Source organism: Cryptomeria japonica, chromosome 11, assembly GCF_030272615.1.
Source record: "Cryptomeria japonica chromosome 11, Sugi_1.0, whole genome shotgun sequence".
NCBI classification, from domain to species: domain Eukaryota; kingdom Viridiplantae; phylum Streptophyta; class Pinopsida; order Cupressales; family Cupressaceae; genus Cryptomeria; species Cryptomeria japonica.
In genome coordinates, this window is record NC_081415.1 from 198,585,990 (window position 1) to 198,651,134 (window position 65,145).

Here is a 65,145-nt window from a genome sequence, read left to right on the forward strand (position 1 = left end):
TATATCAAGAGAAGTAAATATTTGAGAAAATTTGATGCAAAATGTGATGAAGGAATATTTCTAAGACATTCCACTAAGAGCAAAGCTCTCAAGTGCTACAACAATAGAACACAAAAGATTGTTGAAAGTATCAATGTCAGAGTTGATGAATCCCCTAAGGAACCTGAGGAAACATGCAACAAAGAAGTGGAAGATGAACCGGGAATAGCCTTCTGGGAACCGGTTAAGAAAGAAACTTGTAAAGATCTCAGTGTTCCTGTATTGGTAGAAGTTGCAGTGAGAGAAGAAGAAGAAGTTAGTGAAGAAGAAGAAGAAAAGCTAGCAGACCAAGCTAGAATCATTCCTAGATATGTGAAGCTGCATCATGATCCAAAGCAAATCATAGGAGATAAAGATGCAGGGATAATCACTAGAAGAAAAGTGAAGGAGAACTCTTGCATGATTTCTAAATTTGAACCCAAGACTTCAAGAGAAGCTCTTACAGATAAAGAATGGATTAAAGGAATGGAAGAAGAGCTAGATCAGATAGAAAAGAATGCAACATGGTCTTTGGTGCCTAGACCGAAACATAAAAATATCATAGGTACCAAATGGGTCTTCAGGGATAAGTTGAATGAAGAAGACACAGTTGTCATAAACAAGGCTAGGCTTGTACGTAAGGGATATGCTCAAGAGGAGAAATAAGACTATGGAGAAACCTTTGCTCCTATGGCTAGACTAGAAGGTGTTCGAATGCTATTTGCATTTGCAACATTTAAGGGATTTAAGGTTTATCAGATGGATGTGAAATCTACTTTTCTGAATGGAATCCTAGAAGAGGAAGTGTATATAGAGCAACCAGAAGGGTTTGCCTTATCAAAAGATAGTGACATGGTGTGTAGATTACACAAATTCCTGTATGGACTGAAACAAGCACCTAGGGCTTGGTATGAAAGACTACACTCTCATCTTGTGAAGATTGGATTTCAAAGAACAAGTGAAGATAACAACATCTACTTGAAATCAGAAGGCGATCAGATTCTAATTTGTGAAGTGTTTGTGGATGACATAATCTTTGGAGGAGATGATAAAATGAGTCATGCGTTTGCAGATGAAATGAAGAAAGAATTTGAGATGTCTTTGATAGGAGAAATAAAGTTCTTCATTGGTTTATAGATTCAACAAATGAAAGAGGGTATCTTTATTACCCACTCTAAGTATGTCAAAGAGGTATTGAAGACTTTTGGCATGGAGGAAAGCAAACTGGTTGGTACACTGATGGTAACTGGCTATAAATTGACTAAAGAATATGATTCAGCACTAGTAAATGAAAAGGAGTATCGATCAATGATCGGCAAGCTGCACTATGTGGTGCATAGTAGACATGATATTGCTCATGTAGTGGGCATAGTAGCTCATTTTCATAAATGTCCAAGAGAATCCCACTTGATAGCTGTCAAAAGGATTCTTACATATTTCAAAGGAACGATTGATTATGGATTGTGGTATCCATATAATGGTGACTATAATCTCAAGGTATATACTGATGCCGATTGGGGAGGAAATGTGGACTATCGGAAGAGCACAAGCGGTGGAGCGTTCTTTCTTGATGGAAGATTAGTATCATGGACAAGTAAGAAGTAGATTTGTACTTCTCAATCTACAACTGAAGCAAAATATGTGGTAGCATTTATGAACTGCACTCAAGAAATTTGGATGAAGCATGTATTGGAAGGTTTCAAGGTACCTATATCTGAACTAGTGAATATATTTTGTGATAATGCAAGTGCAATAAATATTTCCAAGAATCCGGTATTGCATGCTAGAACTAAACATATTGAGCTTAAATATCACTTTTTGAGAGAAAAAGTTTAGAATAAGGAGGTTGTACTACAACATGTTTCCAGTAAGGAGCAGCTAGCAGACATACTCACTAAGCCCTTACCAAAGACTACATTTACCTATTTGAGAGGTGAACTAGGGGTTATGCCCCTTCATGAAATCAATTAAAGATGTGTGCTCCGCATCAGTCAAGTACTAAAGTGTCAAATCTTTCAAGATTGATGTGTTAAAGGATGCTACTCCTTAGGGGGAGCAACATAGTAGATTTTGGAATCTTATGCCTCCACTTTGGCATTGTTGCCAAAGGGGGAGATGTTTTCAATAAGAAATGCTAACTAAGTATTGTCATCAATTCCAAAGGGGGATATTGTTGGATAATTGTTGGTATAGGGGGAGAATGTTTGATATGATAGTATTTGATGAACCGGTATGTTGATACGATGATAATGTATGTTGTCATTCACATCAATAAGTGTAAGTGAACCGGTATGCAGATTGAAGAGATGTAGTGAACCGGTGTCAGGGTTTCACTAAGTGTAACTACCGGTTGATAGTATCAGCTCTATGGTTTTGTGATCCAGCTTGTGCGATGCAACTGATGATACTCTGTGATGAGTTAGCTAAGAGATGTGAATGAGATCGAGGTACCACGTCAACCTTGTGTGCATAAAGGATTGAGGTATGAGGAGATTGACTGTGTTTGAAGTCTACCTCGTAAATGATCATTCTTCTTAGTGGAATGAGAAGAGAACGTGATGGGTTACTAATTCCCATGTGCGGTGAAGAATGAATGATGTAGATTGTCTTGTGATCTGTTTGAAACTGTAATACTCTATGCAATGTGTTTGGATGGTCAAGATTGGACCGCCTGTGTTGTAAACCTAAGATGCTTAGGGTTTAGAGTTAATGCTACCGACCTATCTATTGTCTATAAGGTCGATGATGTTGGTTATTGTAAAATTGTTGGAAAATGTTGTGTGTGTGTATCTGAGTAAAGAGATACTTGATACTTGTCAGACCAGTAAGAGGGAAACTGCAAAGTGTGATTACAGAGTAGAGGATATGAAAAGGATCTGCCTTGGCATGTAGTGTTGTTATCAGAACAAAGTTTTACCTGTTGTCTTCTAATCATTTGAACAGTTGGAAAATCCCTTTACTGGGTAGCTTTAACAAGCTTATTGTAAAACCTATAACCAGGTGACTCAAGATCATTGAGTTCTTCCAATCCTCTAGTGAGGTATCCTTTAATAGGGTTTCAACCTTTAAAAGGGTATATAGCCATCCCTTAACTGGTTGATCTCTAACAGGATCGGTTCCTTGTAGAACCTTATTGTAAAGTCTTTAACCGGACTAGGCTCCTAATAGGGCGAGCTTCAAAAGAGTTCAAAACAAGCTTGTGGGTATTCATCCCCATTGTGGTTTTTCCCATTTGGGTTTCCACGTGAAAAATTTATGTGTTATGTGTTATGCATTTTTCATGTGATGCTTATGAATTATTTGTTTAAAAGAGTATGCATGTAGAGGCAATAGGTTATGGTATTACTAGTATACCACATGCATATGTTTATGGATGAAGTTGATGTCGAGTATTGATCGTATTTGAAGTGTTCAGACTTATCAGTTTATGGTGTTTGGTGTCTTACTGTGTTTAACCAGTATTGTTGTGGTTAAGTCCAATAATGGTGATAACTAGTTAACATTGTTTTAACTAGACAAGTTGTGGAGAAAGTTTTTATCTGTATTGATTCACCCCCCCTCTTAGTACCGGTTGGGGTATCTTTTGTTTATCATTACTCATCACATCTATCTCCTCTTTTTATTTCTGTCTTAATATCCTCTATCTATCTATTCATATATCTCCCCTCTCCCTCTCTTTACCTACCTCTCCTCCATCCCTCTCTACTTTTATCTCTCCTCACTCTCTACCTCCTTCCCTCCATACTACACTTTATCTCACCTTACTCTCTCTACCTACCTCTCTCTCCTTGTCTCTCTATCCCTCCCCCCCCCTCTCTCTCTCTCTCTCTCTCTCTCTCTCTCTCTCTCTCTCTCTCTCTCTCTCTCTCTCTCTCTCTCTCTCTCTGCAACTCCCCCCCTCCACTTCTGTATATCTCAAATCTCTCTATATCTCTCCTTCCCTCTAAACCTCTCTTGATATATATCTCCTCCCTCTCAACTTATCTCTACCTCCCCTCTCCCTCCTTATTTATTTAGTTACATATTCCTCGGTATAAAACCTTTATTTCTCTCCTTCCCTTTCCTTGCCACCTCTATAAATCTCACCTCTCTCCCCAATCTTCCTCCCTACCTCTCCCTCTCCACATCTCTCTCCCTCACTACCTATTTCTCTACCTCTCTCTTTCATTTTATCTCTACTATCTCTATCTACCTACCTCTCCCTCACCCCCCGATACACACCTCTCCCTCCCTCCTTGCATATTTAGTTGTCTTTGCCTCTTTCTTTCTCTCTCTATCTCACACCTCTCTCTTCTTTACCCTCTAATTATCAATAGAGAGGTAAGAGACCTAGAGAGAGAGATATGTGTGTAATGAGATATGTAGGGAGAGTTAGAGAGGTAAAGAGGATGGGAGGGAGATACTTGAAGAGAGGATAAATAGAGAGGTGAGAGAGAGCAGAGAGGGAGAGGGAGAGGGATGAAAGGAGAGAGGTAAAGAGGTGAGAGATCTAGAGGGAAAAACAGGGGGGTGAGAAATGTGTGTAATGAGACATGGAGGGAAAGTTCAAGAGATAATGAGGGAGGGAGGGAGGGAGAGAATTAGAGAGGGGATAAATAGAGGTAAAGGAGAGAAGAGTGAGAGGGGGAAAGAGGAGGATTGATAGAGATGGATAGCATAATAGAAGAAAAGAGGCAAAGAGGTGAGAGACCTAGAGAGAGGAGAGAGGTGAGGGACCTAAAGGGGGAGAGAGGGAGGTGAGAGATATATAGGGGGAGAGAGATGGGGGTAATGAGACATGGAGGGAGAGGTAAATAGGTAAAGAGGAAATGAGGGAGAAACCTAAAGAGATGAGAGAGAAGAAAAGGACAAGAGAGAGATGGAGTAAGGATGGTTGGGGAGAAATAGAGTGAGAGAGGGAGGAAGGGAGGGAGACACATAGAGAGGGGGTAAGGAGGGAGAGATCAAGAGATCTAGAGAGGGGAGATAGAGGTGAGAGAAAGAAGAGAGGGAGGGAGAAAGAGGAGGAGGAATATTTAGGCAAGAAGGGAGGGGGAGAGAGGTTTGTAGAGAGTGAGGAAGAGAGGAGGTAGATGTAAGTAGAGATCAAAGGAAAAGGAGAGAGGGGGAAGAGAGGGAGGGAAAGAGAGGTAGGTAGAGAGATATGGAAGGATGGAGAGAAAGGAGGGAGAGAGGAGGGAGAGAGGGAGAGGTAAGTAGAGGGAGAGGAAGAGAGATAGGGTGGGGAAGAGGTGAATTGAAAGAAGTTGTGAGGGAAGGAGGGAGGGAGAAAGTAATGGAGGGGGAAGAGGTAGGTAGAAAGGGAGGGAGAGAGAAAGGGGGCGGTATGTAGAGAGAGGGAGGGGAGATATAGATAAGTACTTAGGGAAGTAGAGTGAGAGAGAGGTAGAGGGAGACATGTAGGTGGGGAGAGAGAGGTAGCGAGGGAGAGACATGTAGGTAGAGAGATGTAGGTAAACGTATTAAGAGGGAGGGAGAGAGAGAGAGATATATATGAAGAGAGAGAGGTGATATAAGTATGGAGGAAAGAATGTAGAGAGAGGAGATAGAAGTATGGAGGAAAGAATGTAGAGAGAGGGAAGGAGAGGTAGGTAGAGAGAGGAGGAGGTAGGGAGAGGTATGTTAGGTTAGTGTTTTTTAGGGTTTATTAAGGTTAATAACATGGTAGCGAGGGAGGTAGAGGTATAGAGGTGTTAGAAAAATGGTGTCTCAACCTTGCATTTACATGAGGTTACTATTTATAGTAAGTTTTTGTTTGAGTATGAAATGGTGTGAAATTCTCTCCAAAGCTTTGGATTGGCTAGATAAGAATGCCAATAAATTTTTGTCACAAGATCATTGCTATTTTTGAAGATATTAAAGTTTCCATTTTTGGAAGATGTGATGAAAGGTTTAAATTTAATTTTGAGGACTTTAGACCCTCTAAAATTCCCTAAAAAGTGGGTGTAACTAGTGTAGCGGGTTACAAGGTGACAGAGCACTTCAAGATCTTTCTGGTGCATCAAACGGTTCATCAATCAAACACCCAGTTCACAAGTTATGGCCTCCGAAAGTTTGGACTCTTAAAATAGGAAGTATAAAATGCATCGGACGTATAAATGAGTTATAAAAGGGAGGAAAACATGCTGATGTGTGTTTTTACATGTCATAGGGCATCTAGAATGGAGATAAGTTCAACTCTACTTTATTGGGTGGTTTTAGCCCATGGCTTTGGCCCATGGTTTTGTAATACTGTTTGGCGATTTCTTGTATTGTATCTCCTATATATGAGGTGTGTGGGATAGAGGTTGTGTGTAAGAGTCTTATGGCTATCGAGTTACCTCTGAACCTTTGATTAGTGGTAGTCCTGTGAAGAGCTTGCTCTACAAGTATATTGTAATATGTTATTGATTGTTGAATAATATATCAAGTATCTTTCAGAGTGTGGGGTTTTTCTCCCGAAAGCGTTTTCCCCACGTAAATCACTGTGTTGTGGTATGCATGTTATTATGTTTATTTTTGGTATGTTTTTGTAGTTGTTGTAATGATATGTAAAAGTTTTGCATTACCCCCCTCTCGCGACTAGTGTAGGAAGTTGTTCTACTACTTAACTTCCTTATAGGAGGAAGTGATAGGATATAGAGAGAATTAGAAAGGGAAAGAGGGAGGAAGAGAAGAGATTGAGATAAGTAAAGAGGGAAGGAGAGAGTGGGTGATGTAAAGAGGGGAGAGAGAGGTGAGATAGAGAGAATTGAAGAGGGAAGGAGGGAAAGAGCAAGAGGTATGTAGGGGGAGAGGGGTAAAAGGAATATAGAGATAAGTAGAGGGAAGAGGAAAACAAGAAGAGAGAGTTGAGAGAGAGAGAGGAATGAAGAATAGAGGGAAGGAAGAAAGGGGGGATAGGTACATAGAAAAATAGATTAGGGAGTAAGGGATAGGTAGGTAGATAGATAGGAAAGGAGAGCGGTAGAGAGGAAAGGAGAGGGAAAGAGGTTTGTAGAGAGAGGGAGAGGGGAGGTAGAGATATGTAGAGAGGGACAAATATATAGAGAGAGGGGAGAGGGAAGTAGGGAGGGAGGGGTAGGTAGAGAGGTAGGGAGGGAGATAATGGTAAGTAGACAGGAGGGATGAAGAGGTACATATGAAGAGGGAGAGAAGGGAGATAGAGAGAAGTGTTGATGGAAGGATGGAGGGAGAGGGAAATATATATATATATATATATATATATATAGAGAGAGAGAGAGAGAGAGAGAGGTAATTAGATAAATTAAGAAAGAGGGAAGAAAGATAGAGAAACATGGAGAGGGAAGGAGGGAGAAAGGGAAAGAAAGGGAGGGAGAGGTAAGAAGAGAGAGAGAAAAGTGAGATAGAGAATAGTATGGAGGGAATGAAGTAGAAAGTGAGTGAAGGTAAAAGTAGAGAGGGATGGAAGGGAGGTAGGAAGATAGAGATAAAAATAGTAAGAGGGTAGATAGATGGATAGAGAGAGAGAGAGAGAGAGAGAGAGAGAGAGAGAGAGAGAGAGAGAGAGAGATGATGGGAGATGGAATATTGAGAGTAGAGATGGATAGGTAGAGAGGCATAGAGAGGGAAGGAGGGATGTAGGTAGGTATAAAGAAAGAGGGTGGGAAGGGTATGCATGTAGAGAAATATAGGTAGGTAGGGAAGGTGGGAGAGATATGTATAGAGAGAGGGAGAGGGTATATATACATATATAAGTAGAGATAGAATGGGAGAGAGAGTGGGAAAGGAGGGAAGGAGAGGTATGTAGATAAATAGAGGTAGGGAGGGATTGAAGCAGGGGTATGTAGAGAGAGGGAGAGGGAAAGAGAAGTGAGAAATATATTAGAGAGTGAAGGGTGAGAGAGAGATGTAGAAATCTAGGTCTAGATCTTGGGGAGAGATGGGTGTGAGATAGATAGAGAGAGGGGATATAGGGATATTGATAGGGAGAGAGATAGATGTAAAGTTAGGGGGAGATAAAGAGAGTGAGATAGATAGAAATAGAGAGGGAAGGAGGGAAGGAGCGAGAGGGATATTTATGTAGATAAATAGAGGTATGGAGGGAGGGAGGGAGGGAGGTAGAAGTATGTAGATAGAGGGAGATGGAGAGGTATATAGAGAAATAGAGAAAGGGAGGGAGGGAGGGAGGTAGAGGTATGTAGATAGAGGGAGATGGAGAGGTATATAGAGAAATATAGAAAGAGAGGGAGTGAGGGGAGGTATGTATGGAGAGGGAGAGAGGTGATAGAGATAAGTAGGGAGAGGGAAGGAGAGTGAGAGAGGTAGGGAGGGGGAGAGATGTGAGGGATGAGAAAATGTGTAGGAGGTAGGTAGAGAAGAGAGAGGAGATAGAGAGTATAATGAAGGGTGAGAGAGATAGGTTTTGAGCTTGGGGAGAGAGGGGGGAGAGAGGAAGAGGAAGAGTGATAGGGATAGAGATAGGTTTAGAGATTGAGGCAGACAAAGATAGTGAAATAGAGATAGAATGAATATAGGAGCTTGGTGATTATTGAAATTTGCTTAAGTTTGAGAAATTATAAGACCTAGATCTTGGGAAGAGAGGAGGGAGAATGAGAGTGATAAGGAAATAGATAGGTCTATAGCTTGGGGGAGACAAAGAGTGAGAGATAGAGAGATAGAAAGAGAATTATGATAGGACCCTACTAATTATTGAAAGTTGACTAAGTTTGAAAAATTATAAGATCTCCTTAAATCTAGAATCTGCATTACGAATCCTATAGATTTGAAACTATTCTCAAACATCTTGCCATTATATAAATTAAATTATACCTTTCTTATACTTAAACGGTATCTTTTATGTATATATCCCAATAAAAAATTTTTAAGGGGAAGACAAATAAATTAGCATTCAAAATGTATATGTGTTTTGTGGAACTAAAAACATGCATGTGTTTTGCTTAATAAGTAGAACAAGTACATGTTTTTAGTTTTACAATATATGTACAGATTTTTTGTATAAAAACACATGTATTTTAATTAAAATAACAAGAACATGTTTTAAACATGTACACATTTTGGCTTGTACTTAGGATTTGATGACAAGCCTTAGGCTTGGGAACTTCATTTGCCTCATTTTGATGTGATTTTTTCTTCCATTCTCATTTTTCAACTTGCTCATCATCAAGTTTACACATTATATACCAAGTCTTAGTAAAATTACCACCATAATTTCACATGCCTTCTGAGCTTTCTAACCATATATATATTTTAAAATTTAAACTACATGAACCATTTTAGTGTTAATTTATTTTACTAATGTTTCTATAATTACCAGAGACATATGTGTTGCATGTTTTTAATAACTTTTGACCTAGTTGTCCAAATTTTAAAAAAAATATAAGATGTTCTACACTTCATTCTTTACACATTGAAAAAAATAAAATTTTTTGATTGAATTTGTGAAAGTTATGTGATATGCAAACTCAATGATGTGATTTATAGGATGTGTCCACTTTGAAAAATCATTTTAAAAAAATTCAACAAAAAATTACAAAATATACAACATTTCAAAATACTCTCAACTATATTCGTTCTAATAAATTTTTCAAAATACTAAATGCAATTGAAAAATTTGAGGGGTGCACACCAGACACTATGTTATGTTTTTGCTGTAAAAAAAAGGAACACTTTTGTGTGTGTAAATCATTTGATTCTCTTAATCTTATCTATTTTTGAAAAACTTTTGTAGTTTAGAAACTAGATTTAAAGTACTACGATTCTTGTTCTTTTGGTATCTTCAAATTTTGAGTTCACGAGTCTCAAATTACTCCTCCAAGTTCAGGTTTAGCTGATTTGAGAAAAATGTAGCCACTTAAAACCTCCTTTTTGTATGCCATCTTTGTGAATTTTCCCACTTGACACATATAGAAATTATACGTGTATTATCAACACAAGTGCATGACATTGACAAGTTATTTTAGCGATGTACCATCCATATCAAATAGACAGTAAGCAGTAGAACCATAAAATAATGTGAATACGTAAGGACCTAACTAATTAGGGATGAAATTCCTTTTTTGGTTAGGTGGCACATTATCATTTATTTGGCTCTCATAGAGAACGAGATCACCTATGTTAAAAGTGTGAGAAAGAATGTTTTGGTTGTACTACTTCGATGGAGATTTTTTATAAGATTGAAGGTGCTCAAGGTCCTTTAATCGACGATCATTGAGAAACTCAAGTTGATTTAGATATTATGTACGATAAGTGTTATTATCAATCAACCCTCTAAGGGAAACTCAAAATGAAGGGATATCTAACTCTAGAGGCATAATAGCATCAACACCATACATGAGGCTATAAGAGTAGTACTAGTAGCAATATGAACACTCATGAGATAGGCCCAAAATGCACAAGTTAATTGAGTGTGTCAATCTTTACCATGTTTGTTAACTTTCTTATGCAAAATTTGTTCAATAGTCTTATCAAATGCTTCAACCTAACCATTGGATTAAGGATGGGAAGGTGTAGAAAATCAATGTTGAATATGAAATTTCTCAAAGAATTGTTTTAGCTCCTTGCTCCTAAATTATGTACCATTATCAGAAACAAGGGTAGAAGGAAATAAAAAATGAGAAATTATATTGTTTAGAAGAAAGTTGTGGATTGCTTCAATGGTAGTGGATTGGAGTGAAAAAGATTCTACCCATTTTGTTACATAATCAGTAGTTGCTATGATGAAGGTATGTCCCCTAGAAGAAGGGGGATATATCTTTTTTCTTCTAGATATATTTTCGATGGTATCGAGACCCCAAGTCCAAACATGCCAATAAGTGGCTTGAACACAAAGTTCTTGTGTAGGAGCTTAAATAAGATTACTGTGTTGATTACATTGAGTACACTCCTTGACAAAGGCAAAGGAGTATTGCTCCATCATTTTCCAATAGTATCTCATGTTTATCAATTTGTGTACTAAGGATTTACTGCCAAAATGTCTACCCCCAAAGCTTGAATGAGCTTCTTGAAGGGCAAAGGGTATCTCAGCCTTAGTAAGACATCAATGAATAAGACCATTGTAAGATATGTGATAAAGAACATTAGATAGGATGATATAGTGAGCTAAAAGATTTATAATTTGGATAAGAGTATTATTACTAGCATCATTAGGAAAGTTTCTAGCCTTTAGATAGTTGTGAATATGTGAATACCATTTCCCTAAGTCTATATATGCACACATAAGACTATTAAGTTCAAGTTTATCTAAGACAATAGAAAATAAAATAATTCACATCGCAAAGTGATACTCATCTTTCCATTGCATCCTTGTGATGATTCTCTCTCGTAGGAACACTATAAATGGTATAGAAAGTGAAGTGACTAAGAAAAAATAAAGCCAAATCTTGATACTAAGATAGTTTACACTATTTATCTCAATATATTCTTGTGATTTGATTTATTATTAATTTAGAGTCACCATGAATACATATATGTTTAAATTTTTATGTTATCTCAACATGTAAGCCAACAATAAGGGCTTCGTGCTCATGATATTTTTTGTATAATGAAAATCGAGTCGAAAGGAAAGAGAAATTGGCTTTCCCACAAGTGAGATTAGTACTAAACTTGCTTTAAAACTAGTTTGACTTCTCAACACATTGAAATGCATTTCCCATATAGGCTCATGATCTATAGTAAAAGAAGTTCATTTGGGAACAAGTCTAGGATAGGAAATGACTTAGGTGAGTTAGCTTCCACTAATTTATCAGTGATAGCTTGACATTTGATTAAATTCTAAGTTACAAACTTAAATTCAAACTTAGAGAGAAACATCACCCATTTTTCCAATCTCCCAGAGAGATCAACGCTAGAAAACAAATGTTTAAGAAGATCACTTCCAACAATCACACGAGTCTCTACATGAAAAAGATAAATCCTTAGCTTTTGCATTATAAAAACAAGCAAGACACTGCTTTTCCATCGTAGAGTATCAAGTTTCATAGTCAACTAGAATACAACTAATTTAATATACTACTCTTTTTTTACCAGCGTCATCATGTTGAGCTAATAAAGTTGCTAAAGTATGAGGCGATGATGAGATATAAAACATAAATGTCTATCTTGCAAGTCAACATCAAGAGGGGAGGATTAGGCAAATAGTTTTTGATAGAATCAAAATCCTTTTGACACTCATCATCCCACCAAAAGTGCACATCTTTCTCCAACAATCACGTGAATGGAAGGGTACGATCGACCAATTGAGATATGGATCTACAAATTATTGAATATTCCCTTGTAAATTACAAAGTTAAGAGATGTTCTTAGGTGAAGGCATGTTAATGATCACTCAAACTTATTTATATTGACTTCGATTCCATGATGAGAGATAATAAACCCCAATAGTTTGTCAACATCCATGTTGAAGATACACTTAAGAGGGTTTGGTCTCATCTTATAGAGTTTAAGCCTTTCAAAGATAAGTCAAAGATTCTTAGTGTGATCTTGATGAGTTGTGGACTTAGCTAAGATTACATCGACCTAATCTTTAAGATATTATGAATAAAGTCATGAAAGATTAGAGTCATCACACGTTGGTAAGTTGCTCCAACATTCTTCAACCCAAACAATGTATGACTACATAACAAAAGACAACCCCAGGGGTTGTGAAGGCTATCTTATATTGATCTTTTAGATTAATAAGGATCTGATTATAACCTGATAAGCCCTTTATAAATGAAAGTAAGGCATGTCATGTAGTCAAATCCGCAATCATATTGAGATTTGGTAACAAAAAATCATCTTTAAGAAAAATATGACCATCAAGTTTACTAACACCAATGACATTTGAGATCCAAGGTAAGTAGTCAATGAGATGGATAAAGATAACTTTTAGAAGATTTTCCATCTCAATATTGACTAACAAGGTAACCCGGCTAGGATTCATCAATACCAGAATATCCTCATATAACCAAGAAAATATATTAGAATAAGAATGCAAAATATTAGAATGTGATTTCGACTCTTCTAAAGAAAGAGATTTTCCAATCTTGATTACCTTTTCAGAAGATTAAGGATCCACGAGGACACCAAAAGTATCTCCCTTAAGGAGAGCACTATAATCTTCAAGATGTGACACAGACATGTTCTCATCATCATAAGATAAAGAAGCCTCCCCATCAACACTCAAAATGAAATCTCCAAAATATGCTTGATTATTCAAGCAATGTGGAAATTTATGTTTATGGTGATAATAAGTAAGACTAGAATAGACACCCAATAATTCTTCTAGAGATTCCTTTGAAGAGAAAACATCTAGAGGAACTTCATTAGAGTTTACTTCTCTTTCAATATTTAGAATTAACAAGTTTAAGAGGAAGAGGTTGGCAAAAATCATGTTGACATTCAACCATGATTTTGCCTTAGAATTTGTCCTAGGTGACATCCAAGTCCAATCTTAGAGCCATGTGGATCAACTTCTAAAGGGACTTTAGTACCGTGTTCATGTTACATCCACAACCTTTACTTTACTTGGACATAACCAATTTTAGAAAGAATATCAAATCCTGGCCTATAATGTTATTGTGACTCCTGAAAAGAAGGAGGATTACTATAAAGGGTTTAATTGATATTTGTAAGTATCACCCTACTTCACTGTGGGCATAATCATCATTTTTTAATAGAGGCAACTGAGATATTTGGAATATTAAGGTGGATTGGATCTACTTTGTATTCCCTGATGTAAGATTAGGTAAAGTCCAAAGATCCCCAACCATCATCCACACATACGTTCTAACTAGGAGAAGGAGTATACTTAGAACTTTCTTCTTTAGGAAGATCTTGCTTCTTAGGAGAATCTTCTTTAGGGACATACTTCCCAAGGATATATTTTTCAAGGGATACCATAAGAGTATATGTCAACACATTAGAAGATAACTATGGAATGTAATTTTGAAAGGTAGGTGTAATTGAAGCATGACCAACTATTATCATTTGATATATGTGCATAGCATCAGGGTCAACCTTGATTGTAACTACTTGATTACTAGAAACAAACTTAATAGAACCAAGAAGGGTAGAAGTGGTTTCTCCTAAAGAATGAATCCAAGGTCTACCCAAGAGAAGATTATATGGTGAATGTCCCAACATAACATACACTAGGGTAGGAATAGTAATTGATCCTATCTTCAAAGGAAAAGTAACAGTGTCCAAAGCTTGCTAAATAGTGTTATCAAAACCACAAATGAACAATGAAGATGCAACAAGAGAACTTGAATCAACTTTGATTTTAGGTAATAGATTGAGACCCAAAAATTGAGTGTTGAACTGGTATCAATAAGAGGTTGCCTAATGCCAACATTATTAACATAAACAATTATCATCAATAGATTTGCTTGATTTTGTACTTCTAGAGGAGGGAGTTCATGTGGATAAAATGTAATGTTTGGAAAATCTACATGAATATGATCTATCAACACATTTACAACTATCAACCTAGCTGAAGAAGGTAATATAATCTTTTGAAGAGCTTTCTAAAGCATTCCTTGATAAATTTGAGTTGTTTGAAGCAAATCCCAAAGTGTGATCTTAGCAGGAGTAGTACAGAGTTTCTCAATAAGATCATACTCACTTTGTTGCTTAGTTACGAGTTTAGTGCTTGAGAAAGGTTTGATTGAGAAGATAGTAAAGAAGTGGGTTGATTAACATTTTTTTATTCCTTTGAGTATTGTGAGTATGAGCTACTACATGATAATAAGAAGCTTTAGATTGTGTAAACCTAATAAAGAGATCTATTGAATCACTTTAAAAGGAAAACCATGAATAGAATGAACTCTCTTCTAAGAAGGACTAGTCGGAGTCACATAAATGATTGGTCTCATAAGACTTTAGGTGATAACAAAGACTACAATCACATTTTAGACTTCTCATTTTGGAAGGAAGAAGATTATAAGGGTGGAGTTTGTGTAATAGGTTTTTGAGAAAAGGAGATGCCTCTAGGAAGTAATCTAGGGCATCTTCTAACATATCAAAATACCAATTTAAGAAGACATTATCAAATGCATTAATTTTTTTCACAAAATATCTGACCTGAGGCATTCACGCCAAGTTCACCAAAATGTAGAGGAGGGGATTTGCTACTCTCAAGATGATGAGGTCTTTTAAGGATAAAATGACTCACGTCTACCTCAATTGACACAACTCAAGTGATATCGAATTGAGATGCTTGAATTGAAACTTAAAACTATGCTAAATTATGAATGGAAATTGGACATACTCAAATAAGTGAAATGTGATAAGATCAAAATATTTGGATTAGAGAAATGGAAAGTAAAAAATACATAGATTATTATACCAGACGAACAAAGCCTCGACCTTGGACACTAGCGCACTATGGGGATATCTACATGGTTGTGTTGTTACCTATATAGATAGAGCCCCAAAAATGTTAGAAACTCAACATAATGATTCCTTTGTTTGCTGAATCTATTTGTCACCAAGAAACATAGAGACAAAAAAAAATGTTCAGGTTGTATAGGGGTTTGCCTTAGTCAAACCTCTATTTTGGTGTTTCCACCTCTATGGATAGCCTTATATGATTGAATAGGCAAAAATTAAATAGACATGTGATATAAATAATCCTTGCTATGAAGGAAAACCCCTATCATGATAAAATAAATAATATGCAAGATCAAATAGATGTGTGGGAGATCATTACCAGTAGTTGAAGCTCTCCTCTTGAGGCAATAGATGTGATGGACAATTTAAGAAGAGTCTTGGATGTTGTGAGAGCCTAAGAACTAAGAAAAATTCAAAAGAGCTTCGCTATGTGAGATAGATAGATGAAGGAAAGTTGAGAAAGATTGCTAAAGTGACAAAAATGAGCAATATTGAGAGTTTTGTTCCTTTGAATGGGCATGAAGTAGTCGTTACAAGCAAGTTTGGGTAATAGAAAAAGCGTTAGAAATAAGTTGTATGAAATATGCTTGTTTGAATCTCATAATTTATTAGGACATTTGCGTGTCGCATAAACATTTATGCACTATGTTGTTGTCTGGCTGATTTCTTCCCAAATTCAAACTACATGCTGCTAACACTTGGTCTTTTCTATAATGCCCCACCAGAAACCCTAAAGGAAAACCACACTACAAGGCAACTAAAGGGTATAACAATTTTTTTTAAAAAAGATTAAGTCCATTAAATACAACATTGCACGAATAATAACACAAGCAGAAGTCTAACAATGACATCCTAAAGGGTTACCAATGAAGATTACTTTGAATAAAAACAACATCACAATGTCAATCCAATTATCCATCTAAATTAGGGAAACTCAATTTCGATTAATTAACTCAAACTCATAAACTGATTTCCATAAAGAGAGGTTTAAAGAGTTACAATATATTTACTTCCAATGTTTCATTTACACATAAGAAGAAGGATAACTGAAATAACATACATTCCATTGAATTTTAAATTACAACATTCCATAAATTACATGGCTTCAATAGAACAACTAAAGTACATAGGTTACAATACCAAGGTTACAAAATTTAATGATACAATGACCACATGGTCACAAATGTACAATATTCTCGAAACATGAGCTGATACAAGAGTCACGAACCAAGAACCACCAACGAAGTCGATCCTCGCAAGAAGGTAAGAACAAAGATATCTGATGGGAAGTGGCACTACCACCCGACCATGTGATCCCATAATGGAACCACCCCACCGTGCTAGGAGATAACAAAAGACCCTCAAGCAAGCAATAAGACAAGTACAACAGTACACATGACTTCGTAGAACTCAAGTGACTCAACTCACAAACACTAGTGACCCTAAAGAGAGAGTGCCATCACATGGCTTAAGATGGTTACCCTAGGTAGGTCTCCATAGGTCCCAGCCCTCATCCTGGGTTATCCTAGTAACCTTTCTCGAACCCCCGACTCCATCCAAGTATCATGTGGACCTTACCAACCCTTCGTGAGGACAAGGTGGCAAGTATGCCATTCTAGGCCTTCTCACAACATCTTGAGTCTAAACAAGCACTCAACCATGTGCAAGGTACTATATCTTAATTAACATTATAACTACCCACCCCCTAATCAATTATTAGGTTATCACTTATTAACTGACTTTCGAGGGGTTATCCTACCATCCTCTTTGGGTTTGGCCTCCGCCCGAAAGCCACTCTCTCTCCTAGGACACTAACAGGGAAGGTCTCTCTATGAGAACTCTATGGCGAAACTGACAACCATATCTAATCCTGACATACCACAGGTGAAGGATTCACAGTCACTAACCCAAGATTGACCATTTGGAAACATAACACACAATGGCTCACATCCACAAGGTTTAAACAATGACACCTAACTAAGGGGGTATACAACATACGACATAACGACAACTCACTAGAATTTGCAACAAAATTTAAACTTAACTGCAATTACTATTAACACAAGATCCTAAAACAGGCAATCTTTTCTTAAACAGTCAAAAGCATAAAACACTTGCAATAAAGATTTTCCAGAAATTAAGAATATACATCTATATTAATATAAGGAAAACAATGAAGTCACACGTCTAATAAAGTTAATTAAAACCACATTAAAATTAGCCCCCCAATCATATGATCATGATTAATTTACAAATAAACTTGATTAGACTATAACCATAATCTAAATTTAATTCTAAATTAACAATATATATATATATATATATATATATATATATATAATATAATTTCAATATATATATATATATATATATATATATATATATTCATCGAATATAATATTATATAATTGTATTATATTATAATATATAAAAATAGAGATTTAGTATTTGAAATAACATTTATTTCCAATAATTATGCCATATCTTTTATTTTCCAAAATATATAAATTAAAACAAATAACCAAAATATAATATATATATATATATATATATATATATATATAATTTATTTTTATTTTTTTTAAACTTATAAAAATTAAAAAGACTGAATATTAAATTCGGTGGCAAACTCGGTAGGTGAGCGCTGCGATTTTTTTTGTTTTTGGCGCCCCCCCTGCTGCTACCGAAAGGTAGCAAGTGTTACCTTACGGTAGCACTGCTACCGTGGGGTAGCAGGCTTCGGCCTCCCCCTTCCATTTTTTTTTTTATTATTATTATTTTTTTAAATCAATTCATAAAAAAATGAATTGACAGAGATTTAATTCTTCGTTCTTTCATACTCTGAGACAACATAGTCAAATAAAACGCAGAGCCATTATTTTATTTTATTTTCTAAAAAATTAAATTTTAATAAATGCCTGGATTGAAATACATAGATTTAAAATTTCACAAGGCCCTTAATTTTTTTATTTTTTTTAAAAGGAAATTCTTCAATACAAAAAATATAAGAATATCAAACTTTTACAGAGATTAATAAAAATCAATTTTCACAAGGAATAAAATTAATTTTTCTTTTAACAAAGATTTAAAAAAAATACACAGAGATTAAAATCGATGCATCTTCCATAATCTACTCTTTTCTTTACCCAAATTTCTTTTGAATCTCTTCTACTAGGAAAAACACAATATGCATAACACAGAGAAAACTTTCATGCATAGAGGAGGGTGAATCTGACAAAATTTTGCCAGCATAACCCTCTATGATTTTCACAAAATCAAAACTAAAATATACAGTAAAGAAAATCAAATACATGAGAATCTCCACAACAGAGGTTGGAGATTCAAACAACTAAATTAATTTAATTAAAGAAAGCCAATGAACACCAGACAAAGACCCCAACCTGTGAAGCTTTCCTGGAAGATTCACTTGGATGAGCTCAGTCCTGCAACCGGGTTCCAAGCTAATCACTCCTACCAGCAATCCTCTGGTAAATTTCTATCTCCACAAAATCTTGCCTCCAAAATAATCTTCTCTCCCAAAAATCTCCGCCTCTCCTCCTGAACCTAGTAATGAATAATAAAATATATTTAACCTAAACTTCTAGGTTGAAAAATATCTTATTTTAAAAACATAATATTAAACTTATTAATAAAGGAATATTCTTTTCTTTCCTAATTTCCAAAAAACGTAGATAGAATGAACTAGCAAAAATCAAATTTGTTTTTCTTTGGCTTTCTTTTCTTTTCTCATGCCAACTAATTAACTTTTTCCAAAAAGAATTTAAGGCAATAATTTAACTCTATTTTTTTAAAAAAAACTAGAGATCAATAAATACAATTATATTTTTGTAATAATGCAATTGCAATTAAATTTAATTACTTCATTTAATTAATTAAATTCATAATCACAAACGCATAATAATACATAATTTAAATATTCCAATTATGCAATGACGTTATGAACTTAAATAAATAAATCAATCCACAATTGCACACAAACTGAGCAACCCCAAACAAAGACTCTGAAAAAAGTCAACAAAGCAAAACTTGAAGACCGAACCACATAAGGGACAACTGACTGACGACACTCACAAGAGTGCAACATGGGTCAAATTAGGGTCAACCACTATCTCCTCCACTCCCATCGGACAAATAAGGCACACTCAGGCCTGTGTAGCTAGGTGAAGACGATACCCCGTACCTACCCGATACTTGTACCTACAATAACCTGCATCATCGAACCACACATGCATATATACAAATATAGAATACATGACATACACACCGATGAAAGAGAATCGTGATGTTCCCTATCTCACCGGAGTGAGTGAAGGAAAATCGTCCCCTTGCATCCAATACACTTGCAAACAGGCAACATATATTTGACACATCGCATAGATAAAGTAAAGTGTTAGTACAATGCAATAATCCATAAATGCTACAATCACAAGTACTGATATACTGTATATAAAGTATGCATCCCATATCTAGATAAAACATGAAATAATGTCAATAAGTCTGAATAACACATAAAAGCAATGTATCCATTGAAAGTACACCATGGAGAAAATGAGTCTAACAAGCTCAATCGAGGAGGGGTACTACATTTTCTATTCATGAAGTTGGGTTTATGATATCCCAATAATGAATTTTGTCATAAATACATTGGATGCAACCGATAAGTATGAAATTGGCACAAGGTGCAACTTGCGACACTACACCCATACATGCCTAACATACAGATGTCACCACCTTATTTACATGATAGAGCACACCACTTAACAACATATTGTTAAGACACAATTGACAATTCATTTGTACAAATACTTGCATGGTACAAGATATAGGTAGAGAAGAACCAACGAATAGATTTTCTACATACATTTCATCATATATATCCTCTCCAAATATTGAATTTCCCTTTCAAATTATTATGCGCTTATCAAATGTGTATTTGTAGTCTAGCTTAGGGTTTCATTCACACTTTTTGTAAGCTTGTGGATTACTAGCTAATTTACAAATTTTACCTTTAATACACGTATGAATTGGAGCATAATTTGCCTTGCTCAAATTTGTTCATCTTTTGTCTCTCTGAGTGAATTTGCATGACAATATTTTTTTGAAACAAGAATAAGAAATGCCATAAAAAAAGCTAAGACCATCAATATCCAAATGTGGCATCAAAGTGCTTTAAGTGTCATGTCTTTGTCTATTGATAGATAAAATCTCAAAGCCTTAATCAATCTACCTCAAAACCTAGTTTCCACAAATATTGAAAATGAAGGCAATAAAAAGGTGGAAAGAAGAAAGAAGAAAAAGGATGACAAGCAAGGAATTATCAAGGAGGATGAAGACCATGAGTTAAAGATAATTTATAGAATTGAAATCAACATTGGATCTTTTATAATACAATCTAATCACAAATAAGATCTTATAATGTTGTGGGTGAGAAAGGTGGTCATATTTGTTTGTTTTATATGAGTGTGGGGATGTGGGGTCTAGTTACATCATATCACACAAATGCCCACACTTCTCACGTTTTTACTTTCTATCTTCTATTAAACTTTAAAACTTAGAATGACAGGGTATTTTCTAGCACCTTTTTGTTTCAACATGAAATAATATTTCAAACAATTTTTTAGACTTGCAAATCCATTAATATAATAAGGTCAAAAGCATATTCCTTTAACGTTTGCTATGAACCACTTTTCTACGTTTCCATATAAATAGAAGGTGTAGTTATATGTGAATGCTCTAGAATATTCAATATTGCATTTGTGAAATAATTTTTAATTTCTTGATAAAATTGAATGATTGATTAAAAGATTGTGATAAATCATATTTTTTTCTATAGAGGATTTTATATCATCTATAAAATCATTTTTGATATCCCGACCTTATCCTTGACCTTATCCTTATGATATTTTTTTAAAAAATTTAAATGATTAATACTCCAAACACAACATTTGGTACCACTTGAACTGAGAGACACTCACCCTCATCATCTCTTATGATATTGAAACTTTACAAAATTTAATTACCGAAAACTATTGAAAACCTTCACCAACCAAACCAAACCAAACCAAAATCCCATTCACAAAAAATTCTAACTCTTACCATAGCCTTTGAGAGGACCCCGGGCTCTCAAAAATAATTTTGAAAGAATAAATTTCCTCCCAACTCAAATTTAGAAAAAATTCAAATAAAAACTCTTGTTAGTGATACGATCTCTATGCTCAGATCGCTCTGTGTTACCAGAATCAAAAGATTATACAGTCCCTAGAAACTTGTCTTCCACTTTCTGGGCCGTTGATTCCATACCCACCTAAAACAATTTCAATTGAGTCCCAACGGTAACAAATTCCGCTAACCATGAAGCTGTTTGGCCAGTCCTTTCATCCTCGACAAATCATTCTCGCTGCTGCCGGGTATTCATTCAAACTTAACTTAATTTTCTCCTCAATTCTCGTAAAATCTTTTTTTAAGGTCTTTGAAGTAATAAAGTTTGTCTATGTTTGTTTTATAAACAGTCTGCTGGTAATTGCTTCAACCTCATATGACGTGCACAGATCAATTAAGTATAATGAGAAACCGCCCACCAAGGAAGAAATGGTAGCTCTTGAAGAACATATCAACAACTCCCGTCGTTCTGCTTGAAGTAATTGCTTCTGGTAATTATGATATTTATTCTTCACCTTAATATTGCCCATTCGCTTACTCAACAAAACCCTGAATTCTGTGTGACCTTGGGTTTTCTTGTTGATTAAGTTTTCCTTGAGGAATCAAAAATCTTATGTTCTGGGTGAATTTGGATTTTTCATTTGTTTTTCAATTATTTTTAGAATTTTTTAGATGAGTGAATGAATGGTTATGGTCATCCCACTAACCTGACTCAAACTTATAGCTAATTATATATAGTATACATGATTGACCATGTATATTTTGTCAAAATCAAAAGTAGCTATGGAAAACTCATCACAGCTAATAATATATAATCCATCTTTACCCCACACCTTAAAGTTTAATGTCTTAATATTGTTAAAATTCTCAATATAATTTTTCTATTGGGATATGTTGCTTAAGTTCTCAAAGAAACCTCAAAACAAAGTTTTGGGTGAATTGAAATTATACTTTCCTTATATCTTTTCCCTTTTTCTAAAGGCTGTGTTGATTAAATAACAATAATTTTTCAAATTTGGAAAGTAAATTTAGAATTATGGTCATATTGTTTGAATTCTCCTTGTAGAAACCCTAGATTTAAAATTACAGCTTTTCCTTCACCTGTAGGCTGTATCTCCTCCTCCTTTGGGAGTTATGGATTGCATCTCAAAGGATTCAATCCAAGCCATATCAAGAATGGGGCACGCCGGCCATGGACTGACATTACTGTTATATCTTATCCATTGAGCTACCTCGGTGGGACAGGGCCCACCAAGTCTCCCAATGCTTTATTGGAATAATATTATTTATAATTATTTAATGGTCAATTATGTAAATATTGTAATTTTAGATTCTTTCTATTTACGATTGTTTCTTATTTAAAAACATCGTTCTCTTGTAAATTATTTAATGATCGTTTGATCATTTGTAAATAATAATCAATTTTTTACCAATTACTTCTCAGTAATATGGTATCAAAGCGGGAACAATCATAATCTTGTTTTATCAAAAAAATTGAAAAACAACTGTTCTTTGTTTTCTGGGCGACCTGTTTGTAGTTTGCGCCATTTTTTAAAAATCGTGTCGCGTCTTTCTTCCGACCGATTTTTTCGTTTGGTGCAATTTCTCTTTGCTTGCATGAAGGGTTTCGTTTTTTGTGGCAGATTTATGGTGATTTTTCCAGCATTCTTTCGCGTCTCGCTAATCCCTGCACAATTTTCTTATTGGCATCATATTTACTGCACTCGACGTGATCTTTGTTTTCACGTAACCTACGACGACTTCTGTGAGCGACTTCCTGCCCAACGCGGCTCCTTCCTGCACAATTTTTCATCATATCACATCCTCTTTTGGGCACGATCACCATCCTCTCTCTGGTCCGTGTTTTTCCAATAACACGATTTCTTCAAGTTCGTGATTTTTCGCCTGAAGGGTTTTTTAAAGTCTGTGACAGGACTGTTTTCAACAACGGTTTGTGTTGGCTAGGGCATGTTTTACAAAAAAAATCTGTATTTTTTTGCCACATGCGACCTAGGTTTTCAACGGACTAGGATTTTATCAAAACCCTCTGAATTTCTGGTTAAAATGAATTTTAAACCATAGATTCTTGATGGGTTTTTCACAAGGATTTCTGGGTCTTCATCAGTTTTTTTCTGGGTCAGCTGGAAATTTCACCTCAAAATTTGTGCCAACCTTACTTCGCTTTTTTCGAAGTCTGTACTTGATTTTGCCTCTGTTTCAGTTTCACGCCTTTTCAAATTTCTTTTTTTTTTTTGCATTAGGAAGCGTGCAAGATGGCGTCATTAACCAACTTAATGTTGGAAGGCAGTCAGAGATTCAATGACAAGAATTATAACATCTGGAAGGAGTGCATGCAGACAATATTCGAACATCGCCGCCTTGATGATCTTGTTTTGGGAAAAGAATCTCGTCCTACCACAACTGGAGCAGATCAAGACAAGTTTGATGACCAAAATTGAGACGTTGTCATGCTTCTCAAGCTCTCTGTCATAGATGACCAATTACCTCAGTTTCCTTCTGGCAAATCAGCATCAGAAATCTGGATGCATCTGAAGGAATTGCTTGAGACATCCGACAAAAGCCGAGCGTTCTTCCTGAAGAACTAGTTGTTCTCCATTATGATGGATGAACGTATGTCCTTACAGGAACATCTCACGAAGATTAAGGACATTCGAGATCAGCTCGAAGCTATTGGTTGGAAAATGGAGGAAGAAGATATGGTAGTCATAATCTTGAAAGTCTACCTAAATCCTACGAGCACTTCATAGAGACTCTCAACATTACGTCTACAAATGTTGATTTGAAATTTCCAGAGTTGTGCACCAAACTTTTGCAGCAGGATCGTTGGAAACAACAATTTGGTAGCAGTGCCACTTCATCCTCCTCAGAACAAGCCTTTGTAGCCAAATCCTTTCACAAGGATAAAGGCAAATCTCAGTCATCTCAACAGAAGGGCTCTAGTCAGTTTAAGGATGGTTTGAAGAAGAAGAAGGTTCAATGCAACTATTGTCATAAATATGGCCATATAAGCAAGGATTGTCACAATCATAGCTTCCGAACAACGGATTTAGGGGGGGTCTCAGCCTAAAGCCAATATCGCTAAGCACAGAGCAGAAAGAGTCTGCCTTTTACGCCTTCATGGCTAAAAGACCTGCAAACCATGTGAAGTCTTCTGCCTAGTATATAGATTCTGGTGCATCTCGGCATTTCACTCACAGGCATGATTGGTTTACCGAATTCTCTCCCTATATCGATTCAGTTATATTTGGAGGAGATGAAGAGTATACTGTTGTCAGCAAGGGCAACGTTCAGATACAGTTTGGTGGAAAGAATCTCATATTCCTCAATGTATACTACATTCCTAGCATGGAACTAAACCTTCTCTCTGTGAGTTAGATTATGTGGCATTCTCCTCAGCTTGATGTGATATTTAGTGCTCACAAGTGTTCGATTGTTGATTGTGCATCTCGCACTACTGTAGTTGTTGGCATTGAGGATCACAGTCTTTATTGACTTGTGGATACGGGTGATTCTCTTGAGCATGCTTTTGCAGCTAAATCATCCTCTATCACCAGTCTATGGCATCAACGATATGGTTACCTGAACATTGACTACCTTGCTCAGCTTGTTCGGGAAGATTTAGTACATGGCCTACTTGAAATTCAAACTCAGAATCAGTGAATTTGTGAAGCTTGTCAGTTGGGAAGAAGCACAGGACATCATTCAAGGATGGTGACTCATGGCGAGCCTCTAAGGTACTACAGTTGGTCCACGCTGATGTATGCGGTCCAATGAATACTCCTTCTATTACTAGGTGCAGGTATTTCTTGCTTTTTGTTGATGATTTTAGTCGTAAAATGTGGGTGTACTTTCTTAGACAGAAATCAGACGTGTTTCCTATATTTTAGAAATTTAAGGCCTTAGTAGAAAAAGAATCTGGTTGTTCTATTATTACTCTTAGGTCTGACAATGGGGGGGGGAGTTTTGTTCTACTGCTTTCTCCACTTTCTATGATACACATGGCATAAAACGTCAGTTAACCACACCGTACACTCCTCAACAAAACAACGTTGTAGAACCTAACAACCGCACCATTACAGAAATGGCTAGGTCTATATTAGAACACATAAATGTTCCTAAGAAGTATTGAGCAGAAGCAGTGTTTACTGCAATCTATCTCCTTAATAGGTCTCCCACTCATGTTGTTAAGGGGAAGACTCCCGAGGAAGCTTGGACTGGTCGCAAGCCTAGGATCAGTCATTTGAAAGTTTTTGGCTCTTTAGCATATGTATGGATTCCAGATGCCAAGCGCTCCAAGTTGGATTCCAAGAGTCGGAAGCTTATGTTTATAGGGTTCAGTGACAACCACAAGGCTTACCGGCTGGTTGATATAGACACTGATCGTCTTATCTTCAGTTGTGATGTTGTCTTTGATGAAGAATGAGGACCTTTTCAGCTTTCCTCGTATGAGCAGAATTCTGAGGATCAGCCTTTGAAGGCTTTTGATTTAGGTGTTTGTCTTCCATTTGGTTCACCTAATGGGAGGGATGATGCAGATTTTGAATTTGATGATGCACTACTTGAATTTCCTCCAAATGATGCTAATCTTCCACCTGTACCTGTTCCAACTCCAGTTCCAGTTATTCCTCCTGCATCTGCTGTTGGCACTTCTACTCTCCAGCCAAAATGGTGGGCTAAGACCATTAGTGATCTTTGTCCTGTTGAGCTCATTGAGGGTAGATCTTCTAGAAATAAGGGCAAGCAACAAAATACAGTTAACTTTGCTCTCATGGCCAACATTCATAATATTTATGAGCCTCAAACCTATACAGAGGCGAAAGGGATTCTAGAGTGGGAACAGGCATTGGATGCAGAATACCAAAGCCTTCTGAAGAACAATGCCTAGGTTCTCTCCGATCTTCCTCCAGGGAAGAAGCCCATTAGCTGCAAATGGGTGTATAAGGTCAAGTAGCGTGCATATGGTACCTTAGAGAAATACAAGGCTAGATTAGTTGCTCGAGGATTCACACAGCGGGAGGGCATTGATTATGATGAGACTTTTGCTCCTACTGCCAAGATGAGCACCATTCGTCTTCTTCTTGCTATTGCAACTCAGTTTGGATGGAAAGTCCATCAGATGGATGTTAAGAGTGCCTTCCTCAATGGTGAGTTGAAGGAAGAAGTCTACATGACGTAGCCTCTTGATTTCAAGGTTGCCGACTAAGAACATCAAGTATGTAGACTCATGAAAGCACTCTATGGACTCAAACAGACTCCTCGAGCATGGTACATTAAGATTGATCAGGACTTGGTTGCATATGGTTTTCAGCGTAGTCCTTCTGACAGTAATCTGTATATCAAACACTCTAGCGATCATATTCTCTTTCTTGTTGTCTATGTGGATGACTTGATCATTACTGGCAGTTCAGCATATTTGATTACAAAAATCAAACAAGACCTATGCAAGGCTTTTGATATGACAGATTTGGGGCTTCTCCATTATTGTTTAGGTGTTGAGGTTTGGTAGATTGATGGTAGCATTTTTATTTCTCAATCTAAGTATGCCAGGAATTTGCTTGACAGGTTTCGAATGCAGGATTGTAAACCTACTTCCACACCTATGGAGACATGACTGAAGTTGTCAGCAAGTCTGATTCTCCTCCTGTAGATGAAACACAATTCAGGCAACTAGTGGGTAGTCTCATCTATCTCACTTCTACCAGACCCGATCTCAGTTTTGCAGTGAGCTACATTTCACGCTTCATGACAGCGCCCAAGGTTGATTATTGGGTAGCAGCGAAGCGTGTGCTGTGTTATGTGAAGGGCACTTTTGATTATGGACTTCTTTACACTCAAAGTCATGATCCTAGACTTAGTGGTTTCACGGATTCAGATTGGGCAAGTTCGGTTGATGACAGGAAATCAACATTTGGATGTGTTCAGTTTGGGATTTGGTGCAGTCACGTGGACTAGTCAAAAGTAGCAGGTAGTGGTTCTCTCCTCGACAGAAGTAGAGTATCGAGGAGCAGTGAAGGCAGCTTGTGAGGCAGTTTGGCTTCGCCAGATGCTTGCGAATATGCAGATATCTCAAGCAAGTCCGACTCCCTTGTTCTGTGATAATCAGGGAGTTCTCAAACTTGCCAAGAATCCCGTCTTCCATGAAAGAACCAAGCATGTGGAAACTCACTGTCATTCTATTTGGAAGCTTGTTGAAGACGGTTCAGTTTAGTTGCAGTATATTCCAACTGCAGATCAGGCTATTGACATTCTCACCAAGTCTCTTAGCCCAGATAAGTTTGCTAAATTCAGGGGGCAGCTTGGTGTTGTTGACAGATTGACCATTACGGGAGGGTATTAGAATAATATTATTTATTATTATTTAATGGTCAATTATGTAAATATTGTAATTTTAGATTCTTTCTATTTACGATTGTATCTTATTTAGAAACATCGTTCTCTTGTAAATTATTTAATGATCGTTTGATCATTTGTAAATAACAATCAATTTTTTACCAATTACTTCTTAGTAATAGGCTTGCTGAAGCTGGACATGCTTATGCTGCCCCATTCGCCTTTTGGGCCATTTGCCATCCTTAGCCTTGATGTTATATTTTACCCAATTTGAAAATATTATAATGTTTTTTTGAGATTTGAACTTGGAGTTCCGCTAAGAAAGACATAATTTTACCCCTTTTGTTCAGCTTATTTTTTTCCTTAGTTGGGTGAACTAGAAGTAAGGCGGTTTGATTTATAGGAATGGGATCAATTACAGATCCCCACCCACCAAAAATAATGGAGAATGCTACTTGACATGCCAAGAACAAAATTCCGACTTCCCATGAATGATCTAAATGAAACAGTTTTCTTTGTATTAGATCGGGCAGATTTTAAGAGGTCATCAACATCAAAATCTGGGAACAGCTAATAGAGTACATTCTTTGGAAACCTATCCAAAACTTCCCCTAAGGCCAAATGCATACTTACTCCTGTGTTTCTTGTTCGTTACTATGCATTTGGCCTTAGGAGTGATGTGGCATCAAGCAATTGTTATGACAAAAAGAAGAATGATAATAAACTGTAGATAGTGATGCTCAAAAAAATTGTTCGAGGGATTATTATTGATGTAGTGATGAGTTCTCAAATGCTCGTGCATTTGATAAATCTCATCCCAAATAATTCAAGATCATAAGATGGAATTCCTAATTAAAATATATTAATTCTGCATCACAGTCTTTTGCAATGACGAGGTCCAAAACTTTCCAAAAGGAGGTGGTATTGCTTCAAACTTGATTTCGATGATATCATTATTTTCAGAAATATTAGCCTGTAGATTGCCTTCTCAAAAATGTGTATCTAGGGGATAAATTGGAACTGAGAGGCAAGATTCTAAGAGTCCTGAAGTCAATCATTCAACAAGCATTTGGACATGGTATTAGTGATGACAAAAAGGTAGTGGCTTTCTACTTCTAGTCACTTAAGCCCAGGACTAGAGCCACCTTTAAGCATTTGACAAGTGCATAACCTTGAGCATTGTTAGTTTTCTCTCCTAGATGTAGGGAGAGTGATTATAGACACCCGCTTCACTTCTAAGGATGTTGGTCATGTCAGCTAAGCTTGGGTTCTTTTGAAAGTATTATCAAAGTTCAAATCGACTTTATTTTCTGTTGAGACATTCTATATAATCCCAACTCATTTTTATCTTCTCTGGATCAAATTTGCACCGTCGCCCATTATCATAGCTCGTAGGGTGACATGTGGGAGAAATTAGAAAAGTTAAATATTCTAAATTCTATTATTATAAATACAGCATGATATCAAAAATGAAAATTCTAAGATTCGATGAGAATTCAGACACATGAGCTGAGATTTAGGCGAGAGGAAACAAGTTACAAAAGCTGCAAGCAAATAGACAAACAATGCAGATTGTAAACAACATCTATTTTGATGTAGACGATATGGAAAGATAAACACACAAGATTGATTACTAATATAGATAGACATCTTGGATTAAATGAATCAAAGAGATGAAATGCCTAAGAAGTCGTGAGTTGTTCTCCCAATCACTCCCACCAGAAGGTGAGTTTACTCAATTTAACTAAGAAATCAAGGGTTTACTTGCCAATTAGTGGAACAATTAATTCAGTCTAACTAAAACATACGCGACCTTTACTTAATAGAGGTGGCACCTATCATCTATCAAGGTTTGATTAGGTAGTGGTGACACTTGTGTACCTTAACTCAATGTATTCACATATTTTTATTCACACCCTAAGTGACGATAATTAAATATTCTTAATATCCTAAGAAGACTTATTAATAGGTTCTTATTATGCTAAAATCTTCCACAAGTGTAACTTTAGGAGAAATGAGAAATTATTCTTGGCAAAACAATCCAGATAAGGTATCCATGGATAATGATAAATCCCCACCTCCAAGAGAGAGAATAAAGAGAGAGAATAGGTAGTGCCTCCGCCCAAATGTGATGCATCTTGCACCATAGATGAAAGGATGATAAAACAAGTTGAGGAAGATTCATGCACAATGAACATCATTCCTCCCCTTCGGCATATGTATTTTTGAAAAGGAATGTGAGGGAATAAAACATAAGATAAAATTCTATGGAAACTGTGCAACAATCTTCTAGTTGATGATGAGAGGCATTAAGAGTAGATAAAGCGTCCCAAGCCTAATTGATGATGGTGAGTACTCAAAACATCACACGAATTGTTGTAGAATCGGAGCCAGAGATGCAAGGACAACAATTATTGTGGAGCTATTAGTAAGTACTCATTCTCCATATTTGCAAGGTAGGACTCACAAAACAAACCTAAAAGATTTGACAAATGCTCGTACCAATGAATTACCTCTGGAAGAAAATGATGGATTTGCAGCATGGAATCACTAATCTCCATCTAAAGCAACACTAATCTTGGTAGAAGCAAGTGATGATGGTGGAAACTCAATGCATGTCATTGGACAACACTACTCATCCACCAATGTGTCCAAACTAGATGCTCGAGTATGAAGATTAATCAAATCTATCAATGGTGATGGAGTTGGAGAAGGGAAACGAGGAACATCCATATGCACAAGATTTGTGGTGCAGGAGCACCTAGCACAAGATGGCCACCATGAGGCCAAACTGGTAATAGGTTAAGGTTTTTTGAGTTTTGTCATGAATAAGGTCTTAGAAGACCATATTTGATGTAATAAAGGTCATTAAGACCATTAGATGGTGTAAAGAGTCATAGTTGCACATGTTGGAAAGTCCTTGTAGGAGTGTCAAGGGATTCATTTGTTTGAGAGTATCTATTACATATTGTGAGTTGAGTATTAATGGGGATTAGAAGACCTAGTTGAGGGTTGGTTTGTGTAAGGCTTGAGGGTGTTGGTGGTGATTGAATGTTAGAGAGTTTGGATTGGGACTTAGACATGCTGGTTTGTCCTATTTGGATGTGAGTCAATGGTTGGTGGAGGATTGATGAATAAGGGTGTATCTTTGGGGTATGGAAACCTTATGAGTACTCAATAGCCTTGTGAGGGATTTTGTGAGTCAGTGAAGGGTTGTCACCTAATTGGATAGGTGAGTTGGGAGAAAGATCTCCCCTAGTTGGCTGTGTGTGTGGATGCTCTGCATCAAAGTGGTATCAAAGCAAAGGGAGTAGGTTCCTTGAAGGAAGAAGTTGAGAAGTTGGAGACAAGATGCTCCCAAGGGTTAGTGCAACAGTTGCTAGGGAGTTGAGAGCCCTAAGAGAGAGGATGGAAGCATTAGAGGCTAGAGATAGAAGGAGAGAAAGGGTTGCTGATGAAGAGACTGACCAAGAAGGAGGAGAGGATGAAGAAGAAGCCCCACAAGAGGAAGAAATGGGCCCGGAGGATGCAAGGATGGCAAAACTCATTAAGGCAGTCAGAGCAAGTGACCACAAAGCCAAGGCAGATCTACCCATGTATGGCGGTAAATTGGATGGAGAAGAACTCATAGATTGGATTGGAGCATTGGAAAACTACTTTGAATGTGAAGAGGTGGAAGAGAATCAAAAGGTAAAAGTGGCTAAGTCAATATTGAAAGGACATGCCCTACTTTGGTGGGATTGTGTAGAAGCTGAAAGGTGGAAGAAGGATAAGCCAAAGATCACTTCATGGCACAAGATGGTGGAAAAGATGAAGGGGAAGTTCTTACCTAATGACTACAAGGCCCAATTGTACAAGAGGCTGCAAAGTCTAAGACAAAAGGATATGGATTTACAAGCCTACATAGAGGAATTTCACAAGTTAGACATAAGGGCAGCACATGAGGAAGATGTTGAAAAAAAAGTAGCAAGATATCTTGGTGGCTTAAGATATAACATCCAGGATGAACTTAGTCTCTCCACACCTAGAACGGTAGAAGAGTGTTACAAGTTGGTCATGAAGGCTGAGGAGAATTTGAAGAGGAAGCAAGACAAGTCCATGAGAGGAAGATGCAGCAATCAGAGGGGTAAAGGATCCTTCACTACATCCAAACAGTCTCATGAAGACCAAGAAGATGGAAGCAAAGGCAAGGACCAAGTTGTTGATCAAAGAGGTGGATTCAAAGGTACTAGGGGTAGATTTGGAGGAGGTAGGAGTTCAACTACATTCATAGGAAGATGCTACAATTGCAATGAAATTGGTCATCCAGCATTCAAGTGCCCTAAAAAACAAGGTTTTACTTCAAGTGGTGGAGAGAGGAGAATTGAAAAGAGAGTGCAGTTGGTGCAAGAAGATGAGGGCGAAAGTGTAAACTCACCAATTAGATATGCTGATCATGAAACAGGGGAATCATTGATGGTGAGAAGAAATTTGTTGAAGTCATCTAAGGAGCAAGACATCGGCCAAAGGAGGAGTCTATTCAGGACCACATGTAAGAGCAAAGGTAAAGTATGTAAGGTAGTAATAGATTTTGGTTCAACAAATAATATGGTGTCTAGGGAAATGGTGGATAAATTGAACCTAGAAAGAATTCCTCATCAAACTCCTTACAAAGCATCTTGGGTGAGTGATACTCAATCACTTTTGGTAGATGAACAAGCATATGTTGTTTTTCAGGTTGGGGAATATAAGGATAGGGTCTTATGTGATATTTTGCCCATGGATTGTTGTCACCTACTTTTAGGAAGACCATGGCAATTTCATAGGCAATCATTGTATGATGGATATGCTAACACATACACCATCAAGAAGGATGGGAGAGCTTTTGTGTTGACACCATTTCAGGAGGATGCTGAAGCAAAGAAGGCAGCCAAGGTCATCTTGGTGGGTAAGAAAGAGTTTGTGAAGAATAACAAAGAAGAGACAAACAAAGTTGAAGATACCTCAAGGAGTGAGGTTGCCAAAGATCAGTGTTTGAAGGTGGTTTAAGTGTTGAATGATGGAAATCAGATGGTGGTGCCTAAGATGGATCAAAAGAAGGTTAAAGAGCAGGTCTATAAGCAGCCACGAGGTGGTTGGAAGAGGGAAGATGCAATCCTAGTGGGGACTATTATTTGTCCTCTAAAACCAACAAGAGTTGATGAGCATTCATTTTCCACTATTGCAGCAGTTCAAAGGGCACCAAATGAGGATTTGTGTGTAGGTGTTCAAGTATGGGAGACAGTAAGGAAGGACAGCAAACAAGGTGCAGGTCTGATTGCAAGCACCCACTCATGGCAAGGTGTGAATAGGGCCTACAATGCTAGGCATGAGCTTTTGGTTCCAAGGAGGCATGTTCTAGACCAGAGAGCCTGCGGAAGATATGGTGGACCTGAGATGAAGTGTGGAGCCAGCTATTGCATTCACTCTTGGGGCATGAGTTCTTTTCTAGGCCGGGTGGATGGTGCAGGAGCACCTAGCACAAGATGGCCACCATGAGGCCAAATTGGTAATAGGTTAAGATTTTTCTGAGTTTTGTCATGAATAAGGTCTTAGAAGACCATATTTGATGTAATAAAGTTCATTAAGACCATTAGATGGTGTAAAGAGTCATGATTGCGCATGTTGGAAAGTCCTTGTAGGAGTGTCAAGGGATTCATTTGTTTGAGAGTATCTATTATATGTTGTGAGTTGAGTATTAATGGGGATTAGAAGACCTAGTTGAGGGTTGGTTTGTGTGAGTAAGGCTTGAGGGTGTTGGTGGTGATTGAATGTTAGAGAGTTTGGATTGGGACTTAGACATCCTGGTTTGTCCTATTTGGATGTGAGTCAATGGTTGGTGGAGGATTGATGAATAAGGGTGTATCTTTGGGGCATGGAAACCTTATGAGTACTCAATAGCCTTGTGAGGGATTTTGTGAGTCAGTGAAGTGTTGTCACCTAATTGGATAGGTGAGTTGGGAGAAAGATCTCTCTTACTTGGTTGCATGTGTGGATGCTCTGCATCAATTTGCCAAGGAAGGAACATTTAGGATTGGAGGATCATCAAAATCTCCATCTCCTAAATTTTGATCCAAAGAGTGTAAAAGCATTCAATTGGTTAAACAAACCATCTTGTGTACTCATCATCTAAATCAACAAGTTCCCTAGGATATGGTTGTTGTTATTATACCATTTGTTCTAATCTTCATCACTCGGTTCAAATACCAATCCGTAGAGAAAGGGGAAAAGATCCTTCTAGTACTCTTAATTTAAGTTGTAGGATCTCAATTTGCTAGGCCTTATAGTTCTTTATATACAATATGACAATATGGGAGTTAGTTCTTTATATGCAATATGACAGTATGGGATTTAATTCTTTATATGCAATAATGGTTAACTCTTTACAATAAGCCAATCCAACAAAAGCAAATGCACAACACCAAGAGCACCCCCTAAAATGGAACTTCATCTCAGTTCATGAATTAGAGAATGCCCAATGTAAAACCCCCTAACAATTACAAGTGTAGGCACTTAATCATTCTCGTGAGAAACAAGGCCATTTGAAGTGCAAATTACAACGAATATGATCAAAATCAAATAAAAAATAGATCACATTAAATTGTAGCGGTTAGAGAGTGCCTGTTGATGCCCATAAGAAGTCAGAGTTCTGATAATCTGAGTAAAAGATATGTTCTTTTCCATGCAAACTGCTTACAAAGGCAATAAAACCATGTGAACAATGTTAACAATGTAGCCAAATTTAGAAATCTCTGTAGAATTTGAAAAAATAAACCAAATTTATAAACTTTCCAGAAAGAACAACTACCAAATTTGGAGGAACTACTAGATATAGAGATACTTTGTCAAGTTTGGGGAAAGTCGTTAGATTTAGGGAGGGCTTGCCAAGGTTGTCCAGATCACCATGGTGTAGCAAGTGCCACATGGGTTGTGACCAAGAGGGGTCTCTATGGTTATATGGAGAGCCATGTAAGCCATGCCAACAATGAGGGTTGTGGCCTATGCAATAAGTCCTAGGCCTTATAACAAGTCACCAGTAGATACGAGGGGCCTGCGACAAATGGCACCTTGAACAATATTTTTTTACATTTGTTCAAGGATGTAGGATATTAAAAGTACCCTTAACTCCAAATCAAAATTTCAACCCTCGGAAAACCTAAATTATAAAATTTTATGCCTAAAAACAATTATATACCTGCACAATATGTGTAGACTAGATGTTAGCACCACAGAGATCTGCATGTGCAGTGCTTGCATAGAGATGATGACACAATCCATACAGCCTCGGGCTAAATCTTTCACACCTTCAATTATCCTACTTCAAAGTCCATGAATTTGCAGTTATTTCATAGGTTTCAACACCTTCTAGACATAATGGTTCAATAACACAAACAAGTTCTAAATCACCCTATGGCCAATTCATAGGTTTCAACGCCTTCTAGACATAACGGTTCAAGAACACAAAAAAGTTCCAAATCACCCTATGGCTTGAAATGTCGTGTAAGTTTCAATAAGAATCTAAACACATAAACCAAGATCTAAGTGAGAGAAGTCATGTTACAAAAGCTGCAAGCAAACAAACAAATGATGTAGAATGCATATAACAACTATTTCAATATAGAGGTAATGAAAAGATAACAATACATAAATATTATTTAGAAATTTATATAGGCTCTTTAGAAGCAGGTATAAGGAGATGATATGTCCAAGAGATTATGAGTTTAACTTTCAATTGCTTCTAATTAGAGGCAAGCTAATTTAGTCTAACGAAAGCCAAAGCTTTAATTGTCAATTAGTTGATCACTTAATCTAACTAAACTAGAGGTGACATCTACCAATCAATTAAAAATTGATGAGGCAATGGTGGCACTTGTGTACCTCAATTGAAAGTGTTTGTAGATCATTATAAACTACGTAGATAAGGTTAATTATATATTCCTGATGTCCCAAATAAACTTTTTAAATATAGGTACAATATTACACCAATAAAAACAATGTTTGGAAATCGGGAGTTCAAATATATGAAGATTGTCAGTTGCCCAAAAGGAAAAGTCTTTCACTAGGTGATGATATCAGATAAAAAAAGAATGTTTTTGATCTGCAAGCCTTAAACATAATGCTATAACTAGTTGTCTTCACTACGAGATCTACTATATGATGTCAACTTAGTATTGGTGGGCCGGTGGCTTATTGGAGAGCTGATGTGAACTTTAGTTCAGAGTTTGACTGTTTTTTAGTTTGCGTCTGGGTTTTGCCTACTTGTATGTAAACGTACATTGTGCGTTAGACGTGAATTAAAAGTGATGAAATGGTAAGGTTTGTAACTATATCACTAAAGTTATTATTATTGAAAGGGCATCTTGTGCTATTTTATTTAGTAATGAACATCTAGGCCAAATCGTGAAGGTAGAATTTCTATTTGGGATCTAGGGAAAGTTCTCCCAATTAGATATCGCTATTCATCTTGATGTTTTTTCTTACTGTAAAGATGAACTCCCAAAGATGCAAACCCATGACAAAGGTGGGATATGATTTTGGGATGGATGGCAATGCTCATAGACAACAACATATCTTCAACTCAATCATTTGAATGTTATGATTTAAGGTAAATGTTCATTTTATTTATATCCATAGAAGACAACTTTACAAATATAATCTAACATTATTGCATGCATAGGGATCTAAAAGCTCTGAAGATTACTTTCGTCATTCAATGGTAGATTATTTACAAATTACTTGTAAAATGACATGTTTGTGTGGGATGGCCACTTTGTTTTATGGAATGCAAGTCATAGTAGCATCTGGTTTGAAGTTTCAATCACATCCATAGTGAGTGTTGCAACCAATTGGACTCTGGAGAAATTGTAGGAATTCTTCTAATAGTTTTTGTTTTTAACAACAATAATCAATCTACTCTAGGATCAAAGTTTGGCAACTAAATAATATGGTTGTCAAAATGACAAGTTTCGTGTTGTAATCCATTAAGTAACATGATGTTTGGTTTTCTTTCAATTTCTCTTAATTCATAAATGATATATATGTATGTATGTTTGTATATACACACATATATGTATATATGTACATATACATACACACATATCCCACAAAGTTAAGTTCATGTAGGCTACTTTACTTGTTGGAGTAAATGTCATAAATTCTCTACAACTTATTTGTATTGAAACTTTTGAGTTAGTAAATTTTAATGAACACATCAACAAATTTTCTCTTTACATGATGAAATATGTATGGAATTATTTGTAATTTGATTTGAACATTTTTATTTTTATAAAGATAGATATTAGTTACACATAGCAAATAATTACACCATTGAAGAAACAAAATTATGAGGACAGGTGGGTGCAAAAATACTCAAACATCCTTAATGCAAAAAATAAGCCAATTAAAACTTTGAGCTAATTTGTTAGTGTAGGTACAAGAATGGGCTCAAGTTTAGGATTTGGGTATGTCAATATAGCATTTTTTTCCCATATACAATTATCTCTCTCTCTCTCTCTCTCTCTCTCTATATATATATATATATATATATATATTAATTATATGTATAATAATTTTAATATGTTTATATAGTTATAATAGATATTCATTACATCTATAATAACTTTATAAACATATTAAAAATTAATAAAGATAAGTATATATATATATATATATATTAAAAAATAATAAAGATAAGTGTATATATTATTGCATGATATATAAATAATAAAATATACAATTAATATGTTATTTATAGTTAAACATATTAATCTATAATAATTTTGTATTATATATGATATAAATTAAATATTATAAATTTATAATTTATTATTATTAATATATATTATTATGATATATTATATATAATATAATTACTATCAATATAAAAACTAAATACCCTCTAAAAGAAGTTTGCTTTGTACCTTTGATCCATTTTTCTATTTCAATCCATTCTACTGCTGGTAGGTGGGGTTCCTTCATATTACAAGTTTAAGTACATGCCTTATCATTATCATCTTTTAGCAATTCAAAAAATGTGTCCCTCGACCAAATAAATGATGGTCCTTGTCCAAACTATGCCCATGTAAGAAGAGAGAAGGGCTCCTAGGAGAATAATGTTTTGATTGTTGTGTGTGTTTGAGCATGTCATGGGATGGCTAGGGAACACCCTTACCATGACATGCCCTAGTTATCCTATGCATGCTCCCACACACCAATTTGTGACATATTTGGTAATTTTGAGGTAAAATAAATGTCATGCTCCTACCATAATAGGCAAGATTGCAACATTCTTAATAGGATCAATGCCTTAAACTTAATAAATTCACAATATATATAAGACATGATTCTCCTAAGGGGTAAGGGGTCGAAGGGGATTTGTTACGAAATGATTCCTCAATTAAGAGCCATAAAAACAAGTTACCAAAAACAACAAATTAATCAAGGGATGCATTTTGTAAAAGGTGTGATGATAATAAAGGTTGTGCCTTCTCATCCTACCATGGAGGATATAAAAAGGAGATGGACTCATTTGTGAAGGCATCAAGTGAAATTGAGACATAAGATACTTATTGTAGAAATCAAGCTATTGCATCCATTTGTAAGTAAATCTATTGCATCTCTATTAAGAGGTATTTATTAGCAATTAATGTAGTAAATTCCCTTAGCAATCTATTTTGAATTTATAGAAATGTCTTGTAAATAGGAAGGACGAGTAGCCTTCTGAGTTCATGAGAGCTGAAGTACTAGAAATACTTCATGCATCTTATCAAGTATGCCACCTCGAGATGGATGGACCAAAAACCTTGCCATGCTTGTGGGCTAGGGGGACAAATGGACCAAAAATCCTTTTTGTGCTCTTGGGCTTGGTCAAGGAGGACGACCAACCTCCAAGGTGGATTGAGGGATGGAATGGACTAGAAATCCTTCCATGCTTTCACAATACAAGAACAACCATCCTTGAGATTGTTGTTTGCAAGCATCTCCAATGAATTCCTAATATGGTTGACTATAGGAATATCCCTTGGACTAAATATTAATGATATTAGGGTATATTGATTAAAATATGAATGATGCTTATATGGATTCAGATGATATCATGGATACTTGATATGTAATGTTTTATTGTCAATATCTAGTAATTAATATTGTTTGCAAGCCCTAAACCTGGAATAACCTATAAAGGGTATTACAATTGGTAATTTAATTATATAGTTATATTAATAAATATATTGGATTTCTCATATTAAGGTGGAATTGTTACATTTTAGGGTAAATTTTAGGAATATTAAAAAAGGAGACATTACAATTGGTATCAGAGCCTTGATCCTACCAACCTGAGGATCAAGAAGAGAAGTATATGCAATTAAGCCAAAGAGCTCATAGAGCCTTGGAAAGAGAGGATAAAACTAGGGGCAAGTAGAAACCTTATTAGAGGTAATACAATGGGTGATTATGAGGGCAACTTGGGGAATCAATTGGGAGCTTTCATGGAGCAACATGAGAAGACAACACAATTGCTTCTCTGAACAATTCAATCAATACTCTTAGGCCTAACCCAACCAATGGGAGAGATGCCAATTCCAACCATTCCAAAAATAATAGAACTCCACTATCATCATGACCTAGACTAACAAGACCTACCTTCTTACCTAGGGAAGAGCAACCAAGAGAAGAAAAAAAAAGAACTTGACATGGCTACAAATGATCTTGACGAATGTGTAGAAGCATTTTCAAGAATTGAACCCAACTTAAGAAGACATCCCATTTAGAAAATACTGTGATGCAAGGACGAGAAATGCCTCTAAAAGAGAAAGAAAGCAACCCAACAAATATTTACGATATAGAGTGCGTAAAATGACTCTTATTTTGATGGATCAGGGAGAGTTATTGTGTGAGAATGGATCCAAAAACTAGACACATTTTTCTCTTAGACCCATGACATATGATGTTATTAAATTTGCCATTCTACACTAATAGGGAGTTGCACATGATTGGTGGTAGCATGGAATTGCCACTCAAGGGAATCAAAACATGACAATATATGATGAGTTTACCAAAAAAAATATTGATTGATTTGATCAAAAGCATCTCGAAAGACATTTCAAAGAGTTTACACAATTAAAGTACCAAGGTTCAATAGAGGATTATGTGGCAAATTTTTTTTAAAAATCAGTTACAATGCTAAGTGTTACAAAGGGAAGGCTTGCATATCTATTTATTAAGGGATTAAAAGAGTCAATCCATGGCTCGGTAGGTACTCTTGATCTTCCATTACTTCAAGATGCAATCCAAAAGGATAAAAGGATCAGTCCATGGCATGGTAGGCACTCTTGATCCTCCATTACTTCAAGATGCAATTTGAAAGGTGTTGAGGCCAGAAGTCACAACAACAAAGGACAAGAGCTATTCAAAGAATATGCCTTAAGGGGGCACACCCAACCCTCCTATAAGGAAAATTGGGAACCAAAGACATTGTGATGTAGGAGCATTAGTCTCGCTTTTTGTTTTCTTGTTTTTGTTGTTTGGTCTTGTGTTTTTTGTTCCCAAAATTTTAGCATGCTGAGTTGTTTGGAGTTAGCTTCTTCTTCTCGAATCTCATTCAAACATGTGGCCTAGGTGGGAAGATACTCCTTGGGCATGCTCGTTTGGAGGAGAATCTCACATCCCACACCTCTGATCTTTTTTTTGCAATATTCAATTGAGGGAGTTATCAATGTTGGGGATTCCTATAGTTTCCAGGGAGGAGAATGGTGTACAACGATGGAACGGGGAGACAAAACAAAAATGCAAGGTCAGGACATTGTTTTTTTAGGAGTTTTTTGTCATTTGAAGAAGAGTGACATCAATTCTTTCAAGACAAATTGGGGGCATAACAAACATGGGAGTGCAGAGGATGTATTTGGTTTTTGCTTATGTTGTTTGAAAAAGCATTGCAATCGATTCATTGTAATCAATTTCTTCATACATTGCAGAAATAAGATGATAACTTGGGTTTTTCTAGTTTATTGATTATCTCAAGGAAAAAAATGAAATGTTATGTTGTGTTAACTTCATGCCCCTCACATTGACAAATAGTTAGTTTTCTTTGTTAAGTTTTTGTCACTGATTAAAGGCTCATGCCACCATTGATAGAGAGTGTGTCATTATTTTGGTTTTAGAGTGGTAATATATTGGTAGTGTGGGGATTGGACAAATTCCCACTAAGAAGGATTCATAGAGGAGGTGGTCTAGGAGGTCATGAAGAAGGGATTCTTGAATTGTTTCAAAACCTTACAACAATAGTTGATGCTATGGAGTAGACACTAAGGAGAGGAGTATTAGCTTCTGATGTTAGTGACATTGAGGAAGAAGAGGAACCACGAGCTATTGATAATGTTCAAGTAGAGCTCGAAGGTTTGAAGAAATATTGCTAAAAGCAATCATGGGTGTTGGAGCCAAGCCAAGGATAGAGGTTCCCACTTATACAGGAAGCCTCAATGGAGAGGAACTCTTAGATTGGATCAATGATCTTGACAAGTACTTTGAGTACGAAGGAGTGGAAGAAGAGAGAAGAGTCAAGTTTGCCTGTACAAGACCCAAAGGCCACATTGCTATTTGGTGGGATTATGTTCAGTTGGAAAGACGAAAGAAGAATAAGAAAAAGCTAACTTCTTGGAATAGGATGGTTGCCAAACTGAAGGCTAAGTTCCTTCCTGGAGATTTAATTTTTATTTAAGATTACCAAACCAATTTATTCAAAAGGTTGCAAAGTCTTAAGCAAAATGAGGTGTCAGTGAAAGAATATATAGATGAGTTCTACAAATTGGTGATTAGATCATGCCATAGTGAAGAATTTATGGAGAAGATAGCAAGATACCCTAATGGATTGAGATACGATTTGCAAGATGAATTGAGTTTTGTGTCCCTTAGATCACTTGAGGAAGCCTATCAATTGGCCACTAAAGAAAAAGAGAAGTTTATGAGAAAGCAAAAGTAGCAAGGAAGAGGTAGAGGATGAGGCTATAGATGAAGAGGACAACATGCTAGTAGAGGACAACAACACCATCAAGATGAAGGGACCAATAGTTCTAGTGGACCAATCAATTTGGAAAGAGGAGGCTATCAAAGTAGAGGAGGAAGTGCCATTTGTAAGAGGTGGTTATCAAGGAAGAGGAAGAGATTTTTCTGGGAAGTTTTTTAGATGTAACAAGTATGTTGATCATAAAGGTCGGGACTGTCCTAAATCTACAAGAAGGTCACATAAGGCTTGAAAAAAGAAATCAGATTGTAAAAGCACCAAAAAAGTGTGGGATCACCTTCTCATCATAATGAGGAATTTGAGACATGAGAGTATTTGTTTTTCAAAAGTGTTGTTGAAGCCACCAAAGGAGAGATAAGAACCAGAACAAAGGGGAGCTTTATTCAAGACAAAGTCCAAGGATAAAGATAAGTGTTGTAAACTTATTATAGATAGTGGTAATATTGATAATATTGTGGCTATTGACATGGTGGAGAAAGTAGGTCTTAAGAGAACTAAACATGCTACCCCTTACAAAGTTTCTTGGTTACAAAAGAGGCATCAATTGTTGGTAGATGAACAAGTCTTTGTAGAATTTCAAATAGGTGGCTATAAGGATAGTGTCATATGTGATATCATGCTCGTGGTTGTGTGGTGGTTGTGTGTCATGTGTTGCTTGGTAGACCTTGGCAATTTGGACAAAAAGCCATACATGATGGAAGAAATAACACTTATACTTTTGAGAAGGATGGTATCAAGCATACCTTGTTACCTTTGCAAGAACAAGAAGACAACAACAATAGTAGTAGCAACAACAAGGTATATTGGTAAATGGAAAAGTCTTTATGTATGCCATAAAGGATGAAGGTGGGATTTACTTCGGTACTCAAGCCCAAGGTTGTGCTTACTTCTATGAAGTTGGATGATTTACCCAAGGAGATATATGATGTATTGAAAAAGCACATGGACATTGTGGTAGCTGATTTGCCTGATGAGTTGTCTCCCACAAGGAGTATTAGTCACCTTGTGGATTAGATTCCAACAATTAGCCTTCCAAACAAGGCTACATACAAACTGACTCCTAAGGAGAATGAGCAAATTAGGAAGCAAGTATAAGAAGTACCTAAGAAAGGTTTGATAAGAGAGAGTCTTAGCCCTTGTGTTGTTCCTACAGTCCTAGTAGCTAAGAAAGAAGGTGAATGGATAATGTGTACAGACTCTAGATCCATTAACAAGATTACTATCCTATATAGGTTCCCTATTCCAAGGATGGATGATTTAATGGATTGTTTGAGTGGTTCTATGTATTTTTAAAAGATTGGTTTAAAAGTGGCTATTATCAGATTAGAATTAAACATAGGGATGAGTGGAAGACAACATTTAAAACTAATCATAGACTTTATGAATGGCTGGTCATGCCATTTGGGCACACAAATGCACCTAGTACTTTTATGAGACTTATGAATGAAGTCTTAAAACCATTTCTAGGGAATTTTTGTATAGTTTATCTTGATGATGTGTTGCTTTTTAGCAAGTCTAAGGAAGAACATCTACAATACTTAAGGTTGGTTATGACAAAATTGCATGAAGAGAAGTTGTTGATCAATCTCAAAAAGTGTGTGTTTATGAAGACTAAATTGGTTTATTTGGGTTTTGTAGTATCCAGGGATGGAGTGAAAATGGATAAGGAGAAGATTCAGGCCATTATTGTTTGGCCTACACCTAAGAGTGCATCTGAGGTAAGGATTTTTCATGGACTTGCCAGTTTGTATAGAAAATTTATAAGAATTTTAGTCATATAGCTGCTCCTATACTTAAAACAATCAAGGGTTACAAAAGCATTTTGTGTGAATTTAAGAGGCTGAAAGGACTTTCAAACTTATCAAACAAAAAGTAACCGAACAACCTGTACTTCTATTACCCAATTTTAGCAAAGTATTCTAGGTTGAATGTAATGCTAGTGGCTTACCAATAGGGGTTGTTCTTAGTCAAGAAGGAAAACTAGTTGCTTACTTCAACAAGAAACTGAATGATGCTAAGAAGGAATATTCAACCTATGACATTTAATTTTATGCATTGGTACAATCTTTGAAGAAGTGGAGGCATTACTTAATTTGCAAGGACTTTTTTGTCTACACAGATAAGCATGCACTACAATTCATTAACAACTAGCACAAACTAAATCAAAGGCATGCAAAATGGGTGGAATACCTTCAAAGTTTTGTATTGAAATATAACAGTGGGAAATCAAATAAGGTTGTTGATGTGTTGAGTCGAAGAAGTTTGTTGTTACATGAAATTCATGTTAACAGTGTTGGGTTTGAGATCTTGAAAGAGCTATATGTTGATGATCTTGATTTCAAAGAAGCTTGGAGCAATCCTATTAGTAGAGATAGAGGACCATGGATTGATTTTAATATGCAAGAAGGCTTGTTGCTCAAAGACAATCTATTGTGTATACCTAGGGGGTCAATGAGAGAGAATCTCTTGAAGAAAAAACATTGTGGCAATTTAGCAGGACATTTTGGATAGGAAAGACTTACCTACAACTAAGTACACATTATTATTGGCCAAGGATGCAAGTTGATGCAAGAAGTATGTGGAGAGATGCAGGGTATGCCAACATGCAAAGGGGAGCACTCAAAACACTAGTTTGTATCAACCATTACCAGTTCCATCCAGACCATGGGATTCTATAAGTATGGATTTTGTTATATGTTTTCTTAGGACTCAAAGAGGCAATGATTCTATATTCATAGTTGTGGATAGGTTCTTTCAAATGGTTCATTTCATTCCTTGCAAGAAAACTAGTGATGCAACAAATATCGCGAATTTGTTTTTCAAAGAAGTGGTGAGACTACATGGTATACCCAAAAGTATAGTATCTGATAGAGACGCTAAATTTGTGGGGTACTTTTGACGAACACTTTGGGAGTTGGGTACACATCTTTGTTTCAGTTTAGTTTATCATCCCCAAATAGATGGTCAAAGTGAGGTAGTCAACAAAAGTTTGGGTAATATGTTGAGGTGTCCTGTTGGGAATACGCTTGGACATTGGGATATGGCCTTAGCATAGGATGAGTTTTCTTATAATGATTCTCCAAACAAGAGTACAGGTTTCAACCCATTCTATATTGTCTATGGCATGCATCATAGGGGTGTATTTGAGCTCAAAGATCTTGGTAATCTAGAGAGAAGTGCAGATGGAGAAGACTTTGCCAAAGTCATTCATGACCTTCACGAGGAGGTTAAATTGCAAATTGAAGGCAATAATCAACAATACAAATAGTATGCTGATAAGAAGAGGAGAGAAGTTCATTTTTAGGTGGGTGATCTTGTTTTGGCTCATCTTAGGAAAGAAAGATTTCCTACGGTTGAATACAACAAACTGGAAAATGAAAAAGATAGGTTCAAGGTTCTTAGGAAGTTTTTAGCTAATGCATATGAGATTGATCTTCCTCCAGGCATGAGTATCTCTCCTATTTTCAATGTAGCTGATTTATATCACTACAAGGGTGCTGAAGTTGAAGGTACAATAGAGGTAGAGCTGAAACCTAGTGGGGAACAACATGTGACCAAGCCAACTCAGCATATTGAGTGTATTTTGGAGAAACAACTATTGAAAAAGACCTACATAAAGGAGTACTTCAAGTATTTGGTGAAATGGAGGGATCCTTCTTTGGAGGATACCTCTTGGTTGTTTGCACCTGATATCTCCAAATATGGTCATTCCATTGATGACCTAATGAGTTGTAGCTGATGATTCTTTTTGTGCTTGGGGGAGCTTGATGTAGGATCACCTGTTGTTCTTTTTGTTTTCTTGTTTTCATTGTTCGGTCTTGTGTTTTTTGTTCCCAAAATTTTGGCTTGTTGAGTTGTTTGGAGTCAGGTTCTTCCTCTCTTATCTCATTCAAACATGTCGCCTAGGTGGGAAGATACTCCTTGGGCATGCTCGCTTAGAGGAGAGTCTCACATCCCACACCTCTAATCTTCTTTTTTGCAAGATTTGGTTGATGGAATTATTGGTGTTGGGGATTCTCGTGGTTTTTGAGGAGGAGAACGATGTACAATGGTAGAAAGGGGAGACAAAACGAAAAAGTGGGGTGATGACATTTTATTTTTTGGAGGTTTTTGTTGTCCGAAGAAGAGTGACATACATTCTTTTAGGACACATTGGGGACAAGAGAGTGCAGATGATGTATTTGGTATTTTTTTATGCTATCTAAATAAGGATTGCAATCAATTTTCCCACACACTGTAGAAATAAGATGATAACCCTAGTTTTTTTGGTTTGTTGATTGTCTCAAGGAAAAAAATGAAATGTTATGTTGTGTTAACTTTATGCCCCTTACATTGATGAATAGTTAGTTTGCTTTGTTAAGTTCTTGTCACTAATTAAGGTTCTTGTCACCGTTGACAAAGATAGTCTGCCATTGCCTCCTTGCTCCCTCAATATAAAGGAAGATAGGATAAAGCTTTGAAAGAAAGGGTTGTGTTTTTGTTGTAAGGAGAAATGGGCTTTCGAATACAAGTATTTAAAAAGGGGAGAAACACACAACTTAAAAGCAATATTAGACGAAGAAATGAGTGAAGAATTTAAAACACAAAGGAATAAAAGGAAACATGATGATGGAGAGAGTGCAAGTGGTAATTTGGCCACACTTTTGGGAGCACCCAAATATCACCCCTTCAGATTCCATTGTGTTCTATAAGGACAAAAAGTGACTATCCTAGTGGATAGTGGTGCCACCCATAATTTCATTGATGAAGCTTTAGTGACAAAAATGAAATTAGAAACTGAAAATTTTGAAGTTTTCATGGTGGTCATGGTAGATGGATTCACTACTCCATGCACACAAAGAATCCAAAAACTGAGTATCACATTAGGGAGACATCAAATAAAGGAACACTTCTATGTGGAAAACATTGGTGACATAGATGTGGTATTGGGCACCCGACATTCCTTAGGAAGATATTACCGAGATTTTCAAAAGATGGAAATTTGTTTTCAACACAATGACCAAAAAGGAATTCTACAAGGCCCATCGAATGGGATCCCAAGGGTGGTATTGTCCAAAAAAATGGAAAGAGCCTTTAGGCATGGACAAGTAGAGTGGGCAACACAATGTATTATTCTTGATAGATCTTTACCCAATGGAGGGAAATACTATACATGTTGGCATTTAATCTATCCTAAACAAACATAAGGAGGTCTTTAAAGCCATTCCACCTGGGATACCTCCTAAGAGGGGTTTTGAACATACTATTGAACTAGAAGGGGCAAACCTTGTTATTATTGTTGGAGTGATCAACCTCCCAAGACTTACAAATAGTTATAAACCTTCACAACAAAGAAAATTTATTTCACTAGATAAATGATGATTGTAATTGTTGGCACAACTGATGGAGATGATGATGAGATGAGAAGATGATCGGTAAAGTTGATATGATCAGGTATATGATGTCAAGGGGAGATTATTGGCTTGATGATGATGATATAAATGCAATAAAATGTTTGATGACTTTATTTGTGTTGTCATTGATGGCAACCATGTTTGTTTAGTCATCTAGGTCATCTAGACAAACCGATATAGCCTAACCGGTAGTGGAATCAACTAGACAACAAAACTGCTAAGTTGTTGTCAACTGGTAAACAAGAATAGAGCGATGATCAAGTGATTGGTACAGACGATTGGAGAAGATTAGGTGTTGCGGTTCAAAATATATGTTCATAACATTGTCATGAGTCTGTTATTGAAATCACATCAAGTTTGGTGAACCAGAAAGCACATTTGTAATTGAGTGTTATGAACTCTGTGAAGAAGAATGAATACCGGTATCAAAGCTTTAACTAGTAATAATTTAAGGTTTGGCGGTGGATCTTATCATGATCATAACTGTTTGGCGCTGGATCTTATCATGATCATAACTTAGTGATGATGTGCCATAATCCATGTGTAATGATAAGAAGGTATTTGAGCGCGTACAAGGATCAAATTTCATGGGAAACAACAAAGTCCTTAGGAGAATGAAACAAGGGTTTGATTGCTTATCAAATCGATGTGCGGTGATCATTCAACGATAGAAATCATCTATAAATTTGTTGTAATGATCTGTAATGTATTTTGGCAGAGTGTTTTGTCACGCAAAATGTAAATTCATTGTATCTTGTTAATGTAATTAGGGTTTGTAGCCGCCCTAACTGAAAAGTGTATTTAGGGCTAGTTGGAGAAGAGATTTCATGTTGTTGGTTTGAGAAGAAGGTATTGCCGAACCAGTTTGAAGTGTTTGCATGTGTGTAGTAGAGTTGTGCTGAAATGGATCTGTAATAGCAAGCAAGGAAGTGTTGTAATCAGGTCATTTTCCCTGTTGTTCCCTAACAATTACAACAGATTGAAATCCCTTAACCAAGTAGATCCTAATAAGTCTTATATTGTAAATCCCTTCATCAGGTGGCTCATTAACTTGAGTTTGAAATCATCTAACAAGGTTACTCTTAACAGGGCAAAACTCTTAATAGGGCTAAGGAAAAATCCCTTGACTGAGTGACTCCTAATAGGGTTTGCCCTTAACCGAACATATTGTAAAGCTCTTAACTGGGCTAGGCCTTTTAACCAGGCACATTCCAAAAGAGTGCAAATACATAGTGTGGGTGCTAATTCCCACCGTGGTTTTCCTAGTTGGGTTTCCACATCAAAAATCTTTGTGTTCATATGGTGGATGCATTGTTGATTTGTGCATTTGATATCTTTACTTTGTTTGCATATTGATGAACTCTTGAGTGAATGGTTTGTTAAATTAACTTAGAAGATTGTTTGAGTAGTTACCGGTATAGTTTTGTAAGTGTTGCAGATTTGTTTTATTACCGATTCACCCCCACCCCCCCCCCCCTCTCAGTATTAACTGGATCCTCATAATAACAATTGGTATCAGAGAACTAGGTCCTCTTTGTGCAGAAGCTTAACTACTTGAGGTAAAGATCCAAGATGATGAAGAAGGAGGGTCCTAAGTTCACAAAGGATAATTACAAAATTTGGAGCGACAAAATGAAGATCTACATCAAAGGTATGGGGCCACAGTTCTGGGAGCATGTGGTTAATCAGTACACACCTCCTACCAGTACTCTGACTGCAGATTAGCAAGAGAATATTCAAGCATTGGAAGCCATTGTAAGTACTCTTTCTAGTTCTGAGTATATCGATGTTCATGGTTTAGAAACCGCTTATGAAGTTTGGGAAAAGTTGAAGTTGATTTATGGTGGAGATGAGCATGTGCAAAAAGCTAAAGAAGAAAGCCTAAGAGGTAAGTTTGATGACATAAGGATGATGGAAGGTGAGAACATCACCCGGTACAGACAAAGATTAAAAGAAGTAGTTGGAGGAATCAAAAGTCATGGTGGAACCAAAGTAGAAGACACGGTGGTAAGTAAAATGCTTAGAACCTTACTATGTGCTTATGCTATTAGAGTATCTGCTATCCAAGAAATGAGGTTAGACAACAAAGATAAAGTTATAGTTGATTCATTGATAGGCAAGCTTACTGCTTTTGAATTGAATAGCTTTGAAAATAGTGTACCTAAAGTAGAATTTGCTTTCAAAGCATCAGTATCTAATGCACTGATAAGAAAAGGAAAGGATGTCTATCATAACCATGAATATAGGTCAAGTCATCATGGTAGTGGTAATGAAGGAGTAGATGATGAACATAACCTGATGGAAATTGAGGCTTTATTGGCAAAGAAACTTCCTAGAGGCACCGGTAAGTACAAAGGCAAGCTTCCTCTTAAGTGCTTCTCATGTAACAAAATAGGACATATTGTTGCTAATTGTCCTAACAGTGAACATAAAGAAAAGTTCAGAAAGTTTAAGGGAAAAGGTAAGAAACAATGTTATGTTGCAATAGATGAAGGTGTTACTGATGAGGAGTCAGAGTATTAAGACAACGAGGAAATTGTTTTTGTAGCCGTTAAGGAAGATCTCTCTGACAAGAAAGCTTTAATGTCTCATATTGACAACAATGATGAGTGGGTTATTGATAGTGGTTGCTCACACCACATGACCGGTGACAAGAACAAGTTCATCTCACTTGAAGAATTTGATGGTGGAGTAGTGAGATTTGGCAGCAATACACCATGCTTGGTAAAAGGTAAAGGTTCAATTTCTTTAAATGGAAAAAGTAATGTTGATGATGTGTTTTGGGTTGAAGGATTGAAGCATAACTTGTTGAGTGTTAGTTAGCTAAATGATATAGGTTATCATCTTGAGTTCAAGAATGGAGTGTGCAAGATTTTAGGAAGCAAAGGAGAACTGATTGCTATCGGTAAACAGACAAAAGGTAACTTATTTCATATGAACACTAATGTTAACAGTTGTTTGGTTGCAAAAGTTGAGGATAGTTGGCTATGGCATAAAAGATTTTGTCATTTAAATTTTGATAATTTGGTTAAGGTTAGCAAGTCAAGTATGGTTAGAGGTATGCCACAACTAGTCAAACCAGATAATGTGATTTGTAAGGAGTGTTAGTTGGGTAAGATGACTACTTCCTCTTTCAAAAGCAAATCATTTTCTTTTGAAAATATTTTAGATTTGGTGCACACTGATTTATGTGGTTCTATGAGGACTAGGAGTTTTCAAAGTGATAAATATTTCATGATATTTACTAACAATTATTCAAGAATGATTTGGGTTACATTTTTTAAGGAGAAGTCTGATGCTTTCAGCAAGTTTAAGGCATTCAAAGCCTTAGTGGAGAAAGATATCGGTAAGAACCTAAAGTGCCTGAGATTTGACAGGGGTGGAGAATTCACATCAGCTTAATTTGTGAAATACTGTGATGAGAATGGAATCAAGAGACAACTATCTGCACCAAGGACACCACAATAGAATGGGATTGCATAAAGGAGGAACCAGACCATAGTTGAAGCAGCAAGAACAATGTTGATACAAGGGGATGTACCTAAAATGTTTTCGAGAGAAGCAGTCAGCACTGCAATATACACAATGAACCGGATATTGGTCAAGAAAGGTAGTGACAAAACTCCCTATGAATTATGGTATGGTCATACTCCTAATGTTAGTTGTTTCAAAGTCTTTGGCAATAGGTGTTACATAAAGAGATGAGCATACTGGAAAGTTTGATCCTAAAAGTGATGAAGGAACTTTCCTTGGTTATTCAACTAAGAGAAAAGTATTCAAGTGCTTTAACAAAAGAAACAAGAAGATTGTGGAAAGTGTTAATGTGAAAGTTGATGAGTATTTTGACAAATCTGATGATACCAACAAGTCTAATGCAGTAGATGAACATAAGATAGTGATCATTCAATCGAGAGTTCTAAATGATGTTGAGCAGAACAATGTGGAGGATGTTGCTCAACCAATGGAAGATGAAGGAGAAGAACAAGAAGAGGCTTCTATACCGAAACCGGTTATACCTAGATATGTAAAGTAGAATCACTTTGTAGATCAAATAATTGGAGACATGAGTGTTGGAGTACAAACAAGAAGAAAGATCAGAGAAAGTGCTTGACTGATTTCCACAATTGAACCTAAGACAGTGAGAGAAGCTCTCAAGGATGATGATTGGATAAAGGCTATGAAGGAAGAGCTTGATCAAATAGAGAAGAACAACACTTGGTCACTTGTCCCCAGACCAGCTGATAAAAGTGTGATTGGTACTAAGTGGGTGTTCAAGAACAAATTGAATGAAGATGGTGAAGTGGTTAGGAACAAGGCTAGACTAGTTTGCAAAGGATATGCACAAGAAGAAGGTGAGGATTATGGAGAAACCTTTGCACCGGTTGCTAGACTTGAAGGAGTAAGAATGCTACTTGCATTTGCAGCATTCAAAGGATTCAAGGTATACCAAATGGATGTCAAGTTTGCATTTTTGAATGGAATTCTAGAAGAAGAGGTTTATATTGAACAACCGGATGGGTTTGCATTGATTGAAGGCAGGGAAATGGTGTGCAAACTTCATATAGCTTTATATGGATTAAAGAAAGCTCCAATGGCATGGTATGCGAGACCCCATTCACACCTGATAAAGATTGGATTTCAAAGAACTAGTGAGGACAACAACATTTACTTGAAGACAAAAGGAGACAAGTTATTGATTGCATAAGTGTTTGTAGATGATATCATATTTGGAGGAGATGATGACATGAGTTTAACTTTTCTAGAAGAAATGAAATAGGAATTTGAAATGTCTTTGATAGGTGAAATCAAAATTTTCATTGGTTTGCAGGTCCAACAAATGAAAGGAGGAATCTTTATCAGCCAGTCCAAATATGTGAAAGAGGTATTGAAAACCTTTGGAATGGAAGACTCTAAATCAGTTGGAACCCCTATGGTTATTGGTTGCAGATTATCCAAGGAAGATGATTCAGATCCAGTGGATGAAACTGAGTATAGATTAATGATTGGTAAACTACACTATGTTGTTCATAGCAGACCAGACATTGCTCATGCAGTTGGTATAGTGGCTAGATTTCAGAAAAATCCTAAAGAGACTCATATGGTGGCAGTGAAGAGAATTTTCAAGTATTTTAGAGGAACTATTGATTATGGATTATGTTATCCATACAAAGGAAACTTCTCTTTGAAGGTGTACACAAATGTTGTTTGGGCAGGTAATGTAGATGACCAGAAGAGCACAACCGGTGGTGCATTCTTTCTAGGAGGAAGACTGGTATCCTAGACTAGTAAGAAACAAAGTTGCATTTCTCAATCTACAACAGAAGTAGAGTATGTGGCTACATCTATGAACTGTACTCAAGCAATATGGATGAGACATGTATTAGAAGGATTCAAGGAGATTATAACAGAACTGGTGGTCATATATTGTGATAATACAAGCATAATAAGGATTTCAAAAAATCCCGTATTGCATGCTAGAACAAAGCATATTGAACTAAAGTATCACTATCTGAGGGAAAGAGTGCAGGAAAAGAAAGACGAGATGGATCATGTGTCAAGCAAGGAGTAGTTGGCTGACATCTTCACTAAGCCATTGAGTATCTCAGAGGCAAGCTAGGGGTTATACCCCTATAGAAGGTCAACTAAGATGCTGTTGCAACATCAATCCAGTGGATTAATTGAAGGTATTTCACTGTGGTTTGATGAGAAAAGGGCTACTCCTCGGGGGGAGCAGGAGAGATGAAGAAAACAATAGCAACAAAAGATGAATTTGACACTTTGCACCTAAGGCATTGTTGTTAAAGGGGGAGAAGAATAGTGAAGAGCAAAAAGAGAAGAACTGATGAAGGGAGAAGAAAAGAACAACAACAGTCATAATAGTTAGAGTTCCAGTTTTGCTAAGTGAACTTTTGGTGTTGCCATCAATGCCAAAGGGGGAGATTGTTGGCATAACTGATGGAGATGATGATGAGATGAGAAGATGACCAGTAAAGTTGATATGATCCAGTATATGATGTCAAGGGGAGATTGTTAGCTTGATGATGATGATATAATTGTAATAGAATGTTTGATGACTTTATTTGTGTTGTCATTGATGGCAACCATGTTTGTTTAGTCATCTAGGTCATCTAGACCAACCGGTATAGCTTAACCAGTAGTGGAATCAGTTAGACAACAAAACTGCTAAGTTGTTGTCAACCGGTAAACAGGAACAAAGCGATGATCAAGTGACTGGTATGGACGATTGGAGAAGATTCAGGTGTTGCTATTCAGAATATATGTTCATAACATTGGCATGAGTCTGTGATTGAAATCGCATCAAGTTTGGTGAACCATAAAGCACATTTGTAATTGAGTGTTATGAACTTTGTGAAGAAGAATGAATACCGGTATAAGATCTTTAACCGGTAATGATTTAAGGTTTGGCGGTGGATCTTATCATGATCATAACTTAGTCATGATGTGTCATAATCTGTGTATAATGATAAGAAGGTATTTGAGCGTGTACAAGGATCACATTTCTTGGGAAACAACAAAGTGCTTAAGAGAATGAAACAAGGGTTTGATTGCTTATCAAATCGATGTGCGGTGATCATTCAACGATGAAAATCATCTAGAAATTTGTTGTAATGATCTTTAATGTATTCTGGCGGAGTGTTTTGCCGCACAAAATGTAAATTCATTGTATCGTGTTAATGTAATTAGGGTTTGTTGCCACCCTAACTGAAAATTGTATTTACGGCTAGTTGGAGAAGAGATTTTGTGTTGGTGGTTTGAGAAGAAGGTATTGCCGAACCAGTTTGAAGTGTTTGCATGTGTGTAGTAGAGTTGTGCTGAAATGGATCTGTAATAGCAAGGAAGGAAGTGTTGTAATCAGATCATTTGCCCTGTTGTTCCCTAACAGTTACAATAGATTGAAGTCCCTTAACCAGATAGATCCTAACAGGTCTTATATTGTAAATCCCTTCATTGGGTGGCTCATTAACTTGAGTTTGAAATCCTCTAACAAGGTTACTCTTAGCAAGTTAGAGCTCCTAATAGGGCTGAGGCAAAATCCCTTGACCGGGTGACTCCTAACAGGGTATGCTCTTAATCGAGCATATTGTAAAGCTCCTAACTGGGCTAGGCCTTTAACCGGGTGCATTCCAAAAGAGTGCAAATACATATTGTGGGTGCTAATTCCCACCGTGGTTTTCCCCAGTTGGGTTTCCATGTCAAAAATCTTTGTGTTCATATGGTGGATGCATTGTTGATTTGTGCATTTGATATCTTTACTTTGTTTGCATATTGATGAACACTTGAGTGAATGGTTTGTTAAATCAGCTTAGAAGATTGTTTGAGTAGTTATCGGTACAGTTTTGTGAAGTGTTGCAGATTTGTTTTATTACTGATTCACCCCCCCCCCCCTCTCAGTAAAAACTGGATCCTCATAATAACAATAATGAGATATCAAAAAATGTACAATACACTTGCTCTTAAAGAAAGGGTGAGAGTGGTGAGCACCAATAGAAGATGAGGTCAGGTATAACCACCTTCCAACTAATGGCACAATTAACTAAATGTAGGTAGGCAATAAAATATAATAAACCTTACCTAACACCTAGGAATAGGCAATGATGCCCAAGCAAAACTTGAGTTATGAGTAAATATAATTTACTCCAATGCCCCTGCTTAAGTGAAACTTAGGGAGAAGACTATTATGCAATATGAACAGGATGCAAGATGGGTCCTGGCTACAAAAGCATTTTAGGTACCTATGTACAATGCAGATGTAATGCAATCTCTCACAAACTATAAAAAATGGAAAAAACCTCATGGGACAAAACTCCTCTCCAAAAGAGAGAAACAAACAAAATACATGGATGGATGACTCAATCACACCCCTCATGGACTACACACAACATGCATATACAATCAATGATCCCCCATAGGAAGCAAAGGAGACTTCATAGGCCCCCATAATGAATAATGTCCTGTAAAAATGGCAAGTGGTTGAAGGTGAAACATAGTCCAAGCCTACAAACAACATTTCTCCCCTTGGGAAGAAGATAAACCAAGTACAAATGCAAGAATGCTTCCCATTTTGTATAGGATTAGGAAGTGGAATCCAAATGTAGGAGGATGATGTCTCTAAAATATGCTCATATGTCGCCAAGACCTTGGAAGATGATGCCACGAACTAATCAGGAACATGCCCAATCATAAGAGAAGGTGACAAACAAGGAATCAATGGAAATTGATCTTGAACAAGCCCCAAATAAAGACGAAGTGATAAGAGTCATATCATAACCATCATCAAATAAGAGAGATAAACCCTCAAATGTGTCCTCCAAATCTGAAACGTGAGACTCCATAAACAATGAACAAATGTTTGACAAATAAGAATCCCAATCAAGAAGACAAATAGATACCTACCGCTCAGGAATGATGGAAGTCTCTAGTGAAGACAACTTAACTACCTTTGTCGAAGAATCAGAAACCTCTGAAGCATCTGCAACCTCATTTGAAGTTTACAAAACCTCCACAAGATCACAAACATGGGTTATCTACTCTGAAGAATGAGGAAGCACATGAAAGTTGGAAAGATGGTCATTGAGAGATGACAGAGTATCATGACCTCCATATAAATCCCGAATGTGAGTTCAAAGAGCATGTGGGCACTCAAAATGAATAAGTGACTCCAAAGTGTCATAATCGACATTATAAAAAATTACTCTAAAAATCCAAGCCCTATAGCCTTTCCAAATGCTAATCTCACAAGATGTGCCAAGAATAGGAACACCATTATACAAATATGGCAATAAATGACACTCATTAAGATGAGTGAGAGTAAAATAATTCCATTGCCTATAATTCCCTTTCTCCAAAATAAATGAAATACCCATTATAATAATTCTCTAAAAAATCACAAAGATGGTTCCATACAAACTTCCAAAAAATGATCAAACCTGATGTCAACAAAATAATGGTGGGACCCTTAAAGGGTGATTAACGATTAGTTGGCGAATGAATCACACAAACAAGCCAAGCACCAAGCAGGGTCCACAGGCTAAGGTAACCAAGACCAAGACATGCGTGTAAAGGAGAAAATTGGATCCCCACGAGAGGTAAAGCTTACAAAATAAGTAGTGGTTGATGGGCTATAAAAATGACAAAATACTTCACTGCCTATCTCATGTGGGATTAAACTCCCAACCTCACACTTTGATGTGAGCCCACTTGAAAAATTAATTGCACCAAACATGCACGGTGCTAGAAATCCTAAAATGGGAATGAAACAAAATATTTTGCATTGAGAATAATGAAGTGCGACCGTTATCACCTTGCATGTGGAAATAAGTCCACACAAAGTCCACACATGTGCTAGCTGGTTGCATGAGTCTATGGAGTGTTCGCATTAAAGTTATCTTGCACTAGGTTATAAAAACTCAAAATAAATGGAACAACTTAAACCACGCACACTAAGCTTACATTTCTAGGTTTAAAAGTGTTAAACATTTAGAGTTGATTGACATTTTCTAGGCTTAATATATTGTTTAGTGTATGTGGTCACACTAAGAATACACTTTTAGACTTACAAGTGTTGAACACTTAGAATTGACTAACATTCTCTAGACTTGATATATTGCTTAGTCTGTGTAGTTTAAGGTTGACCCAAGTAAACTACCCACATGGTCAATATGAGACAAAATTCCATAGACTTTTCCTATGCAATGCAAACAATTCTGGTCTAGTTGGTTCCTCAACAAACCCTAATCGCAAAATCACATAAAGACTTCGTGAAATCATTCAAAGGCAATAAAAACAACCATTGAAGAGTGCAAAAGCACTAGAGACTAGGGCAAGATGATGATGTCGATTCATAAAGGATTGAGCCTCCACAAATATAAAATCGTCGGTGTGGAAATGAAATCCACCAAATTGTATACGTTGCCATGAAAAACATGATAAAACTCAACCAAAGGTACTTGGCAAGTAAGAATCAAAAGCAAGGGAGAATGCAATTGGCCACCAAAACAATGTTCCTGTCTAAGTAAAGGCTTCGAGTATACAACACATGATCTCTACAGATTAGAGTTTCCTTCACAAGAAGACATTATGGCCAATGTTTGGAAATGAATGACACTCGATCCCCATGTAATGATTAATATAAGTTGATCTAGGTAGATGAACATGATGGTCACTACTCAAAAAGAACAAACCTTCCAATAGAGGCCAATCACCACAACAACACGGGTCTGAATAAGAAAGATCAAGGTCACAATCGCCAAACAAGTCGCTGGTTCATATTTGAGAAATTGATCAATAGCAAAATGCACACACAACCAAAGAAAATTGGAGAGTGCCCAATGATATGAGAAATGCGGCATTCAAATATGGATAGTGACCTTGTATAGATGTTGGCTAAGTCCGAAGAAATAGTGTCGCCAAAATCTTCAACGTGAGCCCCACAATAGACAAGCAACCTAATCAAAATGAACAAATGAAACCATTGTAAACAATATTCAAATAATAAGGCCAATCAAGACGATTCTTAGACTTGTACCAAACAAACTAACACCTCCTTGACAATAAGGCCGATCAAACAATTGTGAAGTCATGCCAATGAACTCCAATGCAGGCCAAAGAAAAATTAAATTTGACCAAATTGGTAATGAATCACCAAAAATAAACTCAAAGGGCTGATCCACAATAATGTTGCACACTATGATTGCCAAGCCAAATATGATATTGCTTGTTCCTAAAAAACAAAATGCTACGCAAACCAATGACTAGGCAAATTTAAAGTCGAGCGATCAAAAGATAGCCAATCTTCTATCAACAATAGATGGGTCAAGAATGCTCCAAGGGCCGATACAACATGCAAGACAAATTAATAGTCTAGGTTGACCAAACTCAAGTCTATGAATGAAACCAAAGATGTTCTCAAATAGAAAGTTGATGAATACTTCTCAAATATTGTAGAAGAAATTGTTGTGAGATGGTTTTGATACCATGTCAGAGTGATCAACCTTCCAAGGCCTGCAAATAGCTATAATCCTTCACAAGAGAGAAAATATATTTCACTAGACAAATGATGATTGAATTGAGATATCAAACAATGTACAATACACCTGCTTATAAAGCAAGGGTGAGAGAGGTGAGCACCAATAGAAGACGAGGTTAGGTATAACCACCTGCCAACTAATGACATAATTAACTAAATGTAGGTAGGCAATAAAATATAATAAACCTGACCTAACACCTAAGAATATGCAATGATGCTTAAGTGAAACTTAAGTTATGAGAATATAATTTACTCCAACAACTACAACACCCAACCGCTTGAGAAAACCATTGAGGACGTGCATAGATTTTAGGGCCCTTACTAAAAAAAAACCATTAAGAATTGTTACCCACCCTAGGGTAGATGATTAAATATATGAACTTCATGGGGCAATGTATTTCTCAAAGGTAGACCTACGTTTTGGGTACCATCAAATTAGGATGAGGAAATAAAATGTTCCCAAAATAGCCTTTAGATGTCATTTTGGCATTTCAAATTTCTAGTTTTACCATTGAGATTAACCAATGCTCTAGCTACTTTTCAATCCTACATGAGCCACTTGTTTAGGAAACAACTAAGGAAATTCCTCTTGGTGTTCTTTGATGACATATTGATTTATAGAAAAACCTAGGAAGACCACCTAAGACACGTTGATGAAGTTTGGAGGATACTTGAACAACCACCATTATCTCCTAATATTTCCAAATGTGAATTTAAAGTGGATGAGATTTTGTATTTAGGGCACAAAATCAATACCCAAGGAGTTGGCGTAGATGAAGAAAATAAAAAGCAATAATAGTTTGGACAAGACCAAGAACCTTAACTTATCTGAGAGGATTTCTAAGGCTCTATAGCTCTTATAAAATATTTATTAAGGTTTTTTCAAGGCCAATTGCCCTACTAACAAACCTATATAAGCAAGGTGCTTTGTAGTGGAGTGCAAAGGCCCAACAAGCTTTTGAAATTTTTTAAGAAATAGTGAGTTATCGCCTAGTGTTAGCCAATCTAGACTTCTTCCTACCATTTGAGCTAGACTACGATGTTCCGGGGAAGGTGTTGGGGTTGTACTAATTCAAAATAAACACCCCATATCTTTTGAAATCTACAAGCTTAAATAGATAGAAAAGAAACTATTCCGTTTATTATAAGGAAATGTTAGCTATTATGCATACCTTAGCTAAGTTTAAACAATACTTGGTTTGTTTGTTGTCAAAATTAACCATAATAGCCTAAGATTTTTCTTGAACCAGAAAGATTTGAATGACAGACAATGAAAGTGGGTTAGCAAGTTGCAAGCCTATGATTTTGACATTGAATACATGAAGAGAAAGAATAATGTTGTGGTTGATGCTCTATCTCAAAGACCTTATCTATGCTCTATGATGAACATCCCTATAGAATAAAAGAATTCAAAACTTGCAAAATATGCCAAGGATGCATTGGAAAATGACATTTTGGAAGAGGAACTACAAGATGACAAGTACAAAGTGGTGGAGGAGCTCATCTTGTACAAAGATAGAATATATATTATCCTAGGATAAAAAATGAAAGAAATGATTATTAGAGAATACCATGATACCCCTTTAACAGGACACCAAGGGTACTATAAAATAAACAAATAAGTGGGGGAGGAATTTTCTTGGAAAAGTCTGAAAGGGGATACCTTGAAACATATTAGGGATGTATGGTATGTCAAAAGAATAAGGTGGACCAAGCATTTTTGGTAAGGACCTTACCTATACCAAATAAAAAGTGGGAGAGCATTTTGATGGATTTCATTATCGAACTCAAAAAGGTACAAGGGAAAGATTGTATATTTGTGGTGGTGGATCGACTAAGTATACCCATTTTCTTGCAATATCTTCCAAATATAGGGCACTACAGGTGACAAATCACTTCTTTAGGGAGATCTTCTAGCTACATGGGCTACCCAAGAACATTGTTAGTGACAAACATAGCAAATTCCTAAGTCTATTTTGGCAAGAACTTTTCTTGAAGTTGGTTGGGATTGAACTTACTCCAAGCACAAGCTACCACCCACAAATAGAGGGACAAACAAAAATTGTAAACAAGTGGCTTCAGGGATATTTATGAAACCATGTCAGAGGGTAGAAAAAAACTTGAATCAAATGGCTACATTTTGAGGAGTATTGTTATACTACCACTCATCACATGTTAATATGGATCACTCCTTTCAAGACATTATATGGGTATGAGGCGACATCATTTGGAGATTTAATTCTTATTAAAATTTGAGACTCGAGAGCAAGGGACTAGTGCAACAAAGTATATATATTCTAAATGCACTTAAAGACAACTTGCATCACACACAAAATCAATAAACGATGTATGTGATCGTCAAAGATTTGAATAGAATTTGAAATGGGAGACTTGGTCTTCTTAAGATTGCAACCCTACAAACAATCTCCTATAAAGGGGAGTGGAGCTGAGAAACTCAAGCCACAATTCTATGGACCATATAAGATTGTACAAAGGAATGACAAAGCTGCTTATGAATTAGTGTTACCAGCCAACAGTCAAATTCATAATGTCTTTCATGCATCTTGTCTCAAAAAGATGTTGGGACAACATGTTACATCATGTTTGGAGCTACACCTACTCGATGACAAAGTAAAATTAAATTTGGAATTTGGAGCTATCCTTGATAGGTGAGAAAAAATTAAGGAATAAGATTATTCCAGAGTATTTGATTAAATGGAAGAATTTTCCTATGGAAGACATCACTTCAGAAGGAGCTAAATTATTTTATCACCCTAATTTAAAATTGCTTGTGGATAAGCAATCCGAGAAGGGTGGACTATCATGCCCCCACCACAAGAAGCAATATTATAGCATTCTTAATAGGATCGTTGCCTTAATCTTAATAAATTCAAAATATATAGAATAAGTGATTCTCATAAGGGGGTCGAAGAAGATTTGTTAGGCAACAATTAGGCAACGATTCCTTAATTAAGAGCTATAACAAGCTACCAAAAGCAACAAATAATCAATGGATACATCCTTTGTGAAAGGTGTCGTGATAATAAAGGATGCGCCTTTTCATCCCACCATGGAAGATATAAAAAGGAGCGGCTTATTTGTGAAGGCATCAAATGAAATTGAGACATAAGATATCTATTGGAGATAAATATCAACTGCAAGAAAGTAATATTTAGAGATAAAATTTAAAGAATTATTGTAGAAATCAAGTTATTGCAGCCATTAGTAAATAAATATATTGCATCTCCACTAAGAGGTATTTATTAGCAATTAATGTAGCAAATTCTCAAAGCAATCTATTTTGAATTTATAGAAATGTCTTGCAAATAAGGACACAAACTTCTAAGTTCATGAGAGCTAAAGAACCAAAAATTATTCATGCATTTTATCCAATATGCCACCACAAGATGGATGAACCATAAATCCTACCATGCTCATGGGCTAGGAGGCCGAATGGACCAAAAATCCTTTCCTTGCTCTTATGCTTGGTTGAGGAGGATGACCAGCCTCCAAGGTGGACTGGGGGATAGAAGGGACCAGAAACCCTTCCATGCTTTAACAATACAAGGATTACCATCCTTGAGATTGCCAAATTATGCAAGCATCTCCAATGAAATCCTTAATTTGGCTAACTACAGGAATATGCCTTGGACAAATGTTGGTGTAATTAAGGTGTTGTACTTTGTTAGTTCTTCACCTACATTCTAATTACACCTTTACTTAAGTTGACACCATAGGACATTTCCAACTTTAGTGGACTTATCACTTTCCACCTTATGCAGAACTTCCACTTTTTGTTGTTTTATCATGTCATCACTTTATGTATAATGTCATAAGATTAAGACATTTGTCATAATCTTATGCCTTCCTATGTCTCACCTTGGCCTATTTAACCAAGGGGTCTCCACTGTACTTTCATCTATTCAATTGCAAACTTGATAGGAATGCATTTCTTCTTATCATATTGATTCTTGCTTGTTCTTGTGCTTTCCATTAGGCCTCTAGATCTTGGGTGGCTTAGCCAAATCTTAAATATTAATGATATTAGGGTATATTGATTAAATATGAATGATGTTTATATGGATTTAGATTCTATCATGGATTCTTGATATTTAATGTTTCAATATCAATCTCTAGTAATTAATATTGTTCTTGTGCTTTCCTTTAAGCCTCTAGATCTTGGGCGGCTTAGCCAAATCTTAGAGTAAATATTAATGATATTAGGATATATTGATTAAATATGAATGATGCTTATATGGATTTAGATGCTATCATGGATTCTTGATATTTAATATTTCAGTGTCAATCTCTAGTAATTAATATTATTCTTGTGCTTTTCCACCATATGTGGGTGATTTATCACTTTATGTATCATGTCATAAGATTAAGACATTTGTCATAATCTTATGCCTTCCTATGTCTCACCTTGGCCTATTTAACCAAGGGGTCTACTCTGTACTTTCATCTATTCAATTGCAAACTTGATAGGAATACATTTCTTCTTATCATATTGATTCTCGCTTGTTCTTGTGCTTTCCATTAGGCCTCTAGATCTTGGGTGGCTTAGCCAAATCTTAGACTAAATATTAATGATATTAGGGTATATTGATTAAATATGAATGATGTTTATATGGATTTAGATGCTATCATTGATTCTTGATATTTAATGTTTCAATATCAATCTCTAGTAATTAATATTGCTCTTGTGCTTTCCATTAGGCCTCTAGATCTTGGGTGGCTTAGCCAAATCTTAGACTAAATATTAACAATATTAGGATATATTGATTAAATATGAATGATGCTTATATGGATTTAGATGCTATCATGGATTCTTGATATTTAATATTTCAATGTTAATCTCTAGCAATTAATATTGTTCTTGTGCTTTCCATTAGGCCTCTAGATCTTGGGTGGCTTAGCCAAATCTTAGACTAAATATTAATGATATTAGGGCATATTAATTAAATATGAATGATGTTTATATGGATTTAGATGCTATCATGGATTCTTGATATTTAATAATTCAATGTCAATCTCTAGTAATTAATATTGGTTTTGACTATGTTAAGGGCCAACGCCCTAGTTAACGTTGCTTTTCTAATAAAAAACAGTTGCCCATAAAAGGAATTACAAATGGTAATTTTATTATAAAGTTATATTTATAAATATATTGCATTTCTCATCTTAATTTGGAATTGTTGTTTTAGGGTAAAAATTGGGAATATTCCAAAAGGGGATTTTACAATAATAATCGTCTAATAGAGAAGATGACACAAACAAAATAAAAAATTGAGCACATGATAGATAAAGATTGAAAAAAATACCCATCGAACTAGTGAAATAATTTTTGGGGTAATTAAAATAAATTTGGTTGAAACTAGGAAAGTTGTACACATTAATAAAATTATTAAATTATTGTAAAATTATAAATAGTTTTTAGAAAAAAAAAAAAAAAGATAATGAAAATTTTGATAGACAAAGTTAATAGATTTTAGGAGCTTTGAAGTAAGAATTGATTGACATAAAATTGAGAAAATATAAGGCAACAATTTTAGAAAAAGCAAAATTAGCATTGAAGAATTGAAATAAAGTACAAAAGGTGGTAATGATCATGCTGGGAAAATAAGGAAATTTTTGACATTATATAATGGTTGACTGGTAGTTTTGAAACAAATGTTAAGGGACACTAGAAAATTACAAAGAAATTGAAAGGTTCTAAAAGAAAGAGTATGGCACACCAATTTCAAATGAGGCATCAAAGCGATCAAATAACCTTTGTATTGTTTTCAGTGGCACAATACAAAATCAAATTGACAATAGATTCTTATGGAGAACTCCTACAAATATTTGAGTTGTTTAGTTGCTTTCTTGTCCTATTATCATGAAATCTAACTTCAGGAAACAAATATGTATCAACAATCATTTACTTATATAATTCTAAAATATAAAATAAAACATAGAAATAGGCATATTCTTAAAGTAATGCATGGCCAAACAATGGAAACACATGGAATTATACATCAAACAAATAGAAACAAATTGAAATAAAGGACAAAATGGTAACCATAGAGGTTACCATAATGGGTAACCAAGGGAAAGGTTGTGAATCTTGTGAATGGTATGACTGACGATTTTGAAAAGGATGCTAGGGACATTGTAAATTTACAAAGGAGTTAGAGGTTTTAAAAGAAAGAGTAAAGCATACCAATATCAATTGATGCAACAAATCAATCAAAGAACATCTACATTATTTTTAATTATATGATACGAAATCAAGATGACAACAAATTGTTTAGAGAAACCCTACAAATATTTGATTTGTGCACCTCCTTTAAGTTCAAGAAAGCATAATTGAAACTTTACTACATTAATATAATTCTAAAACCCTACAAATATGTATCGACAACTTCACTACATTAATATAATTCTAAAATCAAAAGAAAAACATAGAAACCAACATATTCTCAAAGTAGTGCATCTCCAAACAATGGATACAAATGGAATTATATATCAAACAATGGGACAAAAGATGATTGATAATCAATCCAATGAAAAAATGGAAAACATAAAAACCTACATTGATTTAATTTGAATTGGCTAGATAGTAAAAGCATGCACACTTGATAAAGGAAATAATATGCCAATGGATTTTGTAATACCATATTTACATAATTATTTATTTCACAAAATTACACAAAATAGTATAAATTAATGGCATGTGTTAAATATCCATAGATCAAAATAGTACATTAATTACAATAAGGTTTAGTACAATAAGTTATTACAAA

The 65,145-nt window shown here is 36.1% G+C and overlaps 1 long non-coding RNA gene across 2 annotated transcripts; it reads left to right on the top strand.

The window, feature by feature from the left end:
- The first annotated feature begins 21,317 nt into the window (after positions 1-21,317).
- On the top strand, positions 21,318-37,031 carry LOC131041136 (uncharacterized). Of its 2 annotated transcripts, XR_009104972.2 has the most exons (4): positions 21,318-21,779; positions 21,882-22,022; positions 36,389-36,505; positions 36,690-37,030. It is a non-coding gene; the product is annotated as an uncharacterized LOC131041136 (long non-coding RNA). The 2 variants fall into 2 exon arrangements; XR_009104971.2 differs by having other exon boundaries at positions 21,325-21,779; positions 36,389-37,031.
- Positions 37,032-65,145: the final 28,114 nt, after the last annotated feature.